Here is a 53,011-nt window from a genome sequence, read left to right on the forward strand (position 1 = left end):
ACGCTGATCAAAGAATTGAGGCTCTATTTATTGTTGACGGACAATACCGAGCCTCCCCGAGGTTAAATACTACGCGTTTGAGTTGATTAAAAGCATAAAGCAGCGGGGAGCACGAGGTGCAGACGCTCCATCTGAGGACTGCTCATGCATTTGGTTTCGTCAAGGGGGAAATGTCATAAATAGTACGTCGCCATTAGTCATTAATCGTTCAGGCCTGATTTACTTCACCGCTCTGCTGGCTTTCATGAATGAAAGGAGAGTCTTCGCAGATAGCCGCTGCGTGTTTGTGTTTACGCTGTGGCTTGAGACGCAGAGTAATGGTGTGTAATCTGGGTGAGTGCACCTTAATTAGTCAGGGTGCGATTTCCCCGGGCTCACTTCATTAGAAGGTTATTTTCAGATTTTCAAAGGCATTTGCCTGAATAATAGTTTGATATACTTTTTCTTTTAAGGCAATATCTGCCAAATGATAAAGGATGAAATAAAATTTTAATTCAAGCCCCACAAAAAAAAAATCTGAAATAAAAGAGAGCAATGGGTACTGATCCCTCTTTTATTTAAAATGTTGATGTCGCTGCGTGAAGTGCAAATCTAGAGTTCCACTGACAATAAATCAGAAAATTCTCAGGACGCTCAGTACATTGAGGGTAGAGACAGTAATGTAAATGTTTTTTTATTGATCCTATATAAAACATCTTCACATCAGGCCCATAGTGCCCCTGCAGGCGCCCGTTACCCTTTATGAGTCCAAATCCATCATATAAAATGCTTCTATTTAATGATTTGGTATTAAGATTATGGAATGATTTTATGATAATGACTTTTTAATCATCATTAGTATTATTATTATTAGTGGTAATGGCAGCATTTCTATTTCTGTAGTGTTACGAATAATATTTCCCTCATGCCTTACGGCATTTATGTGTAAAACTCATTATCATTGAGTGTTTCTTTAAGCTGTCAAGAACCGATTATGAAGTTAATCAACTTTAAGATTGGATGTTCCCTTCTTTTTTAACGTTGAATAATCAACATTGTGTGTTCGTTCAGCCCGGGGCTCCATTTTTTTTATTTGACCTTGACAGAAACTTCCAAAAGAAAAATCAGTTTCTTTATTAAAGCTATTACATTAAGAGGCTCTTTCAACAACCACTGACGATAACAGGTTTGAAAGTGCCCGTAACTGGTTCTAATTATCTGAGTAAGAAAAGCTTACCGCTGCGTATCAGGAAGAGGCTGATGCAGATCCACAGATACTGTGGCGCTCTGGCTGAAACCGCGCTGTTCTTAACTGATTCGGGGGGAAACTAGAGACTGCGTTCTCATACCTGAGGGCAGATAATCAAAGCTGTGAAATGTATTTATTTTCTGATTAGCTTTGTCATGTGCTCTGGCATTTCTGCATTGGCTGGGTGGAATAGATCCCAGAGTTAATAAACTAACTGAACGCATTGATAGAGAGCTGGTAGTCAGAAAGGGAGGCGCACTGCATGAGCAGAGAGAAGAAGAAAAAAAAAGTCCACTTGAAAGCCAGAATAAAGAGAAATCCATAGAGGACGTGGCGTTAATTAGCCTTTAGCTTACCCAAAAAAAACCACCCTGACTGCACAAATCATTAAGACCACTTTACTGAATCGCAGCCCCAATTTCCACAGCCCCGTGTCTCATCTCCGCACGACACACTTAAAGAAACCTCAGGACACCATTCTCCCTGGAAGGCTATATGGGGGGAAATTGAGGTGGTACAAGGGCAGCAGGATCACGGGTCATTGTGCGGGTGTGTACGGCTATGGTGGCTGCGCGGATCTGGCCGTGTGAATGCCGAGTGTTAATCCAAGCATACAATGTTCTCAACACGGCAGTGTCCCTGTCCATCCTTTTGTGCTGGGAGGATTTCGTCCTGGCTGCCCCACAGCGTGCTCTTCATTCTCCCTGCCTGTTTATACATCAATGGAAAACCGACTCTTGCCAGACGCAGTTGCACTCCTTTTAACTGTGATGTACATTTTCTGTTGCTGTTGTTGATTACGTGAATGTTCTTTGGCACAGGACAAATATCAGAGCGCAAAGGCTCAGAGCTTTCTCCAGGTTTTTTAAAAGATTTTTAAAACATGAATTTGGAGGCCAAACTAAAAGTTGAGGTCAGTGTCAGTTAGCTCAAACACACATACTTAGACTTTGCATTGGACGCAAGGATTTAAGGGAAGAAGGTGCAACATTTAGGGGGATCTATTGGCAGCAGTGGAATCTAATGCTAATAAGTATGTTGTCTTTAGTGTCAATCTTTAGCATTTAGCCATAAGCGTTTAACACGTTTTAGTTAGCTTACAATCAGCGGTTTCTATCGACATAGGGAGCAGGTCCTCTTCACCATGTTTCTATAGAAGCCCAGAATGAACAAAGCACAGACTGGCTCGAGACAATTAAGGCCCACATGTCACATTTTTTAGTAGGCAACTGTACTCTTGGTACACAGGAGAAGTTCCAACTGGTCGCAGTCTGCAACCTCACTGCTGCAAAATCCTCCACACTGCACCTTTTGGGAACTTTGGATATGTTTGCTTGCAATTGTCCCACCTCTACACTGTGAGAACAAATTCCCTTGCAGCCCCAAAAAGGCACTTTCCCCATAGGTGGCCATCAAAGGAAACTGAAAGAATGATTTATCTTCAATTTTAAACCCACAAATAAAGAGTGTTTTGTAACCCAGCTATGCGAGACATCAAAGGCGATGTGTCGAGGGAAAGAGACACTGCGATGAAGCTAATAAACAACCAAGTTAAAAAACTAAAAAATGGAGATTATCCAAGTTCTAATTACAGATCAGAGATATCAGGAATTTCTGACAGCTACAATGTCTCCTGCTTAGTGAAAAGAACTACAGCAGGTATCGACTGACCGCCAACCGACCCTTAAAATGGTTGCAAAGCCACCATCAGAGACAGTAAAAAATAATACGATTGATTCAGATAATTATAAAGGAGCTATCCATATTGTATCAAAACCACAAAAGCAGCTGATTTGGGCCATACATAAATGATGTGACAACCAGGCTGGAAGTGGGGGTATTCATCTTGAAATAACAGACGTTTGAATAACTGAACACTGTTTTTCCCATTCTGCCGACTATCTATATCGGGTGAACGCAGAGGGCAAACAAATAAATGTCACATTTGTGTAGGTGGGCTGGACAAGCATCACCTCATCTCAAAACATAAACAAAACAAAAAATCCATATGAAATGTGTTTAAATGTGATGGTTTGAGTGCGTGTGAGCACACCTCGCAACCCTTAATCGACTTAAGTGATTAGGTGCATTGAGAAGGGAAATTGGTTCAGCTTAGCGCGTCTGCCTGTAATGACTTTGGCTTGTAGTCTACTGCCACGTCACACCCAGCCTGACTGACTTGTGAAAGGTTTCTTTCTAAAGGTGTCTTCTGGCTGGAGAAAATAGAAAATAGAATAGAAATAATGTTGCAGTTGTGCAGTTGGACTGTTACTGCCGTGGCAGATTTTTTTAGGCTTTCTTACAATAAACCTGTACAATATACTGATCATCCTGATTCAGAAATAAGGGAGAGGTTTGTATGCAGAAACAGGTGAAATAATTAGTGTGAAATGGCCTAATTGCCGCGCAACATTCAGTAATGACAGATAAACCAGTAGATAGAGAGTGTAAGACGGCCATGATGGAGACAAATTAATATATAGATTAGATATGTTTAATCAACTTGATTGGTAAGATGGGTTACTGTCCTGAAATGTGTCACATCAATGACCACCCTGCCATTTTGCCAGATAGCTATCAATATTAAAACAAAGAGCACATTGTATCTTGAGTGGGCCTGAGACAAGCTGTCAATCAAAGTGACTTTACTGACAGTTAAAGTAGTCGGCCATCTGGCTCCAGGCAGAAGACTAAGTAACATTTAATTACCTGTCAAACTGAATCATCAACCAACAAAGCCAACATCAAGAATACGCTTTAATTGTTACCCCTGCCAGGAGGATCATGCGATCGGTTGCGTGTGTGTGTGTGTGTGATTGTGTGTGGTGTGTGTGTGTGTGTGGTGTGTGTGCGTGAGTGGACGCCTCTGGTTCTGTCCACTGCTAATCTCACAGTCTGCTCCATCAAACTGCGTAATATTTTGGGTGGCCAGTCATGGCTGCATGTACAAGGACCTCACATGTTTGTGCAGACTCAGACTTCATCTAGAACACCTTTTATTCATACTGCCATTGACTGCCTGCTGCCATTGACTGCCTGCTGCCATTGACTGCCTGCTGCACACTACCAATTAACCAATTGAGTGCATCTCTGACCCCGAGCAGCTACTCTGCACCCAACAGTGTTTTTTGGTTGGTGTGTTTGTCTAGCAGCTGGCAGAGCTACCAGTTCACACACTGCTGAGTACCTATACTATTGTCCCAGTAGGGGACCACACAGATACCTTGAGTGAGTTTAATTGAGTTTTTAAAGATTCTCTGAAGTGTATTATGCGACGACTTCTCGCCGATTGCCTGCATACATCGCAGCTTGTTCTTAAGTTTGAATGAAGTGTGCTTTTTACGACACCCTCACAGCCCTTTGGTGTTTAGAAGGATGGTTAGCCAATCGTGGGTTTTATTCATTCAGTCACACAATACAGAAGTGGTCTTTGCAGACACACACACACCTGGCGGATATCTGCACTCTACTGAGAACCCTTAGTTTGTTTTCATTAATATGCTGCTTCTCCCTCCTTCATAGGTCGGAAGTTTAATCAGTTTATTGTAAAGCTTTTCAGTTTAAAGCTGCAGTTTATTAGGCCCGGGTGTAGTTGTGTATAATGACTTCAGTGTATGTACGTAAAAAAAGATATCTTTAAATTACAGCAGCTACTATTCCATCGTCCTTTTTTCAGGAGCATTCAGGCTTTTTTATTTATAAAAAGGTCAATAAAGGAAAACTTAATTTGCATATTAACAGACTGGGTTTGAACTACATTGAACTTTCAAATTAAAGTCAACTTCAGTCATAAAATGACCTGAATTTATAATTTCATGCAAATGCCATAACGCAGAATACAATTTAGGCAGAAGTCCATTAAAACAAAGGTAACGTCTGTTTCTTTGTTGTTGTTTAAAACTCCAGTATGTCAACATGTCCGGACCAACATTATACAGAAAGCACCTACAAATGCCCAGAAAAGTGACAGCCAAAGTACATGGTGTACTGACGTGAATATTGCGGTTATTACATTTAAGGTAAGTACAAATCTGCAGTCCGGCTTTTGAAAATGTGCACACTGCTCCTCCGTTCAACCACGCGTGCATAATCCGGCTTTAAGTCGCTCTTCAGGCCGAGAGTAATTTATTTTGTACTTCCTGTTCTTGATGAGAAAATGGCAATAATGGAGAGAAATAATGGCGGATATGGTTGATAACGCAGACAGCTGTGAGTTATCGGACGACAAGACCACAAATAGGACTTGAACCTACATTGTAATGTTTCTGTAATTTTACCAGTACTTATTCATAGTTGAAGACACTTTTTATTCAACAAGGTGAAGAGGTCTCACTGTGTGTACTTTTTTCTATTTAACCAGCCAAAGCTCATTGACATACAGCTACGCATATGGAAGCTTTCCAGGGTGGCATTTCATTTATATTTTACTGAATACTAGCTAAGTTCTACAAAATACCACAGCTGCTCCTTTGGTATAGTCTTGAATTGCAACTTGTGAAACTCTTTTTTTCAGCTAGTAAAACCGATCAAATGGCATCGTTTTTTTTTTATATTCTGGATTGGAGACACTACTGAGAGATATTCTATGGACAGGAATTACTTTCATCTGAATTATACATTATATCATCTGCAAACCTCCATCAGCGGCACCTCAGAGCCGTGCCAGACAGTAATGACTTAATTAACTGGTTTATTTAGTGGTTAATCAGTTAATTAAAAGCAGAGTAATTGGGTTTTTAGAGAGAGAGAGAGAGAGAGAGAGAGAGAGAACCCGGCAGACGTCAGTAGAAGGATGAGAGAGAGGTGGAACGCTGGAGAGGTGCTAACCACAAGCGTAAAGGAATGAAGTTGCATAATCGTAGTCACGATGCAAAAATAATTTATGAAATGATTTACCACTTTTTTCTGGGTATTGAGGGACAGGCGTTAATCAGGGGTTAGGACACAAGTGTGCTCAATCAAATGTACACGTTGTGGGAGGAGCACATAGCATCAGAAAAACAGTGTGATGATACAGTCATGCATTCTGTCTTGTTGTGTAGTTGTTAGGAAATCTGAAATTAATCGTTTTCAGTGGGAAGGAAATTGGCCACGATGGTTGACTGTTTCCTGCAGTCGCCCTCAAGTTGGATTCAGACTTCTCCATAAACCTCCAACGACAGCTGTCAAATCATGTTTTGGGATTCATGTTTATTCATGTTTCACAAAGTTAAGATTATCATGGAACAAAACTTTCCTCACAGGGGAAGACAATTGTCCTGCCTTGCATGAACCCTTCCAGTGAGCATAGACAGCTATGTTTCCCTTTGGTCCGGACTGAACCATCTCAGCTATTATTGGATGGATTGCCATGTCATTGTGTGCACACATTTATGGTTTCCACATGAAGAATCTAATTAACTTCGGTGATCCCTTCAAGATCCCAAGATAAATACTGTGAAAGTATCAAAAACCTTCAATCCGTATTTAGAAACTGTGCCTTTAAACAAGCACAACACTACAATATAGAGACCATCTCACAGTTACATCTAAACGTTCTAAATGTGTCCCAGTGTATTTCTCTTTGCCGTGCATGTGATTGACATCAGCTGACAGGAAGTAAACATGCACCCATGCTGTTAATAGAGGCATTATCAGACAGCAAGAGATACAGAAGTATCAGCTGTCGTGCCACCAAACTTCAGAGCAGCTCCTTTCCTCAGTTCAGCCTCTATCCTCCATATATACAAAAGTTATATTTGTGTGTTTTTCTTATGTGGCAAAACGAGACCACAAACTGCAATTTGTGGCACTACCATGTACCAACAAAAAAAAGACCTTGTAACTTGTAACATCGATGGTGGTCATGATAAACCCGCTAAATATGTCCAAGTATACAGCCTCGCAGAGCTGCCACAGCACGGCCGTAGACTCTTATAGTCTTGTGAGACGACACATATATGAAGGTAAGCATGTATTCCACTTTTATTCAGGCTACAGCATCTGTATGTGCGTGCATCCTCGGTACACAGGCTCAGCAGATAACAGAGATGAGCAGATTATCCTCACCTTGCAGCTGAGTTTTCGAAAGCCAAAGTTTGCCACGAAGTCAGCGACAGGAGGTTGGAGAACGAGATGCCTTTTGGACAAACGAACACGCCCTAGCTGTTTGTCTCAACCCACTGCCATCTGCCAATCCCGTGCCGCCCTTAGCTCTCCTCCAATATGACTAAAATGACTGCGTTGCTCTTTTGTCCTTTGCTGACAAACCCGCCCTCTTTCCTATCGGACTTGAGACTCAACGCACGCTTTTTATTGTTTGCACACCAGAGCGCTGATTAATTTTGATTAATTTTGATTAATTTTGCAGAGCTGCCGTTTGATGGGTAGCAAGAGATTGGAATGCACTGTCGTGGAAGTACACTTCTATCAGTTTTTAATTAATCTGAATAAATTCCACATTTCTTCAAGTCATTATGAAGTAGCGATTGATTGAAGACAAAATTTGTTTTACTTTCAGCCACGTTAGTTTAATAGATAATGACAACCTACTGCTAAAAGGGCAGTGTCGTGTGTGTGTGTGTGTGTGTGTGTGTGTGTGTGCCTACCAATGTACTGTATTATGGTCATACACACATTATGCATGTGTGAGAATGCATGTGTTTGTGTGCTGCGTATGTTTGTGTGTCTTTCTGTGTTTTGCAAGTAAGTTTGAGCGTGCATGTTTGTCAGCAACAAACAGTGACTCAGTTCGTTGCCAGCGGCATTAATTGAGTCATCAATTAAAGGAGTTAATGAGTTTGTTTAATGAGATGAAAACGCTGGTTGTGTTTCTGACGTCACACTCACCAGACTGGGCTGTTCCAACCAGAATAAAGTCAAACGGTTTTGCTTTTGCTCTTTTTCTTCTTCTTCTTTATATTCTCCAAAGTCTGCTGTGTTCTCTTTCTGTCCCGTAGTCTCATTTTTACTCTCTTAGTGTCATACATATGTCCCTCCCCTTCTCACTGCGGTGTCCAAGGCAACACAATGTAAAGGAATCCTCCACCGTTTTGGGAAATATATGCTCGCCTAGAGTTTGGTATTAATAGACATTTTGACTTCGTCGTGGCAGGAAGACATGACAGTGAGGCCGCAGCATGCACAATACCAGGACCCTGGAAGTAGCTTGCAAGCATAGAATGTCACCGTTTTCAATGTTATTAATAACAAATGGGCTTTTTTCTTTTATGCAAAACTGACAAAGTTGCAAATTGTTGGTATGTTTAACACATGTAGACATTAGAAATGTCATTGTGGCTTGAGGAGCAGCCTCCAGTGCTCCTCACTGGCCGACTACAGCTGCACTAAATGACAGTAGCCTATGTAGCTTTCCATAAGCCTTTGTCCAAAGCTAAGGTGATTCTTGGATTTGTTGCTTGCTAAGAGGATACAACATGTAAATGAAACACTGAGAGCTTTCAGAAGCACATTTTCCTTCTTTTGATTGAATCTTTTGTCCTGCTTCCAGTCTTGGTGCTAAGCTAGCTCTGAACGCATCTTAGGCTAATGCTAATGTCACTCCGCGATCAAGACCGCACCAAGATAAACAGCTGTTCTGTGTTACTTCGATGTACTTTTGAGTGTGGATTCTTTTTTGTGTGCATTTATCAAGAACTTTTTATTTACTTTCCATAAGTGTCATGTAATTCTACATTGGCCTGTTCACACTTTGACACGTGCTAGGTTGGCTGGCGACACAGACACCTGCATCAGTGTTGAAAACCTCTAAAGAGCAGTGATTAGCGAAAGCTGAAACCCCGCCATCAGACACTACACATTAGGCCTCACTAAGGACAGAAAAATGAGACGAGTAGGGATGCATGGAATTGTCAGACTGAACATGTGCATTTGCTCTGTCCTGTCCCGTCCTGTCCTGAACTGTCCTGTCCTGTCCTGTCCCGTCCTGTCCCGTCCTGTCCCGTCCCATCCTGTCCCGTCATGTCCCGTCCTGACCTGTCCTGTCCTGTCCTGACCTGTCCCGTCCTGTCCTGAGCTGTCCTGAACTGTCCTGTCCCGTCCTGACCTGACCTGTCCCGTCCTGTCCCGTCCCGTCCCATCCTGTCCTGTCCCGTCCTGTCCTGTCCCGTCCTGACCTGTCCCGTCCCGTCCTGTCGTGTCCCGTCCTGTCGTGTCCCATCCTGTCGTGTCCCGTCCTGACCTGTCCCGTCCTGTCGTGTCCCGTCCTGTCGTGTCCCGTCCTGTCCTGTCCCGTCCTGACCTGTCCCGTCCTGTCGTGTCCCGTCCTGTCGTGTCCCGTCCTGTCCTGTCCTGACCTGTCCCGTCCTGTCGTGTCCCGTCCTGTCCTGTCCTGTCCTGTCGTGTCCCGTCCTGTCCCGTCCTTACCTGTCCCGTCCTGTCGTGTCCCGTCCTGTCCCGTCCTGTCCTGTCCTGTCCCATCCTGTCCCGTCCCGTCCTGTCCCGTCCTGACCCATCCTGTCCTGTCCCGTCCCGTCCTGTCCTGTCCTGTCCTGTCCTGTCCCGTCCTGTCCCGTCCTGTCCTGACCTGTCCTGTCCTGTCCTGTCCTGTCCTGAGCTGTCCTGTCCTGACCTGTCCTGTCCTGATCTGTCCTGTCCTGTCCTGAGCTGTCCTGAACTGTCCTGTCCCGTCCTGTCCTGACCTGTCCCGTCCTGTCCTGTCCCGTCCCGTCCTGACCTGTCCTGTCCTGAGCTGTCCTGTCCTGAACTGTCCTGTCCCATCCTGTCCCGTCCCGTCCTGTCCTGTCCCGTCCTGACCTGTCCTGTCCTGTCCCGTCCTGACCTGTCCCGTCCTGTCGTGTCCCGTCCTGTCCCGTCCTGACCTGTCCTGTCCTGTGCTGTGCAGCAGACGGTGGGACCATGAAGACTGTGGTGGCTCTGCTGCTGCTCTGTCTGTGTGATCCTGGACAGACTGACTGCCAGGCGGACTGCGTGTCCTGCAGCAACATCCTGCCCAAACCGCTCAGTTTCAACACCATGGTGAGGATGATCTACACACACACACACACACACACACACACACCCTTGGACATTTGCAAGATTGGAGCTCACACCCCAAGACAGAGGGGGAAGTCCATTGTGTCCACTGGTGTTAAAAACTGAAAATAGGTAGAAAACAAACCAAGTCTGAAATATTAGTTATGGCAAACCCATCCAGACAAAACTGGATTACACTCAAACAACTAAAATCCCTCCACTGGGCTGTTTTAATTTGGTGTTAAAATAAGTGAACACCCCCCCCCCCCACACGCACACTCACCCCACCTTCCTCCCGTCCTGACTCAACGCATTACCCTTTTGCCATTTGACTTTTAATTTGTGCTGGCTAATTGATTCCTGGGGATAGATGTGTGTCTCTCCTCTCAGAGCTTCTGCCTGGTGGTTGTTTCTTTTTGGAATAACGACATGGCTGAGATCCCAAAACTTTGAACCGTCAGAGTTGTTAGTGTGAGGCACTTCGATCGCAGTCACATTCACTTCACCTCAAGTGATCCTTTTGAATTGGACATGTATTGCTTCGTAAGACATACGATCTTTAAAGACAGATGTAACTTGCCACCTGCCACTTACTGACTTACTGCTCCCTTTTCAGGGTCCCTGTCTTCTTCCGTTTATTCGATCTTTCGCCTCTCCTTTATCTCCATTCCTCCCTCCTGCCTGAAAGGCATTTCATTTGTAAATCAATAAGCGATCAGGGACCAGACCTCCATGATTAGTCGGCTTCATGGAAACAGTAGATGACGCTCAAAGCAATGTTATTGTCAAAGCTAAGGTATTTCATGCAATATCCATCTTATTTGGACGGATACATAATAACACACACACACAAAGAAGTGGAAGATAAAGGTGATAAACGGGCTACAAATCAATTTCCTTCTGTCATATTGGATTTTGTATTCCACTCAAACGACCCCAGTAAATCAGATGCACGGTTAAGAATACTGCTGCGTCTGCATACTGTTTCATACATAATCTAGATGCAGCATTTAAATCAGGTAAGTCCAAAAGTCTATCCACGCCGACGATGTCAAACATCGTCATGCTAACGAGCTCACAATGAGATCGTTAACATGCTAATGTTCACCACCTGAGATCGGCTCACGTTTGCTACTTATAAGTACACCTGAGGCTGATCGGGGGGGGGGGGGGGGGGGGGGGGGGTTGCAGCTAGCTGGCCATTAACAAAAATATTGATGTCACTAAATGAAAAGTTACGGGATCATCAAAGTCATTATTCCCCCTGAGGGGAACACAACGACGTGTGTATAAAATGTCATGGCAGTCTGATGGTATTGTGGACCGACCAGCCAGTCGCCCGACAGACCTACACCGCCATCCCCCAGAACTCGGCTAACCGCTGTCCACAGTGGGGTCTGTCTATTTCATGATATGAATGAGACAATCTCTTGTCTTTGTCTCTGCCAGGTGTGTCTCACTGAGTGCGAAGCCGTCGTCTCCCCGGCCTTCTCCTGGGACTTCTGTCGCACGGTGCTGTCATCGCCAATTTCCTCCCTTACTGGTAGCATGCGGAAAAGATCTCAGGAGGAGGTGGAGGCCCTGTTTCCCGACGAGGAGGAGGAGGAGGAGGAGGAGGAGGAGGAGGAGCCGATGGAGAGGGGTCTGTTGCTGCCCTATGTGCTGCAGAGGTACGATCCCATGACCGGGGCTCTCGGGGTGGACGAGAGGGATCTGGGCGGCGTGGCCGGCCAGCCGAACACCGCCTACAATGCTCAGAGCGCCCTGTCTCTTGAGGATGAGTATGAGGAGGAGGCAGGGCAGGAAGAAGGGGCTGCTGACATGGCAGCGAGAGGACAGGGCGACGAGGGGCTCAGCGTTTTCAAGAGGTTCGGAGGCTTCGTCAAGGGGAGGCACGCCTACAGGAAGCTGATGTCTCCGGCGAGATCGTACCAGAAGAGGTACGGGGGCTTCATCGGCATTCGGAAGTCGGCCCGCAAGTGGAACAACCAAAAACGTTTCAGCGAGTTGCTGAAGCAGTATCTGAGCACGAAGGCCACCAAGTTCAACAGTGTGTCAAAGGACCTCGCCCAAGTGAACGAAGTTTAAACCTTCACGGCACTGACATGAAGCAGTTTGATGATGTATTTCACCAACGTGTCAAACTTTAACTGCCGTCACCAAAGTTGACCTTAAAGTCAATTTCCAAAAAAGGAAAACTAAGCCCGTAATGCGAGACTCCCATTGCAAGCGTCTTTGTCTCAAGACATAAGAATTGCCGCTTCTGTTTTTCATCCTTTTAATTATGATGCAAACCAATTATCAGACCTAATTTTATACATTCTCAAGTGGCTGAACGCTCCAGTAGAAATGTTGCTCCCTTCAAAAATGCTGAGCAGTGACACTCCTGTCTAGCTCTTGGCACCCTGAGTCATTCAGGCCTCCCATTTGTTGCCCCTCCTGGACTGTGCTTTGGTCCATTTGAGTACCTGCCCAAAGCCCTGGTCCTCAGAAGCTTTAAAGCTTTACGTTTTTGGTAGTCCTGCAGTGATATACAGTGAAATATAGGCTTTAATATGCTTTTTATGTAAGCTTCTAGGTTAACGTTGGCATAATCATTGCTATTCCGATTAACATTACATAGTTTATTTCCCAAATGCATTACTGTGCAGGGTCCTGTGTTAAAAGTGCTTAATCTTCTTATATTGAGGCCTTTTGCATTTTTTTGGGGGGGTTAGGACCGCTCCCTTTATCATACCAACATCGTGTGGCTAAATGCATAACCCAGTCTCTTTCAGAGGACAACGCCAGTGTTTTTCTTCTTTCTTTTTTTTCTTCACGTTTTGCCATAACAGTTAGGGTAATATTAGCAGTAATGTGAAGTATATTGTATGTGACTTGTGGTAAATAAATGAAAACATGCATAAACGCGCTAAAAGTCATTGATTGATTGTGCCATAACACACCTGAGACGGGGCTTCTGAGGCCAGTTTAATGCAAAGAACTCTCCTTCAATCTGGTGCAATGATGAAGTGACAACTCAGCCCTCAATATTCACACATACATGCTACATATCTGTCTGCCAAACTGATGTGATGTCATCTCCGACTGGCTCTTGTGGCGAGACCCCTGTATACTTGGTCTTCTTTTTCTTCTTTTTTTCTTCAAACTGTAATGGTGTCAAATGTTGCTCACAGTGAGAACTTGTAAATAAAAATAGTTTACTATTTCCGCCGTGGTGTTATGCAGCAACTGATTCTGTGTCTTGAGCTTAGAATTTTGCATTTCCAGTGAGACCAGTTATAGGGGGTGAGTTATCTTAATCTCTTAACTTCTTTTATTTATATATATATATATATATATATATATATATATATATATATATATATCATTTCTTTATGAAAAGAAATAATCGAGCGGGCTTCTGGAGCCCCCTCGTGGTCAGTCCTGCATCTGCTTGCACATCCAAGTATGTTTACCACCGTTTTCTTAGTATTCCTTAACAATGGAAGAAGTACACTTCTTCGATCTGTTAAATAAAAATAGCAATGCCACATACAGCAAAAACTAAAACTTTAAATTGTACTGATTCAGTAATTTAAATGTGAATGGCTGTCTGCCTCTATTTATGATAATACATGTCACTTTAATGTTGCAGCAGGTAAAGTGGGACTAATTGTAATGGGTGGATGGCTTAAGATCTAATATCTAAAAATATCACATTTTATTTGACGATAATATTTCGTATAGTTTGAATTTGACTAGTATAGCACAGTACCATAGTAAATAATGTCCAGGTGGTCAGGTTAGTCAACTATGGGAGGCCCACTAATTGATTTTAACTAGTAAACTAGTAAATGAACCAGACGTTGATTGATTCAATGTTTATTCGCCTGTTATCGTTACCGCTTCCCGATGAAACAGGCAGAAGGATTTAATTTTGAAGGTTTGGACCGGAAGTGTCAATCGTGATTAAAGCTAGTTTGACATTGTGTTGACTTCTGGAGCCCAACAAGACTTTCTGTCCTATCGCTCAGTCACTGGCATTCATATCTGTCCTCTGGACATCACGACGTCTGGACTTGGCTGACTCGGTGAGTTATACACGACGAAGGCAGCGCACGGTTGATGGTTAGCTAACGTAGCGGCACCTAAGCTAAGCGACTGGGGCGAAGCACCGACGTCAGCTAGCCGTGCGATAGCCGAAGCTATGTAAAGTTACGCTCCCAGGGCTCCCTTTAACCCCGGGGGACTCTTAACACACCAACTGTCACGACACTTCTACGGAACTTGACGAACGTGCGGCTCAGCTACGACTCGTTAACGTTAGCCTCTGAGATAAAGATACTTCACAGAGATGTGACGTGCCGTAGCTAACGCTAGCTTGGTTAGATGGAAAACTGGCGTTAACGTGATGTAATTCACGTTGAAACTGACATTATCCCACGGTCTAACCGTGACAGCTGAAGGGCTGCTGCACGTTAACCTTGCTGGCTTCCCGGGGCCCTGTCTGCGTTGCAAAGCGTTACGTTACCGTAACGTTGGTTCGCGTCAACCCGCGTCGAGTACAACAACGACGTAACTAATCTAACCTACGCGTCCATGTAACCCGCATGTTGACACTTTCAGTGTCGTCGCTGCCTTGTGGCAACCTTAAACCCTTGAATATTACACGGCCGGTGTGTGAGAGGTGCGTTTGTTTTGTGACCGCAGAAAGCACAGCTATGTGCAGCTGTGTGCGGAGCTCCAGGGCTCTGTCCCCCGTCCTGCTCCCCAGGCTGATGCTTCCTCCGACGGGGTACCGACTGGCCGCCAGGGGACTCTCGACCTCCCCGCACTGTCTGGCCGTCGGTGCGGACACCCAGCCGCTCCCGCTGCCCGGCCAGGCCCGCGTGGTGATCTGCGGAGGAGGCATTGTGGGGTCATCAGTAGCCTTCCACCTTGCCAAACTGGGCTGGACCGATATAGTGCTGCTGGAGCAGGGCAGGTGAGATGCACGTCTTCAATTTCATTTGTGAGTTTCAGTGGTTGATCGTCACGCCCCCCCTCCTCTCTACCTCCTTCTGTTTCATGGATTGGAGCTCCATTCATACATTGTCATATTCATGTAATGTGTTTATGTAACTCTGTAACGCTGTTCATTCTGTACACATGACATATATTGCTTCTGTCCATCCGGGGAGAGGGATCCTCCTCTGTTGCTCTCCTGAAGGTTTCTTCCCATTTTTCCCTGTGAAAGGTTATTTTTGGGGAGTTTTTCCTGATTCAATGTGAGGTCCTGGGACAGGGATGTCGTATGTGTACAGATTGTAAAGCCCTCTGAGGCAAATGTGTGATATTGGGCTATACAAAATAAACTGAGTTATCGATTGGATATTGTTCTGCTCATGCTGCATTGCCCATCCTGATGTCTTTCTTGTTTGCAGGCTTGGTGCAGGAACCACCAGACTGTGTGCAGGCATTGTCAGCGTGGCCAAGCCTATTTCCATCGAGTGTCAAATGGCAAACTACTCCAATAATCTTTATAAGCACCTGGAGGAGGAGACTGGAGTCAAAACAGGTCAGCTGAACAGGATATGTTTTACTTTCAGTTATGTGTAAAGTAAGGCAGCTGAAACATTTGCACGAGTCATGCACTATTTTACATTTATTATAGCCAGAGACCGTTCGATGTGCCTTGCCATAACATTTCCTCTATGTTTTGGCCTTTTCTAAAGCTAGAATGACATACTCTTCAGTATTTGAGTGACGATCCGCCATGCGTAGTAATATGTGGTTTTGTGCGTTTCAGGTTATGTGAAGACGGGGTCTCTTTGTCTGGCCCAAAATCAAGATCGCTTCCTCTCGCTGAAGCGCCTGGCATCCCGACTAAAGTAAGACCCTAAAACCTCCAGTCAACATTTAGTAGAGACACCTTTGGCAGGATTAGTGTTGAGCAATTGAGACATTTACAGTCCCGACCATATTGCTTTAAGAAAAACAATGATATACAAAATTATTGGCCAAAAAAAAGCTTTAGAGAGAGACACATTTACAATACCTACAATGTAGCGGCACCAAAAGCTATTTCTCCCAATATTCTATATGCTAATGATACGCTGCCTATACATCATTGATGAGACATTTCAAATGATTCAGAGGTCTGGAACCAGGTTAGATATGCAGTGCCTTTTTTAAACATAGATATTTGTTACCATCAGGCCTTCATCTTTATTTCCTTCATCTTTATTTCCTTCACTTTATTCGTAGGGTAATGGGGATCAGCTGTAACATCATTAAGCCTAAAGAGGTGGCCAAACTCCACCCTCTTGTTAACATTCATGACCTGGTGGGGGCACTCCACCTCCCTGCAGACTCTGTGGTGTCTTCGCCTGATGTTAACCACGCCCTGGCTGTGGCTGCTGCTGGACATGGTAAGAGACTCAAATGTGCAGCTTGCCCTTGATGCAGCATTAATGGACAATTACAACACATTTTTGACCAGCATTACTTCTAATCTACCCCGATATTGATTCTTCTCCTCATCATCGGCATCTCCTAACTTCCATCCTCTCCGTTTGCTTCCTCCTACGTCTCCTTGCCTCCCTCATCCTATCCAGGGGTTCAGATCCTGGATAGAACCACGGTTCAGCAGGTGCTGGTGGAGAAGGGTCAAGTGACGGCGGTGCAGACTGACCGTGGCTCTATCGAGTGTGAATATTTTGTCAACTGTGCTGGACAGGTAAACCTCAGAGTGGAATTGTGTGGTAGAAATGTAGGGGCACCAATAAGTCCCAATATCAACTTGGATCAAGGGGACATTTTTGTAACCATTTCAGCCTTAATTATGCATACATCTTGATCCGATCCTCACCTACATTATGCTCATAGATATGAACGGTGTGACTACACGAATTGAGAGCAGAGATATAAATATGTGTTCTGTGTCTGCTCTAGTGGGCTTACGAGCTGGGCCAGGCAAGTGAGGCGAAGGTGTCGATTCCTCTTCATGGCTGTGAACACTTCTACCTCCTCACTAAACCTCTGCAGGAGCCACTTTCACCCGGCACGCCAGGTATCACGCAAGAAAATTAACTTTTTAGAAGTTGCTAATGGATTATATATCCTAGCCAAATATGATGGCTGTAATGTAGAAGAACTTCCACATTTCTTGGCAAATTGTCTCTTAGTAACTCATTGCACAGTATATTACTGCAACAATCATCTCTCAGCGTGTGCCCTTGTTTTCTCTTCAAAGATGTAGTTCCCCAGTTAACGCCCAATGACACAAGGCAACGTCTGCCCTATGATGGTTCATCATGGTTATTTATATATATATATATATATATATATATATATATATATATATATATATATCTCTCTATGTAATCAGTAGTTTCAGAAGAAAAACATATTGAAATAAAATACATTTCAGAATGATTCTTGTGACTCTGCAGGTTGAATAAGTGTGTTTTGTGGGAGAGAGGATGGAAGGCATGCATAATTTATTTGTCAATTTGTTGAGTCCAATGTCTTTCTTACGGTGAAATAATTCAGCCACTCGGCTCCTTGTACTGATTAATAATATACACTAAACATGGTTACACAAGCTTACACAGGACATGATCTCACCCAGCTGTTGTCTTGTGTCCAGTTGTAATCGATATGGACGGCAGGATATATGCGCGGCCATGGCAGGGCGGCCTTCTGTCGGGGGGCTTTGAGAAGAACCCCAAACCCATCTTCACTGAGGGCCGCAACCAGCTGGAGATCCAGAACATGCAGGAGGACTGGGACCACTTCGGTAAAGAATGGAGCGACGGGAGGGAGGAAATGGCTTTAAAAAACATATTGTTAAGTTATTATTTGGGGTGAAAAATGAAAGGCAGACGCATCCTTTGATCAGACACAAGGTGGGTTTGATTTTGCGTAACGATGTGGAGTCTGATTTGTACTTTACTCACGTGAGTAAAGTCATTTACGCAAACATTCATATTTTTATCCCAATAAGATCAAAGAACTGTACTTTTTAAAATCTGATAAGATCAGAGAAACCCTGTTTAACCCAATAATATTCATGTACTGATCAACCAAGATTTTTGGTGATGTTTAAATTACGGTCCTCAGTTTATTGATTTTTGAAAACAATCGTCAGTTCAGTTTGTGAAATTAATTTAATTAAAATTTAAATTTAACTGAAAGCAACGTTGAAGTACACCTCCTTTATGTAAACACACGCAGCTGTCTCGTAATCTGAGATTCCTCATGCAGCTTGACTGGTTGTCATAAAGACAGCCGTATATCACCAGTCCGCCTTGAAGTGGAGCAAAGAGTCAAAGTAATCTGTCTCAGGGGGTTCTACTGTTGTATGTATGTATGTATAGAGTTTGCCCTTTTTTTTTGTTGTCGTGTCACAAGTCTGCGATTTTTTAAAACAATATTAAGATCTTATGTGTTGCATTGCGGTATCAAATTATTACCTCCATGGTGCACCACATCGTTTGGTTTCTACCGGCAATGCATTTTTTACATTGTGACGCCACATTTGACCCACTGGGTCAGCTTTCATGGATTGTTTACAGCCCAGCGTGAGGAGGAGGGTGAATCTACTGCTGCGCGTCACAGGCTTTAGCTTGTTGATTCTTTGCAATAGTAGATTGGTTTGGGAGGGTTGGGCAAAGGCAACGAGAGCCAACTCAGTGTTTTGTTATTTGAACTAAGACTGACAGGCCAACCATTTTCTTAATCACAATGTAGTTTGTGTATGTGTAATGTCTTTATTGAAAATGCAATATATTGATGTGGACATGGCACCTTTTTAATGTGATTTAAGATTGTACTGTCTTCTGTTTCCAGAGCCGATGCTCAGTGCCTTGCTGAGGAGAATGCCGAGTCTTGAATCGGCTGAGATCCATCAGCTGGTCAACTGTCCGGAGTCCTTCACCCCTGACATGCGCTGCCTGATGGGGGAGATGCCGGCTGTCTCTGGCTACTACGTGCTGGCAGGGATGAACTCCTCTGGCCTGGCCTTCGCTGGAGGAGCTGGCAAGTAAGCATGGGTTCAAGTGTATGTGAGGACAAACGTAACCAAATGAAGACATCACTGCTCTTTATGACACCGTAATATCTATCGGCCTCGGTTCATCCATGTCAGCGATGAGCGTTGCGACCTGGCCGTGCTTCGATTGCGTCACAATGAAGCACAAACGGCATGTTGTGTGGTTTGGTGTCCAGGTACCTGGCAGAGTGGATGACCTACGGCTACCCCACCGCCAATGTCTGGCCCCTGGACATCAAGCGCTTCGGCAACCTGCAGAGCAGCCGAACCTTCCTGCGACACAGAGTCATGGAGGTCATGCGTGAGTAGTGAACACTTGTTGAGGTTTCAAATATTCGCATTCTTGTAGAACAACCGCTGCATGGTAAACGAGGAGATCCACTCCCAGCAAGATTCCAGTGTGCGTCCACCGTCCTTGTTCTGTGCCAAAATCTTTGTTTTACTTTATATCCGTTGCAGTTCAGCAAGGACACACTGTCTGAGAACTCTTTTATGTCAAAGACCCTAACTTTAGAAAAATACCCAACCTGATTTAACAAACTCCCACTGCAGACGCCTCATATCGGCTTGAAAAGAGGATCTTTGTGGATTTTGAGGGAAGGAACGATTACGGCAACTGATAACTATTTGAATGTACCTCGTCCTTTAACCAAAGAAACTTACTGAAAGCTACTGCCTATGTTTCCATTGTGACTGGTTAACAACAGCATACATTGGTGAGGGTGATTTTAACGACAACAAAAAGTACCACATTGTATGATTTGAGCTGTTCTCGAGAGACGAGCAGCACCAGCACTATTACCACAAGTCACAGATTCATAATGTAGTGTTTCCAGCACCTTTTTAAAGGGAGTCAAGTGTTTTGCTTTTGTATGATTATGTCTCCCAACGTGTGTGTGTGTGTGTGTGTGTGTGTGTTTCCAGCCCTGCTGTACGAACTCAAGGTTCCGCGCTGGGACTTTCAGACTGGCCGTCAGCTGCGGACCAGCCCTCTGTATGACCGACTGGACACCCAGGGAGCTCGCTGGATGGAGAAACATGGTTTTGAGAGGCCCAAATACTTTGTTCCTCATGGTAAAGGTACAGAACACTCATCTGCAACACACTACGTTCTTTTTATCCTCAGTAAATTTCAGTGACTAAAATAAATTAAAAAAACAAATCTGCTTTGTGTGTAGATTTGCTGTCTCTGGACCAGAGTAAGACTTTCTACAAGCCGGACTGGTTTGACATTGTTGGAGCAGAAGTGAAATGCTGCAAAGAGGCTGTCTGTGTCATCGACATGTCCTCCTTCACCAAGTTCGAGCTGACTGTAAGTCTTCAGCAGGGACAGGAGATTGCTGTTGCGCTTCCCATCTTTTCGGGGGTTCAGACTTTTAACCGTACATGTTACATGGCCTATCGTGCCATTCCATATCCACTGGGAGCCGCTGATTCGGCTGTAATGTATTCAGTCGATGAGTGACTCATTCCTTGTGGTCTGTCCTGATGTCCTAGTCGATGAATAGCCAGGCGCTGGACCTGCTGCAACATCTGTGTGCCAACGACCTGGACGTCCCCGTTGGACATATCGTCCACACCGGCATGCTCAATGAGAGAGGAGGCTACGAGAACGACTGCAGCGTTGTCCGCATCAGCAAGAACAAGTTCGTAAACGCCTTCGGCAACAGTGGACCGTAAACATCCAGTAGACCACGACCATTTAAAAACAACAAGCGTTTTCTGTCCCGTCTCCAGCTTCTTCATCGTCTCTCCGACAGACCAGCAGGTCCACTGTTGGTCCTGGATCAAGAAACACATGCCCAGCGACCCACACCTCCACTTAGAGGACGTCAGCTGGAAGTACACTGGTAAGCTCGAGGTTGTTGATTTGCTGCAGCGACGTCGCCATCTAGTGGCCATGCTGTATTAAAGGGTGGAGGTTATGCATCCACTCTCTGCTCTCAAGCCAGTTTAATGTGGTCCGATGTTTGGTGTTTACAATCGGACACTAAGGGCACAAAGAGGGTGGTTGATTACATGTCCACAATCTCATTTGCATATTTGTAATGTGATTACGTAACTGTCTGAACGATAAAAGACACACATTGAAGAGCTCTATCCCAAAACGTACCCATGGCCGCTTACACGAACGATCAAAATATGCAGTGACGCTAATTTCCTACAGAGTTACGGAATTGGCTCGGGTTATGAAAAAACACATGACACGCCATCTTCTCTGTATTTTCAGACTCTAATAATAATTGTTGTTTCGGCAGTACTCGGCTGAACGTTGTAGGACAGAGAGTGTAACTCTTAATTCTTGGCCCACAGCTTTAAATCTGATTGGACCTCGTGCCATGGATGTTCTGGCTGAGCTGTCCTATGTTTCCATGACACCGGACCATTTCCCCTCCATGTTCTGTAAGGTAGGAAAACAAAAGTCTAGTTCCAATAACATTAATAGGGTAATTATAATCATACTGGTGATGGCATTAGTGTCGCTAACCGTAGCAGAAGTCATTTTTAACTGTTTGCATCTGTGTTTACAGGAGATGAGCGTTGGCTATGCCAACGGGATCCGAGTGATGAGTATGACTCACACTGGAGAGCCAGGGTTCATGCTCTACATACCTATAGAGGTGACACACACACACACACACACACACACACACAATCCATAGAGTCCAGTCGCCATCCCACAGGATGGTTGGTAAGGTTAAAGAAAGTGCTTCGTACATCATGTCTAACATCAGCCTTTCCCCTCTGCTCTCCACAGTATGCGCTGCACGTGTACAACGAGGTGATGTCGGTGGGTCAGAAGTATGGGATCCGCAACGCAGGTTACTACGCGCTGCGCAGCCTGCGCATTGAGAAGTTCTTTGCCTTCTGGGGTCAGGACCTCGACGCCTTCACCACCCCGCTGCAGTGTGGACGAGAGTTCAGGGTTAAATTTGACAAGGTTTGTTGCCAGTTCAGCAAACCGTTATCTGCCAGTGGGGACGCCGACTGCTGCTTTCCCGTTTGGGGCTTCAAGAAGCCTTTTGTTGAGCATTATGGGGTTTCGGTCAACAGCAACTCCTCGCTCTGCCTACTGCACGATTCCGCCATGACTTTGCCGACCCGGTTTACCATTTGACGCTTGAGTTTTACACTACTTTTATATGCCTCAGTGCCGACAATAGCCAAAGATCATCAAGAATGAACTGATTTGATTTCGGTAGTCAAAAGGTCAAGGTCACTGTGACCTTCTGTCCGTCCCATCCCGTGGGATATCTCAGGAACGCCTTGAAGGAATTTCTTAAAATGTGGCTCATACGTCCACCTGGACTCAAAGATGAACTGATTGGATGTTGGTCGAAGGTCCCTCTGTGACCTGATGTTGGGCCCAATAATGAATATACCAATTTCACACAAATGTCTAATAGGATAAAATGATGACGTGAGAAAATCTTTGAACAGCTGCGGTTATGAACTGCAACTGTTTGGCGGAGGCACACAACCACAGGACTGTAATTCAGGTTCTACTTTTAAATCGGTCGGAATATGCCAGGATGATTGCAGAATAATGAAAGGCACTGCGCCATTTGTTTTGCTAAAAGATTGTCACCAAGCTGCACCTGCAGGCACAACAAGTGGCAGTTTGAAAACGGTAGAACATCAGGTGCTGCATGTTATTGGCACAATGTTAATGACCGGACCTCACCGTGTGAAATTGGTTTCACAGAATGCTTTCAGATGAGTAGTCATCAGCAGTATCGATGTCTTGACCAGTAAAGTTTATTTAGGAAATGTATATGTCGCTCCCAACAGGACTATGCAGTGTTTGTCGATTTTTTTTAATTTATTTTTTTAATTCTCCACTGTCCTCTCTCCATGCTTCCCATCAGGACACAGATTTCCTTGGTCGCGAGGCGCTGCTGCAGCAGCGTCAGGACGGTGTGTCCCGGCGATTCGTCATGCTGGTTCTCGAGGACCACGACACCGAGCTGGACCTGTGGCCGTGGTGGGGCGAGCCCATCTACCGCAATGGCCTGCTGGCCGGGACGACCACCAGCAGCGCCTACAGCTACACCCTGGAGCGCCACGTCTGCCTCGGCTTCGTGTCGCCGCCTCCGGGCCCGGAGGGGCTCCCCACGCCCATCACCCCGGACTTCATCAACCGCGGGGACTACGAGGTGGACATCGCCGGCCAGCGCTACCCAGCCAAAGCCAAACTCTACCCCTTCAGCTCGCTCTTCACACAACAAAAACGCCGCAAAGAGGACATGGAGTTCAGCAACCTCCAGGGGAAGTGATGCAAAGTAATGGAAGGCCTCGCTGTATCTTCAGCAGGCGCCTCTGCGACACTCCTCCTGTCCTTCGATCCACTCCTACACTCACCCCGCAGTGCCAACCGGCAGCCCCTTTCACGTCTCGTAATCCGAGGGCTGTATGCACAATCACTCCTCGTCTTTCTAGTATCTAACTTCCATGCTGCGTTTCCCTATTTATTTATCTTCAGAAGTGCAATATTTAAGAGGCACCAAATGTTTGAGCCGATTTTGAAACGCAGCAACGCAACAGCACTCGTGTCTTGTTGTCCCGCCCCCGCCCGGCCTCACGCCAGCACAGCCTGCGCCGGTCAAGTGCCTTTGTCAAGGCAGCATCAACAATATTTGTTGAGGACACTTTGATTCACTTGCACCCATCGAGCGGGAACTTAAGACAGAAAACAGCATCCAGCAGCGTTGCAGCCACTGTGACGTTCCCACGCGACGCAGTCTGGCCGAGTGAAGGAGAAATGCCGTTCGATGCTGACGTGCGAACGCCTCCAGTCAATGCAGTTGTTTGACTCAATTGTCCGTTCACGAGTTGTAAATCTGCTGCTGTAAAGAATGTGAGTAATGAGTTGTAGAGTGATGTGGCCCAATTCAGATGCTTCATCCTTTCCATTAGTCAGGGGAAAGGATCAGGCAGCCTGATCAACTCGGTAGATCACCAATATTTACTCCTCTTAAAACGTCCCCTTCAAGCCTCAAAGCAAAATGAGCTCTTTTTTTTTTTTTTCTTCTTCTGACTTCTCACCTTCCAGCTGTCATTCTGTGTCGAGCTTGTGGTTACGGTATTCACCGCAATATAATCCGTTATTTATGTTTTGTGGTCGTTTCCCCGAAAGCGGCGCTGCTCTCGACGCTCAACATGTCGGGTGATCCGCAGATGAGGGGACGCTGCGACTGGAGCTGTGAAGCCCAGACGTGTTGGTTTGAGTCCACAATATCTTACATTAGTGATTTGATTGTTGTTTTTGTTGCTAGATCCAGAGTTACGATGTTTGTGTAAAGGAAAGATTTCAGTGCGATTTTTAAAATAAAAAAAATGTATTTTTGTATAGCTAGTGTATAAAATCTCTATTTTCAGTACTGCACCTTTTTTTTGTTGTTTTCTTCTCAGTCAATCAGCTTTAAGTCATATCGGCAGTATGAATCATCTGCACTACGTCACTTGTTTGCTTCCTGCAGTTGTCCCCGTTATCGAGCCTCGTTTCAAATGATTTCCAGAAGTGTCCTGTGCTTGGAAATGTCATTCGTCAGCCAAAGCGAAGGACATTTCTTTCGCCCCCTTCGCAGGCCAGAGGTCAGGGAGAGCTCCAGATCAGCCATCAGCCGTCCCTTCAGCAGCAGTGTTCGACTAAATTGTATTTCCCAGCGTTGGGTAATAAGGTGTGCTAAACGGAGGGACAGGGAACCCACCGGACTGCACCACTTAAATCATGTTGGGGTCTGAAAAGGAAGGAGTGTTGCTGTTTCTCTTAGTTTGAATATTGCTGAAGAACAGACGCCGAGTTGACAAAAACAACATCTCCAGCTAACATCTCAGGCTTTTTCCACTACAAGCGGCGTACTACTTTAGGATGAAACTGATGTATAATATTAGTTTCTGAACTTTGAAGGGCTAATTTTGCTTATTGTCTGTAACAAAAGCGTCAATATTAAAAGAAGTGGTCTTTGTGTCCGTAGTCTGGATTCACCGTGGTGCTGGAAGCAGCAACAGTTCCTCATCAGTGGGACTCGGCTTTGACTTTTTGGGGTCTTTTAACTCATCACTTAACAGTTTTCTCATCTCAGTTGTTTAAATCGACCCCATTGAAGCTATCAGTGTCCATTTAACTGCAGGAGCTTGTGATGAATGGATGGTCCCCTTTCAGTTTGCAGGTGTCTGAAACGCATTGCTGCAAAAATCACTTAAGACATCAGTTGTTTGCTTTTTTTTTTTTAAACTCCTGAATGTATGATTGAAGGGAAAAGGGCCCCAAGCATTTGCACTAAAGAGCATCGTGCTTTTCTTTTGTTACTGTATGTCGTCACAGGATTTCTATGGTATTCTAAGTTTAAGAGTTTTCTTGTCTTTCGAAAGGTAAATGATAAATAAGACACTATAGCACACGGTGCAAAGAGCGCTACAGCTGAATATCAAGAAAAACAACACCGCGGTGAACGTTACAAATTGAATGTCAGTGGCGGTCTGGAGAGTGCGTTAAGAAGCCCATTGGAACGATCGCCACTCTGAGTCGGTCGTGTTGAAGCGGGGACACTCGCCACTGTACGGGTTCGTGCATGTTTGACCCACTTCTGTTTCCAGTCGTACTCGTCCTGTAAACGCCAGCGTTTGTCAGAGCTTTACTATAATGTATTTATAATCTTGTTCAAACAGGTGTTTTGGCTGTATCTTTGAGTGGAACATAAAGAACTTTTGTTTGAATTTCTGCTTTGTGTGTTCACTAACCCTGAAATTATATCCAATGATTAATTAAGCTCGGAGGTTACACGACAAAAAAAAGGACGACCTTTATTAGCATATTACGACACAAGCTCGTGCCGCCTGGTTGGCGGAGATCACGTCCTCCTGGCTTTGCGCGGGCGGCAGCCATTGTGCGGCACGGGGGTGTTGTCGGTGATCGATACCACCTCCAGGCCTCCCATCGTCAAGCCTTTGATCGCGGTCTGCACACGGGAGGAAAAACACATTCGGTCACTAACGAAGGAGGAACACATCAAGTTTTCTGTGGCTCCTCAAACAGCCTCAAAATAACTTGAGTTGTTTTTGATACTTTCATGTGCTATCCTGTAATGTAAAAAAATAAATAAAAGTAGGCAAATGTTGCTCATGAAAGAAACATTAATTCAGCAATTAATTGTGAGGAGTCGCTGCTTTAACCCGTTTAATATTGAAAACCTTTGAGGCTCGTGACAAGAGAAATGTCACCTTGAGCAATGGGAAATGGTGACGTCAATTTCTCACTAATTTCTGATATTTGATTATATGAGACTAAATAAAAAAAAAAAAACAATTGTGAAAAAAATCTCGTAACCATTATTCAAGATTTGTAGAAGGTTGAATAAGACGTTCTGTGGGCCTAAAGATGCACTTTAATGCCATCACAGGACAAAAATGCGACAATAGAAGAAAAGTTTTCTTTTTGGACTCACCAGACGTCCGGGGCCGATACCTTTGACCACGACGCGGACAAACGTCACTCCCTTTGCTTTGGCTTTCTGTTCGGAGGACACACACACAGGATTGATGTCTACACCAGCAGCCATCCAGCAGTCTGACTAGATAAGAATCCTCTAGAACTTTGCTGCATTGTGTTAATGCTATTAAAACAATGTCTTTATACATGACAAACATTTTGTTAATGTACATTCAGGACAACCGGTTGATTGTAAAGTTAAACCGAACATAAATATAGACGAGTTGCGGCTTCATCTTCAGTCACACAAAAACACTGTGGGATTCTTGAGTGGCATTTTATCCATTTGTTTCTGAACAGCATGACTAGTCTAACCTCTAACCATCTGGGCTTTCAATCAAGAGATAAAGCTCCCATTAAATATATATATATCATATTTCCATTTTCTGCTCTAGAACATCAAAAAGAAAAAAAAAAGAGAAACCCAGCAGATCAGAGGTCAGAATAATCTGCCCATTGCAGTAAACGCTGTGGCAGCACTATGATAATACGCCTCATTTCTCCGGTGTGTTTACCAGCGTGACCTCAACTCGGCCAGCCAGCAGCTGTCATAAATCAGCCTAATAGAAAGTCTCAGAGCGCTTAACACCAAACCGACGCACTCTGTCACAGTCTTCAGTGAGGGCAGCTTACCTGCAGCAAACGCTTTAATATTCATCATAAATTATAGTTATAATGATGGCAGCGGCCCCGATGATGCTTTCAAGTCTAAACGCTATAGTTCCATCATAAAGCAGCTTGAAAACCCTACAGCATATGCACTGTCGATGGACTAATGATTACGGAGTTTAGCTCGGTATTTAAAACCACAAAAAAAAGCCCAATCCTTTCCGTTTCACATTATATAGCAGTGATTATAGAGATCATATATATTGTGTGTATGGAGAGGCTGTGTACGACGGTACCCGCGTTCTCTCTGATGCCCAAGAGAACTAGAAAGGCTCATCCCATCTAAACGATATGTTACAGAATGGAGAAGCAGGCCGAATGTTGAGCAACACACTAAACCCCATCCCCTCGCGGCGAGTTACGGGCGTGAGAACGTACCGCAGCAGCAGAGATGCCTGCGGTCTGAGCAGCAATGGGCGTCGACTTCTTGATATTCTTAAAGCCCTCTGTTCCGCAGGACGTCCTGACCATCGACTGTCCCGTGCTCTCCGTCAGCTGGATGTGTGTGCTGGTGCAGGACAGGACAGTTTATTTTGCTTGGCCATTTGATTACATTTGTAATAGCATTTATAAAAAAAATAAAAGCATGCATTTTCTAATTAGGGTGAAGGACCTTTTCTGTTGCACAAAGCTACACATGCATTCACTCAGTCCACCAGGAAGCACTTAGAAAACTGAAGATGGCAAAAATAAAAACTGCAAAAACATTTAGAGATGGTTTCTTTACATAAAAAAATTAAATAATATTTGGCTTGTAGCAGAAAAATAACGTTACTGATGTTCCAGTAATTATTGTAGTGTAACAATCGGGTATGTTATTAGTCGGTCAGTACATCTGCTGTAAAAAGGATCACCTTGGTTTTATATTCGTATTTTTTCCAACAAGTACAATTTGAGATCCAACAACCAAAACTATCCTAAATGATTTGATCTTAGTGAATGGCTGTTTTGTTGTTATGATTTGTAACTTTTGCAGCTTTCCACTTACTTGTTGTACGTGGCTTTAACGTGAGCAATTGGTAACTCCTCAAACTTCTTTCCACCCCATCTCAGTGAACTCTCCTGGCCAATAATTGGAGGAAAATGGCTGGAAGATTAAGAGTTAGGTTAATATCTCTTCAACGTGCAGTAAGCGAACACATACATTAAAAGGGGAAGATACAAGAGAACAATCCAGAATGCTTCTCTCAGTAGACGAACATGCACATAAGCATGTGTGGCATTGTCTGACCTGGTGTCCCTGGAGGTTTTCTCAGAGACTGCGATGGACGCTGCGGTCTCCTGAAGACGGACTGCACTGGCACACAGTGTTCGCTGCAACCCAACGCTTCCAAAACTGTAAACACAAAAGTTGCATGACCAACATCGTCATAAAGCAGTGTGGCTTGTAAATCAGCTCAAAACTATTTACTGCTACGATCAAAACAAGTGTCATCTGGACATTATGAACCCTGTTGTACAAACAGCCCAGTGCTACACTGACTTTATCAGAAATAGCTAGCTGTTAGCCGTTAGCTAACAAGGATGCTAGCAAAACATACCTATAGACCACCTTCTGAGAGCTCCCGCTTGCGTTTAGGGAGGCAGACAGCTGTCGGCACACGTTACTCACAGAACTAGCTAATATACAATTTAATTTAAACATGTTTGATACATTTAGAAACAAATTCGCTTTCAGATACTGAGCTATTTCACACACAACAAATGTGACATTGAGGACCTGACCAGACCTGGGATATATTCATTTGTATAGGGGTGGAAAGGTAATTATTATACAATACACATTATTATTAGACGCTGAATACAGTTGTGACTTGTAAGGTTGATTGTACAATACTAATTTGAGGAATACAAAAATATATCTCCGTACTATATAGAATGAGATGTCTGTTTTAAAAAAACATTTCAATATCAACCTCCCCCACTTTTGTCTGAATCGACTGTTCGTCGTTGTGCGTGGAATTGTGGGTAAGTAGAATCATGCTGCCTTCAGGCGCCGTCGTAAAAATAATATCCCTTTCAAGTTAAAATCAATCTGACTTACGCTTTAGAGAACTGAAAGGAGAACACTTAAAATAGGGAACTGGTGATAATGTTTTGCCACCGCAGGGAACAACGTCTTTGAAACATCCTCCTTTCGTTATCTATAACCCCCTGTTTTCCTAAGTAGTTTCCTGGATTATGATTCTTTTGGATAGACCTTAAATGTAGCAAAAAAAGATGTCTGCGCCCTGTAGAAGGATGGCAAGTCGGTCTCTCTTACAGTTTCTGTCTGGCTTCAGCAGGCCAGCGGTCGGGAACGCGAGTCTTCGTCTGTTTTCCAGCACTTCTGTGTGTCGGGCGACATTGCAGACCCACAATGTGATAGAAAGAGCGCCTTCTCCGTGGACTTTGATGGCAGCCGTGTGTCTGCAAAGGCTTCCGGTCATTTCAGCGGACTGCAGCCCGATAGAGCAGCAGTTCAGACAGATGATGCACCAGGTGCGTTTGTTCAGCACGAAATACAGGCGTAGACCGTGAAATGATGTTGTACATAATTACAAATACAGTATGTAACTATGATAAAAACACATTCAGTGGCAAATGTGATTTCCAATTAGGTCTAATGGGTCTCTCAGAAACTTAGGTAATACCTGCTTTTATTTAATACTTGACACGTGTGCTTGTACGTCACTTATGAATAGTAACATTTGATTTACAACTCTCTTTAATCTTTGAGTCAGTATAATGTAAATACAATTATATAACAGTATGTTTAGTTTATAGAATTAATTCATATTTTGAAATGCTAAGATCAGTGCATCCTGTCTGGGCTTGGTTTTCTCACCCTCCATATATAATAATGCTGTAATTTCTTTGGGATCTGATATGAACATTTATCAGACTTCATATTTCTATGGAGTTCATTGGAGTAACATTTGATTTGCACCCGTGTACAAGCACAGTATGTATATGTCATTTAGGATTATTGTGATTACAGCTGCTGGCACAGTAAGTTAGAGTAATAATAATAATAATGCATTCTATTTGTAAGGCACTCTTCATCCAAGAATCTCAGAGTGTCACAGAGCCAGTACATAGTTAAAACTAACAATAATTAAAAAAAAAATTAAAAAAGGAATAGTTGACAAGTCATAAAGGTTTTTAGGCCAGTCTTAAAAGAGTCCAGTGTCTGTGTTGCCCTCAGGTGGTCAGGGAGTCTCTTCCATAAGTGCGGAGCTGCTGAGCAAAATGCCCGGTCGCCCATGGTGCGGAGCTTGGTGTTGGGGACCTGGAGGAGCGAGCGGTTTGTAGATCTGAGGGTGCGGGTAGAGGTTTGGGGAGTAATGAGTTCTTGTAGGTAGGGAGGTGCATGTCCATTTATGCATTTATGGGTGAGGAGTAGGACTTTGTAGTCAATCTGGGTTGAGACAGGGAGCCAGTGGAGTGAGTGGAGAATGGGTGTTATGTGCTCATATTTCCGGACTCTCATCAGGATCCTGCTGGAGTAATGTTTAGCCACAGAAGGATACGATCATAATCAGATGACACGCAGCAAAGATTTCACAGTGAAATAGTGGCACACAATGGGTCCCGGAAGTTGAGGTGGAGGCCTGCTCTGACTTGATCCTCAGATGGAGCAGGAGAAAAGCCTGCTGTCGGACCACGAGCTGCAGCTGCTGGAGGACGCCGAGAGGATGAGTCGCAAGCAGGCGGACGACTACGACTCGGACAGGGAGGACGACCACGGGGACCAAGAGATCGTGTTGGCTCAGGACCTGGAAGACTCCTGGGAGCAGAAGATGAAGAGCTTTCAGCCAGCTCTGAGGGTCACAGGTCAGCATGGGGGGAAGTGGGACAAACTGTTTGAAAATAGCATGAACATCTACTTAAAGGGACAGTGTGTGGGATTTGAAGACATCTAGTGGTGTGGTTGCAGATTGCAACCAGCTATAGAATATGGCGGTGCAACATGGCGGACTCCATGGAAGAGTACCTGCTCCCGATATATATGTAGATATAAATGGCTTTTTTCTAAGCTAACAAAAACACAACAATTATTAGCTTCACGTGATTTTTTACGAGTTAAAACATAGTTATGAATATCATATTCCATCTCTGCTAATACATCCCCAGAAATGAAATGCCACCCACTGGCCCCTTTATAAGTGTTACAAATGGTGAAGTACCTGATAGCATTCAGCCTTTTGCCTGGCGCCAATCTTTGTGAAGTGAACCAGAATGGAAACGAATTTGAATTAATCCGAAAGCACACCTGGGTTTTTAAACGAAATTACCAGGGAGGAAAGAGACTTGTATAACTTTTTTCTTTTTTTTTGACACTCAGGAAATCTATTCGCTCCATCACTCCCAATTTGCATTTTTATTTATTTGTATTCCCAGTTGACATTTCCAAAGTTTGTGTCAAAACGTTTGCCATATACAGTTGCGAGAGGGTTATTGTTGCCGTTGAGTGGTGGATGACGGTCCCGTCTCTTGTTCAGCGGATGCAGACCAGGACCTGACCTCGTCGGAGCGCTGCCTGGCCGACTCGCTGGTCCTTCTGGCCGAGCAGCAGGTCGGCGGCGAGCCGCTGTGGCTGCTGCCTCAGGCCCGGTGGCAGGAAGGGGAAACGCTGCGGCAGACGGCCGAGAGAGCCCTCGCCTCCCTGCCAGGTAACGTGGCTTTGTTTTGCAGCTCCTATTCCGTCCACTGTCTTTCAGTCATCGACGCAAGTTATTCAAGTGCTTTTTGTTTTACCATTGCAATTTTTGCTGAATCAGGTGGGGAGGGGGGGGGGGCTGAAACCACTTTTCTTTCAGTTCCGTCGTTGTTTAATGCAGCTCATGGAGACATAAACAATAGACATGTAGACAACAATGGTTTTAGACGTCCCATGTGCAATATTGTCAATTAAAGCCCATAGCTTTCCATGTAAACTGTAACTTTATCAATGCTATTCCCCTTATGTCTATATGAAGTCAAATGGACTATTAAGCTGTATCAACGCTACTGAAAATCCCTGTAGCACCGATGGACCCGATGCTTTATGATGTTTCATCCTCATCTTTACCACACGAGCACTGACTTTTACTGCCTTACCTTTTTGTTATTTACGGTCAATAAAGCAGATCTATTACCGGAAAGATGAACTGTAAACAAAATGTCGCCCGCGGTGTGTGTGTGTGTGTGAGGGACGCGCGGAAATGCATTTCGATTAGCCTCAAAGTCGCCGCTCGAGGCAGCGTGTGAGGCTCTATATCCATATCCTAAACATCATCTGTTCATGTCAGATTTTTTTTATTATTGTCAACACTCTCCATTTGCTGCATTATCAGCGTCGCGCTATGCATCCCCGTGGTCACTGACGGAGAGGCTCGCGGTAAAACGGGACAGGCCGGACGCTTTGGGGTCACAGCTGCAAGGCAACACGGGGGCCAGTAATGATCTGTCCCGCCAGATGTTTATCAGTCGTTTATCAGTCCTCTCTCTCTCTCTCTCTCTCTCTCTCTCTCTCTCTCTCTCTCTCTGCTCTGTGGCGGAGCATGTTAGACTGTTCCACCACGCCGCTTGTGAACGATTAATGTACCAACCCCATCAATCACTCCCCATTAAAGACTTCCCACTTGACATTAACGCGTGGGGGTTTTCTACATTTAAAGTGGCCCCACAGTGGGAAGGAGGGGGGGGGGGGGGGGGGGGGGGGGGGGGGGGGGGGGGGGGGTCGATCCGTTTTTAATACAGCTGGACAGAGCTCTGTTCCCGGCCAGCTGGGAGCGTGCGCGTTACACAACGGTGAAGTTTAATTAGAACTTCATTGAGGGGGGGGGGGAGAAAGGTCACAGTAGAGGATTGGGGAAACTATAGTATCGGGGGTAGTATCGCATTTGATACAGCTTAAGCTGCATTTAACTTGGAACATCTGCACTTCAGCCCCCCCCGTCTCCTTTTGTTCCTCCTCCCGCAGCAGCTGGTCTCAAGGCAACTTTCCTGGGCAACGCGCCCTGCGGAGTGTACAAGTTCAAACTGCCCCAAGCCGCTCGGACGGAGAGCACGGTCGGGACCAAGGTGTTCTTCTTCAAAGCCGTGCTGTCAGACTGCGGCGGGCCCCCCGCGGGCCCAGGCGGCCCTCTCCTGTGGGCGAAGAAAGGCGAGCTGCGGCGCTACCTGAAGCCAGCCTACATGACGAAGGTCGACCGCTTCGTCCTCGGCCTGTGACGCTCTCCACGTGAAGAGCGCCGCAATTATTTATGAGGCGTCCCATGTCGTCTTGTATCATAAAGAGTTCTTTCATCCGATGTATGTGTTTGTATAAATAAAAAAAGTTGTTTTTTATCCACACACATTGTGTAGGTTCGAAGTAAAGGCAAAACCTCCGCCTTACATCACCATGTACTAGGCTTTTATGGATATCATTCAGAGATTCTTAACTAAACTAAGTCCCTCCCCTGAAGCACAGAAACAGCCAATGGCGAGCCTCAGAAGATGGGCAGCTGCATCATGCACACCTTAACTTTAAAAAGGGTTCGGTCAGACAATGTTTGCCTCTTTTCAGGTCATCCTCGCCATCTGTTGTGTTCTGGTTTGTGAACGATGAAAGCGGAACAATTAGACGTCGGCTCGCATACTTCTGTACCGCAACGTGCGAGATGAAAAGCTCCAACTCGTGCTGTCAAAAGACTGATATGGTACGATGACACGTGATGATGATGATGATGATGATTAGAAGACTGGCGTGCTGACCTGGAGTCGAGCAGGCATCTTGCTGAAATAATAATTAATGAGCACAAACCGAGGCCTGAAAAGGGAAAGCCAAATGTTGCTGCTGCCGTTTGGAGTGCACACACTTACAGGCCAGCAGCAGATGGCAGTGTTGGCACACAGAGAGAAGGAGTTTGGTGAGGAGTCATGTAATTACCCCTGTGTGGTGACCTCAGAGGGGGACTGCAGGGAGAGAGAGAGCTTTTCTGATCGTCTTGGCTTCCTCTTACTCAGACTGAATATATCCACCGTAGCAGGCAAATGTTCCTCTGGAATAGCTCCGATAATTCGTCTTGGTTAAGAGCATTCTGATGTTCCCGAGCCAGCCTCTCAGATCAGCCTGTTCGTTCTATTTGTGTCTGCCGGGACGAGGAGTTATTAATGTTGTAGACTTTGGGCATTAGGTTTTTTTTTTTTTCTTCTTCTTTAGTTTTCAGGGCTTGAAAGCCCGTTGGCCGCTTGAGTGCAGGAGGCGTGAAGACGTGAAGGAGAGGTAATGAAGGCCATTTCTAACTGGTAGACACTTCGGTCTGCACACAGAACCGGAGCTTTCCTCTCCTGCCGGTTGATGGAGGCCTCTCCTCTTGCCGGGTTACACACTCCTCCTGACGGCAAATCGTGGAGTATTCGCAGGTACAAAAAAAAGAAGGAGCAACAGTCACTGCTTTCATCTCCAAGGGGAGTCTGATGAAAGCACCTTCTCCCAGAGCTGTAATGAAAGGGCCTACGGTTGGAGGAATTGGCTCGGGATTCAGAAGGTTGTCAGTCTGAATCCTGAAACCATCGGGGACCTGAAAGGGACTGAATGTCTCGCTTTGAGCAAGGCACTTAGCCCGCAGTTACTCATGTTGAACTGCTCAAAAAGAAGGCTGGTTGTCGGGCGGCTCATGGTGTGAAATAACTGAAGAATATCTGTCCCAATATTTACGTGTCAAAGACAATGTAAAGCTCTACTTTGTTCTAACTAACACACAACGGTTTGCTAGATACCTTTTAGGAAAAGTTACTTCTCGTTGTTCATGCGATTTCTTACAAAAGTGCCCATTTCTGATCTTTACGAGCATACAGTCTTTTCAAAATGGACTTCCGCCTTCACTGAAAACAACCTGCTTCGAAAATTAAACTACTTAAGTTCGGTTGAGGAAAAGGTCATCGTTTTGGGTTAAAATAACGCCGGAGTTGGCGCTTTATCAAAGAACGCAAATAATGTGACGAACAAATCGACCTTGGCTTCTCGTCTCACATGGGGGGGGGGGGGGGGGGGGGGGGGGGGGGGGGGGGGGGGGGGGGGGGGGGGGGGGGGGGGGGGGGGGGGGGGGGGGGGGTGAGTCCAGTCTTTATACTTCCTCGTTTACGATTATGTGCATAAAGTACAACGTGATTTCTTGGACACCTACAAACTGCGCGGCGCATTACTTTTCGTAGGTATCTCTACGAACAACATGAAGATGTTGACCATTCTCTTTTAAAATCCGTTTCTTTATGGAGGCGTAATGCTAATAAATCCATCACGTACTCTGAACATACTCATTGAGCTTTCATATTGTTGGGGGACTTGCAGTGAATTATTACCCCCAAAAATATGGCCAATGCCCTGCGTCTTTGGACCTTAATGCCCCAGTTTGTGATCCCAGGTTTTTAATGATATACATTTAGCCCTCGGGCCTGAGCTGAGATAACGTCAATGACATCACTATGACATCACCGAGGTTACTTTGAAAAAAGATCCTGCACAACTTTTTCACAAGCCGAGTTCCTTATGTGGAGTCGACTGAAATGTTTTGTTTGATTCGTCATCCACGGTCTCCAAGCAGAAATGAGGCAAACCAAATATGTACAATATGCACTATTTATCAAGCCACCTCATAAAATGCTTACCATCTGTCATTTGGGAAAAACCTGACGGGGGGGATCATCCTGTCGAGCCGACGTCTAAGACTATTTTCACTCCTGCCACCTAAAAAGAGGCAAACGTTTTCTGGCTGTGCCATTTTAAGTTGCATAAACGCACACGGGTAGGAACCTGGCGTAAACAGCATTGGTAATATTGAATCTATAAGTTTGTTATACAGACGCTGGAGCACACATCTGCTACGTTTGAACCGAAATGCCGTAATAATCTGGGCTGCTCTGACTGCAAACCCCAAAGGATCCCCAACGGAAGAAAAGAAAAAAAAGAAGCACCTTTCGACAGGCCGAGGTAGAAGATCACAGCTTCACTTCAGTAGAGCATCTCCCCTCCTCCTCCTGCCACAGGGAGGTGCCCCCCCCCCCCCCCCCCCCCCCCCACGGTGCCTCTTCGTCCAATTAGAAAGCGCACGATACCTCGGGGATGACAAATGTAAAAGGAAAGGTCTTGCAGTTTTTCGCCCCTGGATAAGGATACAAGATGGATGGTAATCGTGGAGAATGAGGTGCGGCTGATGCCTTTCAGGCCACCTCCGACACCCCGACCCCCCCCCCCCCCCCCCCCCCCCCCCCGTCCCGTCCCCGTCCCCCTTCTGCTGCTGGTAACGGTTGCAAAGGATGTCACATTCAAGCTGGCCTCGCTCTCTCTGGGGATTTCAGACCGATTTGAAGGCAGCCTCTGACATATTTTGAACCTCATTCTTGATCATCCTTTGAAGTTGAATGCAATGAGTGAGGCCCTGCCAGGCTGAGGGGCTCAGCTCCATCCGGATGTCCTGCGCTAATAATAGCACAAGCCTCCACCAAATGGGCATTTCCTCTTCAGTGTTCATATATTGCACAACATTTTGTATATATATATATATGTATTTTTTTCTTTCTTCAATTTAATGCAAATCTACGACAGGGAGGGATGTAAGCCGCCGGTGGTCCACAGCAGCTTACCAAACAATTCGATAAAGGAAGCTCTTTAAGACTCGCCGAGACATGCAGGTAGAGAGGAGTGCGGCTCAGAGCTTCTGGATCCCGACCGAGCCGGACCACCTTAAGCTCCTTAACCACGCCCCTCTTTCGTTCCACTCTCCCAGCATGCAGCACTATAGTAGTCCTGCGCTATATTTATTACCCATAATCATTCAGTGACGGTCGGCTTAGCACGCACACCTTTCAGCCCCGTCCCGCTTCGCCTTTGCACACTGTGAAGAGTGAGTGTTGCCTTTCTTTTGTTTTTGTTGTTCACCATTAAAGCGCGTTCACTCACTCACTACCTAACCTGAGATTGGATTAGACCCAACTTCATTGTCATTGCACATAGTAAATACCATAACTAACATCATACCAGGGAGTGCAAACAGTACAGTGTAGTAGGTGTTTCGAGAGGGGGGAGGGATCTACGCTTTTTGAATGACAAAAAAAAAGAAAAGCATCCCCCTTTAACCTCCATCCACAAATGGGGGTACGCAAAGGAACTGCAGGGGGTACGTGAGATCTCTTTAAAAATCTTATTTCAATTAGCATCTATTTAACATGTTTTATTTAATAAATATTCAATGAAATATAAGTGTAAATACATACACTGAATTGTATGCATTCTATATTAAATCAGACACTGATGGCACAGCGCTGTGCGCTGGTTAGGGGGTACTTGGCTGAACAAATATTTCCACTGGTTTAGTTAATGTGTTAGTCTCGTCTTCTTGACTCCTTTGTCTGACTGAGGTCTGTGCAAGTTTGAATATGTGGCTCCAAACCATGGATCTGAAATATCAGAAGCCTGTGCTGTGGATTGATAAATCCACGGCGCTGTCCGTGGTGCTGAAGAGGCAGACAGATTTGTGCCGCGTGTCTCCGTAAATTGTCTCGGATCGGTAATATTCTTGAAACACTGCACTACTGTGTATAGAGATATATAAAGACAAACTATGATGCCAGCCAGCTTACGCTAGCAAACCACAATTCATTTCTACCAACAAGCACAACAATCGTCTGTCTACAAAACCATCAGCAGGCTGGAAAGAAAGAAAAGGACTTGGCAAGGCGGCCCTTAAAAAGGTAATTTTCAAAGTCTTCAACTTATTTACGTGGATAAAATAAGCAACAAAGCAACCCCAAACTAAGCTATTAAGAGGTTACACTATAGGGTTGGTAATCTTAAAAAATGTGAATTCTCAGCTAAACTCAGCGACTTTTGGAGCTCGTGCCACTAGCTACTTTTACTGAGTTGGTTTTTAATTCGATGGGATGATTCTTGAAATTCAGCGTAACCTTGAAAGCATTTCAAGAATACCAACCCGAGCTTCATCAGGACTGTGTGGCTGAATTACAGTATTTTTCAGTGCAATTAAAACAAAACCCCCAGAACCTTCTACTTCTACCCCAGTATTTCACAACCTCAGGACAATGTTACTCTTTATCGGTGGCAGAATTAAGAGACGACAGCAAGCCTGCTGCGTTGCTGAGGGCTGTGTGACAGCCACGGAAGAGTGACTGGCTGCAGGTGGAGGAGAGCTGTATTTTAGGGCGACCCTTAGAGCGTGTTTTCCTTCATGTAGAAGCTGTGGTGGAAATGATTGAGAGACATTGTACAGGCTAATATGTAGCGATGAATGGCATTTTATTTTTGGATGCTTTTTTTTTTAAACCTTATCTAATATTCACTTGGTGGGTGTTTTGCTAAAGGACACAAGGACATGCAGGGTGAACTCTTTTGACTACATTCATTAGTACGTTATGTTGTGTATTCAGAGGCGACCTTTATGAACTGTGACACTGCCAAACAGCACAGAGAGCCAAAGTCCCGCCCCTTTTCTGGTTGACCACTATGGGACTTTATTTTGAGGGCAAAAAAATATGTATATGTCAACGGCGAGTTGACTAAATGATTTTTTGATCCCGTTTGAATTGTGACGTCAGTCGATGAGCGACGATCAGCAAGCATCTTCACTCGAAGCAACGCATTGAATCGCCACACTAAATGTTTCATATTTCACTTTTGGCTGTTTCTGTTTAGTTCAGTGGATCGGCATGTATTAAGAAGGTGCGGGAGCTCCCCCCCCCCTCCTCCTGTCCAAGTCTCCACTCTGCAGTGGGAAGCTGTGGTCCTCCACACCTCCGTCTAGCCTTCCTTCTCGCCTTCCTCCCTTCCATCCCTCCATCCAAAGCTGTGTCTCGCTCAGTCGCTTTAATTTGGCTTATTCTGTTGTGATTTGGCATATGGCATGTAATTAAAATGAAATTAATTAATTATAGTAATTAATTCATACATTTGTACAAGTGATCTAATAGATAGTTGAGTATGAGTAAGATGCAATTTTCTTGTCCTTCAAATATATTTATTTATTGCTTCTCTTATTTGTTCTCCCTCCCTCACACCCTCTAACACACACACACACACACACACACACACATACACACACACACGCAGATCCGTTCATACTGTGTCTGGCAGGCAGACCTCCGGCCTGCAGGGTGCATCCTCCTCCCCTCCTCTGACTGTCTGTATCTGCCACCTCCTTCCTATCCTCCCCCCCCCCTGTTTTCCCTGGGAGCTGTCAATCCAAAACAGACTGTTGAGCGTGTTGCGCTGAGGGGGGAGGAGAGGGGGAGGATGGATGGATGACAAATGGGGTGTAAGGGTTGAAAGCGGGGCGAGGAAAAAGTGAGTGTGAATGGACAGCAGAGGGGTTAAGATCACATCCTACTGTGCGCTAAGATGGCATCGCTTCAGGACAGACGACCTCTCCTCCTCCACCCTTCCTTCTAGCCATACAGGCCATCCGATTGGCTGCGGGGGTTAGCGGTTCACCGCCACCCGCTGGGCGGACTGGAGCATCATCACACCTCGAGGTCAGCGGTAGCATATGGAAGGAAGGCTGGAACAAGTACACTGGCTCAACACTGTGAATTTATGCAGAAAGAGAGGAGGCAGAGGTGCTTGATTGCAATGTGGTCAAAGAGCTGCAAACGCAGAATAACTGCCAGCACAAAGTCAAATGAAGCCGAATCAGACAAGTGGCCTTTAAGCACTTCTAAATATAAAAACAAGAAGGGGAACGTTCACACGCAGTGCAACCATTGATTGCTAAGGGTAATTTGTTGGCAGCGGCCCGTGAAGGGTCGAGTCCCCTTCCAAAGACCTTTTTCTGATGACGGTCAATGGACATCTGAAATGCTCGGCTTTGGCACCCGCTCCCGTCCGACCTCCCGGGGGTGGGGGTCAAGGGGGGGGGGGGGGGGGGGGGGGGAGCAACAGCTGCTGCAGGACCAAACATCTGGCAGAAAAGGTAGGAAAGTCAAAGTCTGGTCTGGAAGGTTGTCAGTGGAGACGAGGATCACGTAAGACGACGCTGTCATTGTTAACAGGCACTGCACACATCTCCCCAGACAGAGGAGGCTTCTTCAAAGTGCTGCTGAACATTCCTGCAATGATAACAGACACAGGGGTTTTGATAGGAAGGCCTGAGGGACTATGGCAGTCTGCATTGCATACTGGATGCATGGTGGCAGCCAGTGTAGAGACTCTTTGTACTGCCTGCCGGCCTACTGCTGCACTCCAACGTCTTCCTCGTAAAGGAATCAGTCAAGAACACTTAGTTTCCATTCGTGTGTCTCGATCTCTGTGGGTTGTTCACACCTTCAAGGTCACATCTCAGTCAATAAGGTCAAGTGAGGTCGTCGGAGTCACGAGAAGTGAGGAGGGAGTTGTTGTGAATCGAACCCGCGATGGCATGAAAAGAGGACTTTTAGGACGATAGTTGAGAGAATTAAATAACACCAAATCAATCCATTGACAATTTTGTGATCACATATTTGACCGGGCCATTGCCACATTTGCTCGGATCTCGCCATTTGTTTTTTTCCAAAAGAGTACTTGCCAATTTGACCAATCGCTGCGGTTCAATGCATAAAAAGAATCCGAATCAAAAGCCCCTTTTTTCTAATCAATCCAACATCAGTCTCCTCAAACAGACCGCTCTTGTTCAGCGGCAGGAACTCTTGGCTTCTAGTTCCTCCAGGCCGTGCATCACCCAGACCAAGCTTGTGCAACTGAACCGGTTTTATATTTACATTTCGGCCTGATGGTGATCCAACACGGCATACAAAGCCCTCCATTTACCAATAGAGGCGGTCGGGGGAGGGGGGGGATATCACCAAAGTTCCTTGGAACTTATTTTCTGAGTAAGATCTTTTGACAGTCGCATTTGTTTTTGTACAGCTCCGCGATTTTAAATGTCACTGCAATTTATTTATTTATCAGCGCAGCAGAACTTTAAATGCTCCGAGTGAAGCAACACCTCGTGCGAGAGAGAGATCTGCGTGCGAAGACAGCCCGTCTACAAAAGAAAAGATAAACTCTAGGCATTTATTCCGACTTTGATAATGAATTTCAAACACCGTTTCTGGCGATGTCTGTGCCTTGTAGCTTTCATCCAATCATGCACTATGCATTATCATAGTCAATGCTCTTCCAAGCCATTTTTATTTAATTTGCCCTTGTCAGTACTTACCCCCTCTTCACTCCGATGGAGAAGTTTCCACAAGAGGTTGCTGAGCATACATTCTTAACAGAATCCCTTTTCAAATTAAATTTAAATGACCCCTCAGCTCATAAGCAGAGGCTCTCCTGCAACTTAATTCATAATTCAGTGCTGAGCCAGGGCCTTGAGGGCCATAATGACGGCCTAAATGGAGGAGAGATGCTACTAAATGGCTGTTTGTTTGCACCTAAATCTCTTTACAGGCCACAAGTCCACAGCTCAGCACTGTGGCGGCGAGGCGGAGAGGTGGAGGGCCGAGACAGTTTGCTGACCACGCTTCTTTCGGTGTCTCGGGGTCGCCGCCGCCGCTTGACCGCAATGAGATTTGGGCAGATTGCGCGCGTTTTAAAGAGCACCTCTGCTTGTGGGTTACGCTTGAGTTAACGGCTGTTGGTGTGTCGGTGTAGGGAGACGGGAGGAGACAGGAAGCACACTCGTGAGATATTTATGTCAGGAGTGGATCGTGTGAATGGTGTACACAGTAAAGCCACCAAACTAGGCTGACACTTACAGGAATCGTCTAATGGGAGGGGGACATGTAAGTCTGTCATGCAGCCTCCAACCTGTGGTAGGGATGAAAAGGAGAGCACTGTGGAAGAGGAGAGCGTTGGTGTAAGGATGTGGAGCAGAACGCTAAAAGAGGGATAATAGAGGTGGAGAAAACTCCAGTAGGGGAAGAGAATATTGGTTTCCACCCCTACTGTTTTTTTGTGAAAGTGAAACTGCACCCCAGTGCGACAAGGCAACTGTATACCTGTCTCTTTAAAGAATACAAAAAAACATATGGCATTGCCAGAGAAAATACTCCTTTCTGTTGCAGCCATACCGCATTTTTAAATCCCTGCCTATGATAAAACTACTGTTATCTATGGTAACAATACTGGCTTGATGCTGGGTGTAAGATAATAAGTGTACTGAATCGGACCAAACCTTAAATCGAAAGATCTATAAATAAACTCCCATAAATTGACAGCGGGCTCCTAGGGACTAAACTGTGTCTAAATAAAGAAGATGTGTGGGTTACAAACCAAACCGACAAAAACAGCAACCCATAATTATCATGACGTGAAAAGAAGGGAAGATGGGATTTGGATCCCATTTAAAAAAAATCTGAATTATCACTGATCACACGAGTCCTAAAAACCCGGAAAATTTGTAGCAATCTAGGAATTCACAGTTCATTCAGTTTTTTTGCATAGGTTTTTGGAAAGACATCTAAAACAAGGTCCGGTGTTAACGGACGCTTCAGAGAATTTAAGGTTTAGTTCTACGGTATAAATACGTTGGTTAATACCCCTCGGGGTGACCTTTGAAGCTTTTGAATGTCTTAAAAAAGGCAGTTGCCTAACAAGTGGCTAAATGAGACAAACACAACGTCCATCGCCCCGACCTGTCCGACTTCACAGCCTTGTTCTGTACACTCTTTTCATTTATACTTAAGTTAGCTTTTTACTCATGCCGATTGCATTAAGGCTTCAAAAAGAACAAAAGTGGTCCTGCCCTTGAACACAGAGTGGTGTAGCATTGGCCAGCTCCGCAGCTGTGCTCCTCTTCTTCATTTCTTGACCAGGGGATGTTGTAGTTCACTATTTACACTGGCTTGGCTTCTACTTCTATCCTCTCATCCTGTTTGTTTTCCCCTACTAAATCAGTTTAACATCCTGTGGATACATCCTTCAAATGCATTTTGTAGACCCGTCTGTTTGCTTCTCTCTGAAACCCTTTTTTCCAAAGATTAAATCATACTTCCTCAGGGGAGTGCAGTTAGTGACAGTGTGGGCTCCATGGTAGCTCTGGTAGCTCGCTGAACTAGGATCTGGTGGTGGGGCTCGGCGAAGGGTCAATTAAGAATGTGGTCAAAAAGACATGATGTCAGTATGCATGGAAGAGAACAAGGGATTTAAAGAAGCTGTTGAAAATAAACGACCCGAGCTACGTGCTCTCTGGCCACACATTTTCTCTTTATCCCAAAGAAAACCCAAAATCTGTATACCTCTTCTCCACCACCTCTAATCTGTGGTCAACCATACATGAACCTCACCATCAAAAGAGCTCCTTTCTCTGAAGAACACACAGACGTTGTTGGTCTCTGCGTTACGAACTGACGGGTCCAAATGTAGCGATGGGCCCTTTTCAACTCCACCCCACTGCAGTGCTTCGGGCAGGGTAACCGTGGTAATGCGACTTGAACGAATAAATCAGTGCACAATGTGTTTGTGTTTGATAGAAATAAATGTTTTATAGCTAAATACAAATTTAAGTGGCAAAGACAAGAGCAAGGACTATTAAACATAAACCTAGTACCATCTTGCTAACTGGAAACAGAGAGATGAAGGAAGAACATCACCCGCCAGTACTCAAACTAGCGGCAGAGTCACCAGCCAGAGATGATGTCAAGAGATGATGCTGAAGCAACAGAAGGTCACTTCACTCAGTCTTGACAAGAAGATGTGCAAGAGACTACGCGGGAGGCCTCGAATGCACTGCTTGACTTCACTGAATCCCTCTACATCAAGCCATCTCAATCTCTTTACTACACGGATTCTAGAAGAAAAGAAAACCACTAAAACAACACAAAGACATCAGTCAGGCCGAAAATAAATGCCGTCCCGACAAAGGACGACCCCCCCCCTGTTGATGTTGCAACATTGAGCGATCTACAATTCAACACGTCATGAATCAGCCCGGACAAGACTGAGGCCACCGAAATAGGAGCAGTCCCTGAAAATATAGAGACATTTTCACCTCACGGTGTGCAATCAGAGAAGAGGAGACCGTAGCACAACAAGGAGCTGCTGCAGCTTTTACTGGTGTAGAAGAAGAAGAAGCCACCGTGCAGATTGCCTCAGGACTTGATTACACAGACAACAGTTTGAGAAGTAGTCGCAGACACGGAAACTGTCCAAACTGTCATTATTTCTTGCTCTGTTTATTGTAACAATTGACAGCGAAAAAACAAGCTTCAAAAGGCAGTTGATGTGCGCTGAGAGAATTGGACATCTAACTTTCTGGTATCTTATATTTGATACACAGTATGCTGTCCAGAGGGCAAATATCAGATATGGGATTTCTTTTCTTTTTTTCCCCGTCTACTTCTTTTAGGTTGAAGGCTGCTATTGTAAAGCCAGGGGTGTAAGTAACAGATTATACCAATTTGGTATTGCACTCTACTTCATATACAGGGGGAATTGCCTCCGGCCCGAACCCCTACCACATGAGTCGGGGCACCACAGGGCAGTCATTGATGACCACTACACATTTAAAGAAAGCCTATGAGAAATCTTTCGTGGTGGTGAGCGTTTACAACATCTCCTTGTTTGCTACCGCTGCAGTTGTTAAAGTACCTTTGAGCAAGACACCTAACCCCTACTGAGTGGTGTGTTTTTACTGGTCAGCTCGCCAGCGGTGGATGTGTGGATGTTGTGGCGTAGCCTACGGGGTGTAATGCAGAACATTGCTGAGACAGGGGTTGTCAAAAATGTGATCAATAAAAAAATGTATACCCTCCAGCTGCCATATTGTTCATAAAAAAAACCCAATGTTTTTCTGCAAAATTATTATATAGATATATATATATTTGTGCATTTTTCTAAAAACAACTGTTGTAGTCTTAGCCTAACTCAGTCTATACAATTAGATATAACAGAAACCAGGATTTGTCAGTGTTCGTCCTCAGGCAGGTTGTTCTAGAGTTGAGGAGTCTAACTGAGTTAGGACCCATAAAAGGGGAGCCCAACACACATCTACAGAGAGGCTGCGTTACCTAAGGGGGCTGTTGCTTTTAAAGAAGCCAGACCACCCATGTCCTGCTGTGCCATTACCTGCTTTAATGGCAGCGATTCGCCCGCCGACTCTCACTGGCTGTGATGTAGGTTTGGGAGTGAGCTCTATTAAAAAGTCATTAAAGCTGAGAGAAAGCACGGTGGGTTCAACCCTCTTGGCGAAAGGCGCCTCTGGAAATTACTCCATCCATCATAATTACACCAACCGGACACTGACTCACGGAGGCCAAGGGACGCAGATCCCTTCATGACCTCACTGAACTAGACTTATAGATAAGAGGGGAGGGAAGGAAGGAAGGGATAAAGGGAGGGAGGATGTGGAGAAAGAAAACTAAAAGGAGGAGGGTGAGCCGACATGGATTGACGCATTAGGAGGATACAGGAAGTGAAAGGAGCAGGAAAGGTTTCAGGGACTGATGGAAGAAAAAATGGAAGGAGGGAGGAACATAAGAACACATAACCCTGTTTGAGCGCAGCTTAACGGTGACGAAAGGCCGCTGTCATGAAACAGATGATTACAAAAAGGAACCAATGTCCCCAGTATTTCACTGTGGGCTCTGTTTCAGTGGCACAGGATGTGAGTGCACAGGGTGCGGCAACTGAGTTTTTGGTAATTTCGAGGCCGGAGGCTAACTGTGCAGCTGGAAATTAGGTTTGATTTAGAGAAACGCATTACCCCTCCATCTGGCTTCAGACATGACCAATCAGATAAGCACTCTCCTTCCTTTTAAAGATAGAACAGGTTGTGATGTAATATTCCAGAGCATCACAAAAGCTTTTTCTTGAAAGGAACTAATGTCATTGTGTGTGGGAGGTGCAGAATTGCCACAAGTAAATATGTGGTAGCTTAAATAAACTACTTAGGGCAGTTGATTGTATTTGTTGCCGTGGCCATAGGGGAACAGTTGCCTAGCGTAGTAAATTATATTAACAAAGAGACATTACGGTTGGCAGCCAGGCGCAGTGTTAGCCCACACTATTGACTCCAGACTGTCCCCAGTACACATTGTTGAGAGAAAACGGAACAACCTCGATGACCCGTCGTCCATTATGGGGCCAACGCAGATCAACACACATGCATATTACAATCCAGAGAAGAATTACACCACCCTCTATGGAGTTGAGGTGGATTTTATCGAATCAGAATCCCACATCCAATCCCTTATTCAATCCAATTAATTCATCATTTCCAAAGGTTCAAATAACAAAACCCCTCATTTATCTGTAATCTACTTTTGTGGCTGGGACTTGCTGGGGGTGTTAACTTTAATAAGGGACAGCTGATAGTATCTATTTTATACGTGACTTTTCTGGGGAAAAAAAAGAGACCATTCTCAGTGTGACGGACTTTCCTACCCTGTTCATTTACTCGCCGCCTCCAGTCAATTCAAGGTGGGAGAAGAGGTTTTGATCACGTGGACGGTAACCCATACACGCTTACGTGATCAAAAACCTTGCTCATAGGTTTTGCTCTGCCGCGGTAGCTCACTGTGCCGGACTTCTAGAGGTAACTGCCAGGCTTGGCCAGTCAAATGAATCCAATGAAGGGAGCGAGCTTCGCGGAAATAGAAGGAGGCGGGAGAAGAAAGTAGAAAGAAGAAATAACAGCGATGGAGGCGCGATTGTACAACACAACGCAAGCTGTTAATGGGCAACCGAAAGCCCATTTTCCTGGGAGGTTTATTTGCACCGGCACTTGCTCTTTTGCCACAAAAAGCCTTTACGACGTTCACTGAAGTCATCCCAGCCTTGGGCCAGCCCTTTCTCACTCCCGACGGGTCAAATACGGCAGCTTGTTCTAACTTTGACGCTGTACGTGGCTGTAGTTGTGGATGGATGGGTCCAAAACATCAGGACCTTCACCCAGGATCCCCGTGTTCATGCCCCATGTGAAACCAAAAGTCAGCGATGACTTGTTTTAAGCTACTTACCATTACAAGTCGCTTTCCATAACATAGCATACTAGACCACAGTAATAAACATACTCATTTGAACCCAAACCACAATTCTTTCCTAAACCTAACCAAGTTTATTTTGAAGAGACAGTGTTTGTATTCAAAGAGCAGAACTGACACTTGAGGGGTACTTCTAGACATAGTTTGACACATAGGGCCACTGACCAATCTGCTGTATTTGTGTGATAATTTGGAATATTTGTGAGTGAAAAACACTTCCTGACCCAGTTACCCAAGATAATGTACACTGGAGCATGTATACTTGTAGACTATTTTACCTCACATAATGAATTCTACAACCATTTGTAGAACAACGGGACACATATGTGTTATTTTACATCCTTAGACATAGTTTTCTAATTCATTGTGTACTTTCTCTGAGACCATTAGTATTCTGGGAGCTCACTTTGCTTTTGGCAGATTGCTGGCCTGGATGTTGGTACCTGTGTGTCTGGCCCGATCTACCTCCTCCATCTTTCTCCTGCAACCGGAGGCCCTGAGCCTGGCAGCGCTGCCAATGGGCTGGAGGAACATCAGCCCGGAGGCACAGGAACACGCAGCGAGAGGGACCGGGGTTATTAATGGTGACCGCTGGAGCCCGGTAGAATGACAAACCAGGGGAACAAATAGCGTGTGAAATGCACACCTGTCTGCTGATTCTCGTAGGGGGCAGTGAAGGAGAAGGTGAGTTCTATGAAGATGGACGAGGACGTGAGGGGCACTGTAGAGGAGGAGACAACGAGGTGGGGGTGCAGGGCGAGGAGAAGGGTGTGTGTAGAGGCCAAAAGAGGTGGAGGACAATAAGGAGGTGTAGAAAACAAAACATTCAGGCAGCTGGAGGGAGGGAAACAGGAGAGGGATGCACAGAACACAAGCAGAAAGAGGAGGCGTATAATGGTGTTGAGAGAAGGAGTAGGAGGAGGAAGTGAAAGCCGCAGCCGAGGCTGTTCAGCTGGTTTTGAGTCTGGAATGAGTCAGACGTCTGCCGGGGTCTGACAGAAAAAGAAGGGAGAGGGAGAGAGACGGAGAGAAAGGAGAGAGAGAGAGATGTTAACCCATATTTCTATTACTATGTGGTGTCAGTGGTCAGTGTGTGAGGTTTCCTGTTGCTTAGTTACTGTATCGCAACAGCGGCGTCAGTGTCTGTGTTTGTATGTGTCATCCTCCCTTTGGTGGGTGTCTGCACGACTCCCTCACTTCTGCCGCCATGTTTGCTGCCATGAAACTATACCACTGTCGACAAGAGTCGCCCCTCTTACAGACAACTTCCATCCCCCCCCCCCCGCCCCCCTACCCTGGGCCAGTGCCTATATGCTTCCACTGCCTTGCTGCACCTTGCACCAGTGGCCCAGCTGGTGCTGAGGAGCCAACTCGCTCCCTGGATGAGCTGTGTGCGTTGGCCAAGGTGCCCTTTTGTAACCACCGCCCATCAATCACCATTGTCTGACAGCCCCTGCCACGGCTCCCGCCCTAAGGAAACGTGAATCTACCCCCCCTTCAGGATGATGGATGAGGATGGAGCGCTGGGCCCTAAGGGCTGGGGCTCTATGGACTGTTGAAGTTGCATGGAGGTAGAGGGTGGTTGGGGTGGAGAAGCAGAAGAAGAAGAAGAAGAAGAAACAACCCCAGAGACATGCTGCAAAACTATCCAATAGTCCAATCCTATTAAGTGTTGAAAATCATATTTCTTTCTTTAAATGAGTGAAAAAGGAGACTTAAGGGTGTGGCAATTCCACTTTCCTTCAGGGGCCACCTGAACCCATTTGATAATTTTCTTCAATAGAGTGACACAATGGTATGTTTGACCTTTCTTGATGTGCAAGAGCAACCGCGCTAGAAAGAAGAAAAATGTTCATCGTATTTCACTTGTCAGATAGAATGACTTCTTCACTTGGACAGTTTTTGCATCGTGCAGCTCTGTAGAGTGAGGAAGAGGGAAGAGGAAACGGCTCCTCTCAAAGCGATGTATGCGATGAAACGTGTCTCTCACAACGCACTGATAACAGTACAATAGTAGCCATTGTAGTCCACCATCATGGACTGCTTTCCTGTACAATACAAAGCTGTGACACAAAAAAAGCCTTCAGTCGAGAGGAGGAAAAGCATTTAGCTTTTTATGGTTGTACTTTGTCTATCTGAAGTGAACAAGGAAATCAGCGTGATTGGAGGACCATAACTATTGAGTAGAGGACCTGAAATCAAGCAGAGGCCGGATTACCATTTCCCAATGCTGCGTGCAGTGAGTTTGATTCATTTTGAGGGTTTTCAGCAATGCATTGCTTTTCCTGATTTGTACTTTTGCATTTTGAAGGGAGGACATTTATTATGCTTCACTTTCTTGGATATTTTGTTTGGACTATAATCACCCTTGTTAAGGGAGGCCTTTTACATTCATTTCACAAACATTTTGGACAATCAAGGGGACATTGCATTTGGACTATTTGGGGAGGGAGATGTTTTCTTATAATAATTCGTGTTTCCTTTTAGTCCATTTCTTTGTTGTTGTCAGCTGTATAGTCACCCAAACTATTTAAATGTTCTACTTTAACCAGGTCTTACTATCACAGCAGCTCTCATATTATAATTGGAACAAGTCTTAAAGTTGCATTGTGGGTAATGCAGGCGTCGCGTTTTGACAAGGACATCGCTGGTTCTGTTTCATCGATTTCGATCCTTTATTCAATCAATCTATCTTTAGTCTGACAGCTTTACTGAGTGCAAGGCTTATATCAGTTGAGTACTCATCATTGGCTCCAACAGTATTTTCATCCCATGGGAGTCTCGTGTTGCTCAGCGTCTGCTGGATGTACAAGTAAGCAGTGGTTGTTTTTAGCCCTTGGTACACTAACTGTGTCTCAGAGCTTTGGCATCATTCTTTGTTGTGACAGCTCTTTTTGTCTTTGTTAATGTATTACTTGCCATTTCCAATATGACATGAATGAACACGTGCTGCTTTACTGCACTCTACTACCTTTTGGAGGCAAATGCACTTTTCTCTCTTATCTGAAACGTTAAAATAATTTCTTCAAACAAAATCAACCAAATTACGACGTAATGTTATAGTCTAATGTACCCAGCAGTATGAGTAGAAACAATTGGCCCCACCTTTAAAAACCGCAACATTAAAATAATGCTTACATAAATTGATCTATGTAATCCAGTCAAGTGTTTTGACTTTGGATATTTTAAAGCTACTCCAAGGAAATTAAATGACATGTTGATTTTGGCGACCCCTGTGGACGAAAGCAGTAGTGTTTTTGAGCACCAGAAAACCCATCATTTTACTGCAGCAGGGTCCCTGCTCTGTCGTGGTTCTGGTTTTTCCCGTGCCTCCCTTTATTTTATTAATGCAAAGAACTTCTACATATTTATGTATATACTGTGCAATTGCAACTTTTAATAAAAATATCTTAGTACTGCTCCCAACTCTGACGATTAAACTGCACATTTCTGAGGGTCATTGCTTTTTTCAATGACAAATGTACAAATTAAATATGCAGTCTTGTGGTCACCAACACCCCTCTCTTTTTAGCCCCTGTGCACTTTGCATCAATAAGGGTCTTGTATCTAGAATATGTCATTTTATGTCTCCATGACGTTAGGACACCTCTGAAAACACAAGCACCCCTGAGGGCCTTGTCTCATCTTACCTAAAAGGTCGCTTCCACGGTATGTCTTGCTTTTTTTTCATGACCACTGGTTTTTAACACACTCATAAAACAACATATGATATCTCTCCCACGAGACAGGCTCTCTAAATGAACAGCGGCACCTGAGAGACTCGCGAGCGAGAGTGTCGTGCTAATAAATGTGAAAGGGATGAACAGTTGATTTTCACTGCTCCTCTTGCAGCAGAGAAACGATAAGAGTGAAATTAGGCCCGTATGATTTGATGTTGTTGCGGGCCAGCTGCAGCTCAGATTATGCAGATGTATTTAATGCCTTATCCTCCAAATAAATAGTTGCCGCAAATATATATAAATATATTTTTTTCCCAACCAAGCGGTGAGATGTGCTCAGAGCCGCGGCGCCACTTTTTATTCCACAGACTGCAGCTAACTGCAGTGAAGAGGATTTTCCCTGTAGCGTGTTGAAAAATGAGAAACATTGCCTTGGACAGCATAATGGCCACAAACACATGGCCTCCAACTGGAGTTGTGCTGAACACTTTAACTGCTTCATAAATGAGCAGACTTTATTTGGACCCTATTAGAAGCGTCTGCCGCATGATTTAGATGGAGGGAAACTCTTAGTGGAGTAATTAAGATCCTCATACAATGGCCTGCTTTGCATCCCCTCTGTCCCGGACAATGTAAAATATGGCGGTTGCGTCACAGAATGGAAGCTAATTGCTAATATGTAACATTTTAAGCTTTTACGGAGGACATTTTCAGGCTGAGTGTTATTTTGCGTGAGAGTAAAAAATGTCAAATGGAGAAGGTTTAAGACATTAAACATTCAATGAGTTGTGAACAAAATGACTAAAACTGTTGGGCAGGTAGCAAGTGGAACATTATTGTGTGTGTGTGTGTTTTTTTACAGTGGGGATAAAAGGATGTAAAATGTTCTGTTGCACAAACGATAGAGTGCACATAAGTGCCTTACTAATGCTCACAAACAATAATTATTCGTAGATAAGATATGGTAATACATCATCGTAAACAGCTATGTTCCAAGCTGGCAGTGAAGGCAAAGCCGTAACTTGAGCTCATTGTTATAGCTGCTCCATCTTTTGTCTCTAAACGGTGAGTATCCTATGGCGCTAACGAACCTATCATTTCGCCACCCAAGGACTTAAGTAACTGTTCTTGAGAAAGTAGTTTATTGAGTGTTGATTTATTTCCCTTGTGATTGATTTAGAAATAAACCTTTTGAACAAGTTCCCAGCTCTGAACTCTCTCGGCCACTGTCTTTAAAATGCAGTGTCAGCACTTTGATACCCGTTTATTTGATTCAGACAGAGAAACATGCTCTCTTTCACTTGTTCTTGCTCTCTCTAGAGAGAGAGAGAGAGAGAGGGATGCGAAATAATTAGACCTGACAACAACCACCGAGCCCGAGACAGCGTTGCCTTACTGTTCCCGTCCCACGGAGTTGCCGGGTGAACAGCATCGGTGTGACGTGGACCGTGGAGAGGGTTCTTTGTTTTGATTTTAAGCGCGGCCGTGTTAATTATATATCAACTTCAATTATTCAGACTTAAAAAGGGGACTGTTTTGCAACGGTGCTCTTTAAGACTTGTTATTTGTACTACTGAGCGGAAAGTTTCCGACTGTTGAAAACACATTTAAATGAGCGGAATAGTGCGAAAAAACTGTTTGCTGTGTTGAAGAACATGAAGTGAATCAGCAAGAGAGGCGTTTAGCTGATTTTCTTCTCACACACAATGATTGTCCTCATCTGCAGGAGATACGTGCCAAATATATGCTCTGAGACCCCGTTTACACGATGGGAAAACGCATATATTTTCATGCGTTTTGGCCCTTTCATTTACACAAAAATGGAGGTTTTATCACGGAAAACGATCATTTCTAAAAAACTCCGGCCAAAGTGGAGATTTCTGAAAACTCTGTTGGACCTAGTTACACGACGCAAACACAAAAACGGTTGTTTTAGGTTGTCAAAACGTCACAGTATGCAACTAAAAATGCTTCACGTCATGTGAGCGTCCTATGTTTACAGTTAGTTTACTTAGGCTACTGATCATGGA

The 53,011-nt window shown here is 44.9% G+C and overlaps 4 protein-coding genes across 5 annotated transcripts; 3 read left to right on the plus strand and 1 right to left on the minus strand.

Annotated features, from left to right (window-relative positions):
* The first annotated feature begins 10,084 nt into the window (after nt 1-10,084).
* Nucleotides 10,085-12,289, plus strand: pnoca (prepronociceptin a). The gene is made up of 2 exons (XM_034529327.1): nt 10,085-10,204; nt 11,651-12,289. Exons 1-2 carry the CDS (start codon nt 10,085-10,087, stop codon nt 12,287-12,289), a joined length of 759 nt encoding a protein of 252 aa, XP_034385218.1.
* A 1,762-nt stretch (nt 12,290-14,051) lies between these two features.
* pdpr (pyruvate dehydrogenase phosphatase regulatory subunit) lies at nt 14,052-25,937 on the plus strand. Its single transcript, XM_034560346.1, has 18 exons — nt 14,052-14,274; nt 14,894-15,167; nt 15,607-15,740; nt 15,972-16,053; nt 16,430-16,593; nt 16,780-16,901; nt 17,117-17,234; nt 17,814-17,963; nt 19,016-19,208; nt 19,394-19,518; nt 20,142-20,297; nt 20,396-20,529; nt 20,715-20,863; nt 20,955-21,067; nt 21,531-21,625; nt 21,749-21,838; nt 21,976-22,158; nt 23,087-25,937. The coding sequence occupies exons 2-18, from the start codon at nt 14,905-14,907 to the stop codon at nt 23,492-23,494; spliced, it is 2,679 nt and encodes an 892-aa protein (XP_034416237.1). The 5' UTR covers nt 14,052-14,274; nt 14,894-14,904; the 3' UTR covers nt 23,495-25,937.
* A 61-nt stretch (nt 25,938-25,998) lies between these two features.
* On the minus strand, nt 25,999-29,125 carry mrps11 (mitochondrial ribosomal protein S11). Its single transcript, XM_034560381.1, has 6 exons — nt 28,920-29,125; nt 28,610-28,714; nt 28,367-28,465; nt 27,757-27,886; nt 26,666-26,731; nt 25,999-26,179 (listed from the first exon to the last, which is right to left on the minus strand). Exons 1-6 carry the CDS (start codon nt 29,021-29,023, stop codon nt 26,072-26,074), a joined length of 612 nt encoding a protein of 203 aa, XP_034416272.1. The 5' UTR covers nt 29,024-29,125; the 3' UTR covers nt 25,999-26,071.
* A 287-nt stretch (nt 29,126-29,412) lies between these two features.
* On the plus strand, nt 29,413-33,651 carry mrpl46 (mitochondrial ribosomal protein L46). 2 transcript variants are annotated; one of them, XM_034560359.1, is made up of 4 exons: nt 29,413-29,859; nt 30,993-31,194; nt 31,863-32,033; nt 33,326-33,651. In XM_034560359.1, exons 1-4 carry the CDS (start codon nt 29,599-29,601, stop codon nt 33,574-33,576), a joined length of 885 nt encoding a protein of 294 aa, XP_034416250.1. In that variant the 5' UTR covers nt 29,413-29,598; the 3' UTR covers nt 33,577-33,651. The 2 variants fall into 2 exon arrangements, with proteins under 2 accessions (XP_034416250.1, XP_034416258.1); XM_034560367.1 differs by having other exon boundaries at nt 33,329-33,651.
* Nucleotides 33,652-53,011: the final 19,360 nt, after the last annotated feature.

This window comes from Cyclopterus lumpus, chromosome 3 (assembly GCF_009769545.1).
Source record: "Cyclopterus lumpus isolate fCycLum1 chromosome 3, fCycLum1.pri, whole genome shotgun sequence".
Classification (NCBI taxonomy): domain Eukaryota; kingdom Metazoa; phylum Chordata; class Actinopteri; order Perciformes; family Cyclopteridae; genus Cyclopterus; species Cyclopterus lumpus.

Excerpts from the sequence above, each read along its gene's own strand:
- pnoca (XM_034529327.1), top strand. The coding sequence starts at position 10,085 with ATGAAGACTGTGGTGGCTCTGCTGCTGCTCTGTCTGTGTGATCCTGGA. Across the intron at positions 10,205-11,650 it reads CGCTCAGTTTCAACACCATG|GTGTGTCTCACTGAGTGCGA; the intron begins GTGAGGATGATC and ends TGTCTCTGCCAG.
- pdpr (XM_034560346.1), top strand. The coding sequence starts at position 14,905 with ATGTGCAGCTGTGTGCGGAGCTCCAGGGCTCTGTCCCCCGTCCTGCTC. Across the intron at positions 16,594-16,779 it reads TGTGGCTGCTGCTGGACATG|GGGTTCAGATCCTGGATAGA; the intron begins GTAAGAGACTCA and ends CATCCTATCCAG. Across the intron at positions 16,902-17,116 it reads TTGTCAACTGTGCTGGACAG|TGGGCTTACGAGCTGGGCCA; the intron begins GTAAACCTCAGA and ends TGTCTGCTCTAG.
- mrps11 (XM_034560381.1), bottom strand. The coding sequence starts at position 29,023 with ATGTTTAAATTAAATTGTATATTAGCTAGTTCTGTGAGTAACGTGTGC. Across the intron at positions 26,732-27,756 it reads CAGGCATCTCTGCTGCTGCG|AAAGCCAAAGCAAAGGGAGT; the intron begins GTACGTTCTCAC and ends TCCTCCGAACAG. Across the intron at positions 26,180-26,665 it reads GTATCGGCCCCGGACGTCTG|ACCGCGATCAAAGGCTTGAC; the intron begins GTGAGTCCAAAA and ends TCCCGTGTGCAG.
- mrpl46 (XM_034560359.1), top strand. The coding sequence starts at position 29,599 with ATGTCTGCGCCCTGTAGAAGGATGGCAAGTCGGTCTCTCTTACAGTTT. Across the intron at positions 31,195-31,862 it reads GCCAGCTCTGAGGGTCACAG|CGGATGCAGACCAGGACCTG; the intron begins GTCAGCATGGGG and ends TCTCTTGTTCAG. Across the intron at positions 32,034-33,325 it reads AGCCCTCGCCTCCCTGCCAG|CAGCTGGTCTCAAGGCAACT; the intron begins GTAACGTGGCTT and ends CTCCTCCCGCAG.